The sequence below is a fragment of the Onychostruthus taczanowskii genome, unplaced genomic scaffold (assembly GCF_017590055.1).
Source record: "Onychostruthus taczanowskii isolate IOZ18803 unplaced genomic scaffold, ASM1759005v1 scaffold3, whole genome shotgun sequence".
Lineage (NCBI taxonomy): Eukaryota > Metazoa > Chordata > Aves > Passeriformes > Passeridae > Onychostruthus > Onychostruthus taczanowskii.
Genome location: NW_024500349.1, coordinates 14,200,020 through 14,272,108, shown reverse-complemented (window position 1 = coordinate 14,272,108; position 72,089 = coordinate 14,200,020).

Here is a 72,089-nt window from a genome sequence, read left to right as displayed (position 1 = left end):
AATATTCCTGCATTAAGCCAGAAATGTTTCCACCTACATTTGTTAACTGTGAAAATGGCAGCTAGAAGCTACAAAATAGCTTTTACTCATCTGTATATTGTCTTTGCTGGCATCAGATATACCTCACCTCCCCTTCATCTCAGCTTAACATTACTCACTTATGCATGCACAGCATGTGCAAGTGTGAAAAAAATAACTTCTCTTGTAGGAGCTTAAGGTGGATAAATCTTTGATGTACACTGGTAAGCTTTTCTAATCTTTGCAGGCACTGTATGAGATATCAACTCTTTAAAACTCGTTCCTCTTAGAAAGCTGCACAATTGATCTTGCGAAGATCTTAGTAAATCTCAGATTTATTGTTAGAATAAATTGATACACATCTTTTTAAAGATACTTATAATAATCAGAATGCCTCCATAATGGGTATAACTGCACTATGGAGTGTTAAAAACCAGCATATTTGTCATCAAATATTTAACAATTAGTATGCAGAATATTTCTGCTTTCGGTTTTGAATATACCATCAAGACAATGAACATGGAGCAGGATCTCAGTTGATGAAAATTGATAAGCTTCCAGGACTTGGTTACTAATATTTTTTTTTTCAGTTTGGAACTTTATTAGAATTTCAAATAGCCATTAATGAGATATTCCACTTGCTATTTAAGATCTATACAGATGGAGACTTTGAAATTCTAATGCATCTCATTATCTTTTAAGTTTCTGCTGCATTTTTCTCAATTAGGCAAAAGAAACACCTTTCCTGCTAAGGTGTTTGTACAAGAACGATACTGAAACAGTGTGCAAGCTTCATTTTGATCAGTGCCACCAAAACATTATGAAAATATAATGACCAAGATTGCTACTCTGATACAATTTTTCCTTCCCCAAACTAGACCAGTACATGACTTTAAGGAGTGTAATACATCATCAGAAATCGTTACCAACTGGGTAGTGAAATATGGTTTAATATGCTGTCTTTTTCAATTACTATATACCCATGTAATGGTGTGTAACAACATTTTTATTACAAGTGAAAGAAGCCTTTAGCCCTTGTACATCAAAACCAATGGTGTCTGTTTTGCTCAGTTGCTGTGTTTAGTGCATGTTAGAGGAAATCAAGATGTCTGGGTAGGATCTGCTGCTTTGATCCATGTGGGTATGCTGCCTAGCACAATGAGGCCTTTGATTCAGAAATGGGTACAACTATAATAGATAAGCAGTGAAAGATAATAAACAGTAAGAATTGTAATTGTTGGTGTTTGGATTATTAATGCAGAAACTGCCTCACAGATATTAATCCATTTCACTGGTATCCTCTTGTACCAATTGATCCTCTGCCATTCTTTCTTCATTAATTAGGCAAGGGTATGTAGCAAATTAGGATGAATTCCAGCTCTGCCCACATTATTTGATTGGTTCCTCCCATTCTCATTCAGTGTTTTATACACTCTTGATGAGGGACTTGGAATTCATGCATCTGGCCCAGTAGCCTGCATAAATACAGCAACAGCCCTCAAAGGACTATTCTGAATGAGAGAGACAGACATTTTGGAAAAAAACTAAAAAAAACTCAACAAAAAAACCCTATCATGGCATAATGAGTTCAGTTTATACAGTAGCTGTATAAGCCTAAATGCCAGGGATTGTTTTTTCCCTTCTGACTTTGCTTTGCTTGTACTCACAAACCTTTCTGGCAGGATGGTTCATTTCCTAAATAATCTCAGTGGCCCAGAACCAATGATATCCTCAATGAAATTGCACCCTGCTGGTCCCTTTCACATCAAAACTTTGAGGCATTCTGGTTCTTTGTCATTTACAGTTTCTCCACGACACATACAGCATTATTGCCAGTCAAGCCAGACTGTACGTCTTTTGATTTCGTTTGCATTCCTGGCTTGCTCAAGCTGGTCTTATTGAGATCACTGAAGAACATCATTTCCTTATTTAAATAGGATTTGCATTTCTCAGGCTTCTTTAGCAGGCTCTCTTTTGAACATTGCTTTTGAAGATTTGCCCTGACGTTCCTACCAGGCAAGACTACAAAAGAGCATTGTGGGCTCCAAATGTCCTTCGCACTGTTAGCCTGGTACAGGGCATTATGACATGTGGGGTAAATAAAAGTTAACAGAGATAACAAGGATCTTAATACAGGGAAACATTAAGATCTCTGGAGCAGCTCTGCTGTAAAATCTCAGTGACAGTCCTGGGTTTCTGTCAAGCTAGAGCAGCTGCAGAAAATTGCTGATGATGTTGGTTTAAATTACAGTAGTGATAAGTTCAGGCAAACATACACCCAAGCAGGGATCAACTTATTGTGCTTTTGGATAAGCTCTCAAAGTGCTTAGGCACCGTGCTCTAAAATGCCTCCTGAATTGAGTTTCCTTTCTTTATTGGGATGACTGATATGGCTGGGCTCCAAAACACCTTGAAATCCATACAAGTGAGTGAAACTTGACACAAAGGCTTGCTTATTAAGTTAAACACACTTTTACAATACCGGGTGCTGAGATGAAGATGCATGGTCAGATTCAAAGAGCTGCTTCCTCTAGCAGATCTACCCAGTTAGATGTACATCAGCTGGAGTCCTGGGCCAAAACATTTCGAATTCTGCATGAATTCTGTTCATACAGAATATTGAATTTCAGGAGTTGAATCCATACACAGAAAGTAGGTCACCCCTGTAGCTGAAAGTGACGAGAGTTCTGTGCTTAGCTCAGGTCTTACCTAATTGCCCAAACTGGGAGCTAGAACTGTGTCTGATCTGTCACATATGTCGTTATCTCTTCAAGTCTTATTCTCCTGTAGAGATAATTCAGAGAATGAAGTCCATAGCTATTAGGCAATTCCTTATTTCCAGGACTACATGACCCACTTTGATCTTGTGGGTTAGTAGGTGGTGGAAGAAGAAATGAGATATTAACTTTATAGCTTCTCAGACAACCTCAGAAATTAAACTATTGTCCTGTATTATCATATATCTCTGTAATTCCTTTGTACTTCTGAACCCCAGGTCACAAACTAGCACACTATGAAGTGTTCAGCAATTTCCATACCATAAATCCTGCTAAGGATGAAAGATTCACTTCTGAGTATTACTGTCCAATTTCAGTAACATCAGGATTAGTTTATTTAGGTAAGCTACTAAGTCTGAGGCTCTTTAACCAAAAATTAACCTCAGAGTTTTGGGGAAGTCTCTGAGTAACAGCTATTTCCAGCAAAACTGAATTACTGCATTTTGTGGTTCTGTGCTGAAAACTCTTCCCATTACCACTTCCTTGAATAGCAGTGAAAAAGAATTGGACCAAATCCAAATTGTAGGCAGCATTAAGTATGATTTTTATTAGACATGTTTTTAAATATGGTATTTGATTCCTAATGAAAAAGCAAGTTCTTGGTGTTTATCAGAAAACAGTTTTTACTCTATGAAAAAAAACAAAACAAAACAAAAAAACAACAACAAAAAAAAAACCAAAAAAGCTGATTTAAAAAATTAAACAATGAACCATGGAAATTTTAAACCCATGCAAGTTCATATGCCTAAACATAGGAATATTTCAAGCTGTATACTCTGAGTATTTTGACAACCCAAGAGAAAAATATTGATTCAGACAATAACACCTTCAGGAATTATTTCATTTTATTGAAGCAGGTATTTCTTGGGGATGTTTTTATATGATGAAACAAAAAATGGGGACAAACCTAAAATAAACCAAAGCCTATAATATATTTTAAATGCCATTACACTAACCCTAATCACAAGTTGCATAAATACCACAAAAAACACTGCCCTGTGTAACTTATTCCTATGTTGCTGGAAACCCACCTAGCCCTATAGAGAAACTAGTGCCCAAAAGACATTAAATAAAAATCTACCAATTTACCAATCTCAAGCTGATATTATGCTCATTGTACCTGCATTTCCAAAAGTAAAGGAGTCATGCACTTTCTTCTTTAAAAGGGCACATGGAGATTCTTAATGAAAAGCTGCTGAGAATCTAAAGCAGTTAAAGGCAACTGTGACTAGAGGAAACCAATTTGTATCCATTGGTTTCACAGCAGGCTGTCATCTCTCTGCCTCTATTCATTTGCTTGTTTTCTGGTTCAGTAAAAACTCTGTTCTACTATTATGATTTAATGGCATGGTAATCTTTATAAACCTGCTAGATTTTTCTGGATTATGTTTAGAAAAATTAAATGTATAGGGGCTGGCAGCACACTCCTTAATTAAGATTCCCCACGCATGCGGGTGAGAGTTTGGAATCCAAACCCATTCACGCTTCTTACTCACAAACAAGGCTCTCGTTGGAGGGAAGAAGCTGGTAATGCCCCCTAACACCCCACCTCTAATCATAAAAAAAAAATCGCATCTGGAAGTATTTTAACAAATATTTTCATTCTCAGATATGTTAGTGACTCTCAGAGTGAAGGTGAAGAGTTATGATCCTACAGTTGCATGGTCTGGAGTGAATGGGGGGTTACTCAAATTCAGAATTCAGGTTGCACTAGGAAGGGTTGAGGGCTGTGGCTGGACTGCTTCTCAGAGTAGTTCTCATATCATGTGTAATGAATTGTGCTTCTGGAAGAGTGTTCTCAAGGACACACAGTTCCAAGTCTGGAAATGCCAGCACCAGTGGATTTCCCAGGAAAAATGCACTATTTTCCAGAGGTTAAACAAAGGGGACAGAAGGGTACTCTAAGTAACACAAATGGCACAGTTTCTACTTCTTTCTCTTTCTCAGGCTAAACACCATACTCAGGCTAAACACCATGCCAGGACAAAATGGAGAAAAATTAAAAAGTAGCAGAATTAAAAACATTACAACTGCCTAGTAAAAGTAAGTGTAGTGGGAATATCTATGGCAAATTGTCATGAAGATAATTTACATGAGATGAAAAACAGTAGAATTCTCTATTTCCTTAACCCTTCTCTGACACAGTAAAGCCAAAATTTGCCATAAGAGCCTTTCATTTGAGGGCATTAATCTAGATTATTCACTACTGGATGTTTTTAGTATTTCTTACTGGGTCTAGTATTCTTACAGAAAAAAGAAGAGATGCATTCAGTTGTGAACAAGGCTCTGACTTTCACACTGCTGGCTGTTTCAGGGATTTCAGCTCCCATTCCCCCTCCTTCCCAGGGAACGACATTAGATGCTCAGGCAGAAATATATAAAGAAGCTTTTCTCACACTTGTTCATAGTCTTCCTAAACTGACAGTCTAGAACCAAGGAAGAGAGTTAACAACCCTACAAAAACTTCCCTAATGTTTTTAATCCATACCTGAAAACCTAGAAGCTTGTGAAAATATTTTATTGTGCCTTGCCCATGTCTCTAGAAACAGTTTTTTGTGAAATTAAACAGATCACTTTGGCTGGTTGCAGAGCAAATCAGTGGCACAGCATTACTTACATACCATTCATTGCATGCTTTAAAATGTCAACCTTATTTTCTCTTTGAGACAAACAGCACAATAGTCTCAAAAAATGTCAAGTTTGTCTTGTTTTTCATCCCTCTGAATTCACCCTGAATGGACAAACAACCTGGTCATGCACAAACTCCTCCCTTGGAATGTCCTGAAATTGTCAGCAGCTTTCCCAGAAATAACGTTAAAAGCTGCATGATGTTATTGATCTACTTAGAAAATGCCAAAAGCCACAAACATTAATTAAAAAAAACCCAAGCCGTCAGAGTCCATGATGCCTAAAAGAAGGGAAAATAAAATCTACTTATTATTCCATAACCGTCATACAAACAACCAATAAATGTTTGAAGCTTTGTATCAATCTCTGATTCTTTTAGTGTTTTGGATGACTTGGACCTGTTGTTGGAAAGTCAGCATAAAACCTCTGCAGCTCATGGGTCCATTGAAGTCAGTTTTTACAACAGTGAATATCAACAAAGAAATTTTCAACCCATGAAAACAACCAGGTAAAACCCCACCAAAATTGAAAACCTAAGCATGTTCCTACTGTATTGACAACATTACAAATGTCTTTTTTCTTGCTGTAATTCAATTTACAATTGGCCTTAGGGAGAAAATCAACATGACCAAATTACATCTGGCAAGCCTGAAAAAAAACACTGAAAAACATTCTCTGGATAGATACCAACCCGTTAATAGTAGAAAAAGAGAAAATAGTCAAAGAAACAGATGCTGAAATAACTTCAGGGAGACACCTTAGCTGGTACTCTGGCCTTTGGTCACTCAGGCCAGATCCTTAAGAAAAGTTTTGGAGTCTTCCCCTTCTAGACAAGATTCCAGCTAAAAGACCCTGAACCACATTCCAGAGATGCATCCACCCAGAGCTTTTCAGAAAAGCAATGCCTTTCCCTTCCTGCTGTGATATCATAGCTTCAATGCCAGCAATGATAATTTATCTCTGAACAGCTTGATATTTTATGTTGGTAAAACCACCTGGGCTGAGAGTCACTGTACCCTGAGCCACAAAAGGAAACTAACAGGAGCACAGTTTCATGCCATGGGCAACAGGAGAATCTGCACCAGGAAAAATAGTTCCTCTGTCCTCTCCAAATGTCCTCTCCAAACTGAGACCTCATATCTTCCCCTTTACTCTTTACCTGGATGCCTGCTCTGATGCCACTGCTTTGTTAACACACTTGCTTCTGAAAATGAACACTGTATTAGAAAATAACTAAACATTTCCTCCAGATGCAACTCATTTTCTGTAAAAAGAGGTCAAAAACCAGGAAACCTCAACCCACGTTTTTCTTCCCCATTTCTTCTAAGTTTTGAGAGAACTTCTTTGACTGCACTCTCTAGCAGCTCTTCAATTTTTTGTCTCCCTCATTTACCTTCTAGTCAGTAAATCTATTACTGGTAAAATGCATTGGCCTGGGATAAGCTTGTTCCAGTTATCAACATTTCTCCTATTCTAAAAATTATTTAAATGGCAAGTAATAGCATTTGTCTTAATCATTTTTGCAATTAACTGTGCAAACCTATCTAGTTGAGAGATATGGAAATAATTAAAGTGGACGTTTACATTCTTTTTCATTTTTCTTCTTTTCTTCTTTCCTGTTATCTTTAGCAAGACATTCCATGGCTGCAAATACTCTTTTTTCCCCAAAAAAAAAAGTCACAGGGAAAAAAAAAAAACATTTTCAGGAAGTTCATTGGGACAATTGTACAAAAGGCTAGAAGCCTCCTTTTGGTTAAACGATGTCATCTTGGTGCAGTCCAGGGCACTTTTATTAGGCCTAATCTTTATTGTAAATCGGAATACAATCCAAAGTCTCTCATATAGTCAATTATTAATCCCTAATAATTTTTATTTTTATTTGTTTGCATTGCCTAAGTGTCTGAGTCACAGGCCAAGATCCTACTCCACTGTGATCTGTGCGGACATGAGATTTAGGCCTGTTCTTTTGGATACCTGCCAAACGGTTGCCACTGCCTGTAACTTAGAAACAGTTAATGGTTTTGCAAGAATAATGGAAATACTTTCAGTTCAATCAGCTAGCCTGTGGACCCTCTTGCCACTTGAACTCCGCAACCCACACCAGAGTGAAGGTAAGTGGCTGACTGGGACGCACCTGGGCCCCCAGCTTGGCCTGCACCTGAGGAGGCTCAGGAGCTGCAAGAGGGCCACCATGAGCCTTCCTACCCACGGGGCAGTGAGAGCCCCCTGAGTCTGGGAGGTCTTTGTTTTATCTTTTGCCACCGTGCAGCTGCAATGTCACCAAAGATGATTGCTTCTTTTCACATAAGATATTGGGTGGCAACCTAGCCGATGCCCAAACCTGGATCAGCTGCAGGATAATTTAGCCCTGCCAGGGGAATCCATGGGTGTGTGTTCTCAGCATACTTAGGGCCTCTGGTAATGCCTCAGGTTTTAGCTTTTATGTTTTTCAGATTCTGTACTGCTTTAGTGTGTAGTTTTGAGCTTCATATTAGGGGATAGTAAGCTCTCTTCACAGAATAGGGAGACAAAACAATTCCTTCTCTAGCTAAGGACCAAGGGAAAATGATACAAATTTCAGGCCCAAAAACATAAACAAGGGTGAGCTGAAGAGAGGAAAACAAGAAGGATGAGATTTCATAAACTAAAGCTGTAATTGGCCAATTAACTCCAATGTTCTAATGGACCAAAACTTGTAAAAGTGAGAGACCCCGTGACCAATCATCCATTTTGTGACCATTTTGGTTCATCTTGGGTGTAGCCCTGGCTGGGCTCTTGTGCTGCCCAAGGTGTATCCATGAAGGCCTTTTAATTTATTCTTTATTCTTTAACTCTGTCTAGCCTCTGATCTAGGTCAGCCTTCACAAGGCACCACTGGCACCTCCTCCCACACTGCCTTGGTAAGAAATTGTTCTGCAGCTGGGGGTTCAGGGAGTGAGACTGGCTTGAACTCATTCAGGCAACAGACCAGTCTACCCTTATCCCTACTTATTATGGAAGGAAGCCTAGGGAGATTAACTTCACTGACTAACCTTAGCCTTTGTGCATCTCTTCCTAAAACTTTACAATGTAGGTTAGCTTAAGCTAATGGATATTTTTCCTCTCTATCAACTGTGACACAGAATCGATGGTTCTTCTTCTTCCTTACACTTTTGAAACAGTCCCTTGCAGGAGGAAAAGTTGTGTCTGTGAACACATTGCCAGTCAAAAAGCTGTATGATTTCTCAGCACATTAACACACTTCTTGAAGGAGCTGTCTACACACACTTCAATTTTGGGAATGGTTATATTAAATAAAAATAAGGAATTTTTTTAGAAAATCTTATCCCACCTTTCTTCTGGAGGTGTAAAAATCTTCACATGCTTAGCTAGGACAGCCTTACTGTTTATGTCCTTAATGTCAATTTATACAAATACATTTAAAATCAAACAGAAAAAAAACCTTAGCAAATCTCCCTTTTGTCCTATTAGAAAAGCTCATCCTCTCAATCCAATCAATGTCACCAGCAAATCCATAAAAAGTAACAATATATAAAACATGTCATAGATTTGGCTCCAACAGTTTAATTAATTTAGTCCATTTGGGAGTAGATGACAAGGCTTTTTCTTCAGAAACCTTCATTGATTCCTTTTAAATAGTGCTGACACAAGTGGCAGTAACTCAAATTAATGACAGACAAAGTTCTACTTTGGGTCGAGATTCCTTAAACAGTTCAGACTATAATCAGTATTAATACACCCAGATGTAACACTTGTCTTATATATATAAACAGAATTGAGAAGGGTTTTTTAGTGAGAAATTAAAATAATGAGGGAGACCTTCCATTCTTTCCTTCCACTTCTCTTAATGTTCATATGATCAATTGTCTGACTCATTCTCTGTCTAATATAAGAAAACGTGACAACTTTCACAAAGATGTTGAAGTGGAATCTGTGAAGAGGAGATCAAAACTTGGAGAATGCACAAATAGCCTAAATTATTTATTGGAAACTGCTCTGTGCCTGGAACTCAGAAGTATAAATTATTTCAGAGAAAATAAGAATCTTACTTCCTTTGATTATGATTATAACTAACAGTTATTTACATTATGGTAACAAAGTGGGTTAACTAAAGCTTCTGCTCATAAGTATACCAAATTAATAATTTTGTTGACACAGAATTATTTCATTCACCTTCTAAGGATGCAAATGTAAACAGGTCCTCAGCTGAAGTTGGGCACAAAACATTAGCAGGTGGGAGAAAGCCCAACTTCACTGTAGCTGGTGTGATACTCCCATTCATCACCAGCAAGTAACAAGTGCCTTAGCCTGATGCTTCTGCCCAAACTGACAGAAGTAAACACATTAGCAGCTTTGACACATAACTGACTACCCAATGAAACTTCAGAGGGGCTTGTCCATGGAGATGAACAGTGAGAAATGGTGGTCTCTTTCTTGCAGGTCCCATATGCAGACAGGAGGAGCATGACTGAGGAGATACCACCTCACAGAAGTCAACTGCAACAGCAGTGATTTGGAAGAACATAAAAAACCTACTTCATCATTTTAAGGATAGTTTTATAAATATATTTCTTAGGAAAACTACAGTATCTTCATTTTTTTTGTTGTTCTTTAAAAGCCTGAAGACACTGTCAGGAGCTGAGTTTGAGCTGGTGGAGAAAATGGAGTTACTGACCTCTCAAGGTGTCTGAAACACTATTTCTGATTCACAGAGAAAAATGAATTCTGCCTGTGGAAGGAAGCTTAAATTGTGAAGAAATTTACATGGGAGGGAAAGGATTTAAAGCTTTGCAGAAGGATTAAAGTTTGCTATGAGCTCTAACATAAAAGCAGTACTGTTAAGTGAAAACCTTTATACAGTTAAACAGCACCCTCATCCTTCAGAGAAATACCATTTGTAGATAAGAGACACGGACTTCCAGATGAGAGCAAAGGTCACTTTCATGGTGAGTTTGAATGAAGATTTAGACTTGCTTTCGGATTTTCACTTGTTATTGTACCTTCCTGCTTCTCCATTTCATGGGGGATAATTTTTTACAAGACTATTGCATTAAGAAAACATGCTTGAAAAGGTGAAGGCAGCCCAGTGATAGTGCACAGAGCAGTGGGAAGCACTCAGAATTTGAAGTGAGTCAAAGGAATCTGAGCTGTGCACCAAGGAGAATAACATATCACTGAGATAAATTCCCTTGCTCACTCCAGGTAGCACAATCATCCTTCATTACACACTCCAGACCAAGTTTGTAAAAAGAGTAGCAATTCCAGTTGCCTGCATTTCTGTCACTTTGGGCTGACCTAGATTCCAAGGAGGACGGAGCTGGGAGAAAAGAGTGAATATCCCGACGTTAGAGTAAACCTCCTGGGATCAAACTTTTGAAAGTCTGGTACAGAGCTATTTTGGGTTCAACAAACATAAAGCTGACACAGTAAAGAATGCTGCCACCAAGTAATTAAAGTTACATCTTTTTAGCTGGCCTAGAAGTTGGACTCAGACTGACTTCATCCATTGTGAAAGAAAAGTAAAACCAAAGTCTATATAAGAATAGATGACCGTGCAGGTTACCTCAGGTGAACCACACCAGGACCTGAGGCAACATCTCAAGTGAAAATAAACTATGTAGCAAATATTTGTGTCACCTTTGTCTTTCCAGTTGAAATTACTTGTTTTTTTCCTCATTTATTAACTCATATATAGCCATGTTTATTGGGAAAGCCTTCAACATGACACTGGAGCAAGGCCAAGTCACATGCATAATAAGATACTTTTCTCTGTGAGGCTCTTGTCAGATAAATCATGTTGTTCATCCCTAGTTCAAAACTGTGAAAGATGAATCTGTCTGATTGTTGCCACAATTCAAAATGCAGACTTGTCCTCAAATTATGCTAAAGATTTAAGGCTTTCCACAAAAGAACCATAGCATAATCTGAATATTCAAGTACTGGTAAACCTCTCTCAAATCTTTGCTGCATAGGAAATGTTAGGATCAGGGAACGTAGCCAACAATTCCAGCCATCTCACACTCTCTTAAAGGGCTGCAGCAAGTCATGGGAATTCATGAGGAGAACTGTTTAAAAAAATGTACTCTCCTTCCCTCATGTGAAAATTTTTCAATCTTTAAAATTTTTTTCCCTTTGTCCCAAATATAGATGTTGCTCATAGAGTCAGTGATATTTGCTTCAACAAATTTTTTGCCAGGATAATCCATGATTTTTCTCCTTAAATAAACAACCAAAACAAAACCAAACCAATCCAGTATTGGATTATGAATTTTCTGAATAAAAGAGGTTTGGTTGTAGTAAACAAAGAAGAGAACTGAGGCTGACTCTTCCCTTCCCCTTCTTCATCTACTGCCTGGGTTTGGGAACTTCATATTCTCCTGTAGTTCTTTAAAAGAAAGGATAAAAATAGCCCTAATGAGCAGCTCTGTAACTACAAACAGCAAGTACTTCAGTCAGAAAGAAATGTCACTGTTAAGCTTTCAGTGGCTGTTATATATAACAGCAATTTAAAACATACAGTGTACAAATTATGAAAGCTACCTTGACAGGGGTGCTTTTAAATCTGTAAGATTCATGGAAATAGAAAATAAACATTTAGCATGTTGATTTTACATGTAGGAAGGAGTCAAATGCATGCCACTACTTACATCTACCCTCCCTCCCCCACTACTGTCTTCAAAGCAGTGAAAGGTACTTCACTGTTGTATGTATTCTGTTATTCCTTTGTGCCTAGAAACACAAAGGAATCATATGCATCATTATTTAAAAATAAATAAAAAAAAAAAAACCTGGTGCAATATTGAGTGACAAAGAAGAGTTCAAATGGAATTGAAAACCTGTTTTTGTCACCAGGTACATTGTGTAGATGGAGACGGTTTCAAATATTAAATAAAGCTGGAGACAAGGGAACAAATCTTCCCTGTGAATAGGTGTGGAGTTAATTGAAGGTTGCCCTATTGTTCTATAACTGTAATCCAAAACACACCTGCAAGGGCTTCCTTCCTCTTAATTCACATACACAACCATTGGGGGAGGGAGGAAGAGGAATTAGAGAAAGAAAAAGAAGTAAAATGAAGGGAAGAGAGAGATGAGAATAAGAAGAATCTTGGGTTTTTTCCCTTTAATCTAAAAGGAGTTAATCAAAGTAAAATGTGTGTTGCAATATCGAGGGGTGGGGAGAGGAGGGGAAACAAGCTTAAGAGATTAGGTGCATAAATGGAATGGAATTTAGCCACATGCCATTACAGTCAGTAATAGAGATTTTTTTTTTCCTCCCCCAAACAAATATCACAAATAGAACTAAACTGTAAGGGATAATTTGGGGTGGTAGTTCTGAAGTCCTCTATTCAATGTCAAGAGAATGCATGAACAGTGATGCATGCTATCTGGCTGAGAAAAGGGAATTCTAAAGTAGGCTCCGTTCTTCATGGCCAGACAATTTCTTTTTTGTGTTCTGCCAGAACTCTAATTGTAAAGCCCCTTTCAATTGCACCAATCAGCCATGTCTTTCAAGTTGGCTCCCCCCATTCTATTATTCAGCTGACAAGCTGTTATAAAAAGAGATTTTTCCACATAGGCAGAAGCTATATGAAGATAAGTGATGCCAGCTACATTTAAATTTACAAAACAGATTTTTTCATAAAATTTTAGGTTGCTGTCATTCACTTCTTATTTTATCAGCTGGCAACTAGAAACACTTTGTCCCCTTAAACAATAATAAAAGGAGATAAGCTAGTGAAATACCTCTGAGTAGGAGTACAGACAAAACAGAGTGTTGTTAGAAAAGGACAGATTTTAACCAGCCCAGAATAAAAGGACTGTAGAATATTTCACACCATGGAAAAAAGTGACTATCCAATCCTAGAGAAAAAGATATCACATGTTTTCCTGATTGATAAAAAGCTGATGCTTCTGAGACTGATATTGCAGCCAAATAATGGCCACATAATCCATATCTGAAAAAAAAAAAAAAAAAAAAAAAGGGAAAAACCTCTGGGTGTGACTTGTTTATTTTGGTTGGGTGAAGTCATATCATACACTTGTTACAAAGGTGTCTGAATCTTCTGAAGCCAGATTCTTTTATCTCAAGTTAGTAAATTACTTATTTGTTTTCAATGGTCTTATTTTAGATAGGCTCCAGCAAAGAACAAAAAAGCAAGACGAAGCTGCCAGTGTGATTTACAGTTTTGCATGTGTAATATTCTTGCATAGGGAGTTTCTGGATTATGGACTGTCTAGAGAGGTTTCTGCTGGACAGAACTCCATGAGAATAAAAAAGGAAGGTTAGGGTAGGTATCATCTCCTGTTTTCAAGATTTCATGGTAAGATTTGATGCTTCAGACAGCCTCTGGATATCCAAAAATGTGAGATCGACCGTTCTGCTGACTTGAGAGAAAACACGCTGGGTTTTCTACATTAGTTTAATGGAGAAGAAAGGAAGTTAAACAGGAGTGACTGAAGATATTCTGTAAATAAGAAGTAGCAGCAGGGCACATTGGAAAGTGTTTTCAGGAGCAGGAAATGGAACTGTTGGACCTTTGCATGAGAAAAAAGAAATGCATTGAAAGAAGACAAAAGATTTTCTCTGGTCTGGAAAGAGACCAAAATTCAGGCAAACCATTAGGAGAGACACATTCTAGACAGTTAAGTTTCCACTAAGCTATAGTTGTCATATGCCCAGTCATAGTATGCAGATCAAAGGAGTAGAGACACCTGGGGAGTGATGAGATATCATTGAAACCAAGAGAACAAACGAAAGTAAAATTCATAATATATATCAAGCTATGAAGGAGTTAATGAGGGCCATACCACATAGAAGTATTTAGACAGGACAAATGTCCACGATATTTTCACAAAAAATCAGGGAGACAGGGGAGGCAAAGAAATTAAAAAGGTTCAAGAAACTTCGGCTTTCAGTACGCTGGAAAAATAGTTCAGTCATAATATTCCTCAAACAAAATGCACTTTTTTTCTACCAAGAATATGTAATCCCAGTATGCATCCCATCAAAGAAAAAACTAAGCCAGACAAAACCCTTAAAGAATCCAAATGGAGCAAAAGAACAGGTTTACATTCATGCTTTTACAGAGTTAGTTTGCTGAATGATGGTGAAACCAAAGAAAAATGAATTATAAATCCAAGACTACAAAGTGGGTCAGTGCAGACTCAGGAGTTTAAGGTTCCTAGTGTGTCCTTTAAAACTATTAGACTTACATTCTCTGACAAAGCTGTCACTATGAAATTAACCAGAATAGTCCTGGTTCCTACCTTCTATTAAAAATTTATTTCAAATATCTTCCTGCAATTCTCCCCCCTTCTTTTATCCAAGCAGAATATGTATCTATCACACAAGCTGTTATTGGATCAGACAGAGAAATAGAAAATTGTGTTCTATGGGTAAAGAACTCAAGTTAGATATGTTAGAAATTGAGAAAACAACCAGTCATGATTGATTGGCTGGTTATTCATGTGAACCCACTAGGAAATGCAACATCACTTTATCAGCATGCTTTCATTTCAGAAATGCTATGGCTCTTGGTTTAAGTAAGCTATTTTTCCTCAAGAGTATTTATTCATTTTTTACCTAGAATTTTCTTGTACTGAGTACTAACCCCAGAAGAAATTAGCCTGAAGGGCTCCATAGCTCTATTTTGCTTTTCAGCATTTACCAGAGGGCTGTTTTCTAGTTTCCACACCATTTTAAGATAGTCAGGACATCAGTGAAGAATCCAAGTATCTGATGGACTTGGGGATTTCATTAAGTGGAGAAACTCCTGGAAAGTAGTTGGCCCAGCATACCAGTCTCACCTTGTTTAGAGAATCCACTGACAGAAACTGTGGTGACACAAAATATGAGCCCAGAAAGAGCAAAAAGTCTACAGGTAAAAGGGTATCTTTTTTCAAAGCTTTTCTTTACTTGACCATCCCACTCAACACAGCAGCATCAGTTTAATGCCATTTTTTTAAAGTTTTCCAATGTCATGAAGCACCTTTATGTGCATTCATAGTTCTGTGTACTTGTGACATTTCAACATTCAGCACATGCTGCACCATATCATGAAAGATCCTTAGCAGGACTGCTGAAATAAAAACGTACTGCAATAGATTGAATCTTTTCAGTACACCTCTAAGTGCTCCCAGTCAGTACACAGGACATCTTATGTTAATTAAACATGGTTTGTGTTGGAAGGGACATTAAAGATCATCTTGTTCTAACGACCGTGCCATGGGCAGGGAGCTTTCCACTAAACCATGTTGTTTAAAGCCCCATCTATCCTGGCTTTGAACACCTCCAGGCATGGTGAGTTCATAACCTCTCTGGGCAACTTGTTCCAGTGCTTCGTTACCCTTAGAGTAAAGAATACCTCCCTTGTATCTAATTCAAATGTTCCCTTTTGCAGCTTAAAGCCATTACCCCTTGTCCTATCACTAAATGTCTGTGTGAAAAGTTACCCTCCAGCTCTCCTGTAAGCCCCCTTTAGGTACTGGAAGCTGCTATGAGGTCTCTCTGGAGCCTTCTCCTCCCCAGGCTGAACAGCCCCAATTTCCTCTGTCTTCACAGGAGAGGTGCTCCAGCCCTCGGATCAGCTTCATCACCCACCCTCTGGATCTTTCCAACAGGTTCATGTGTTTCTTGTGTTGGGGGCTCCAGAGCTGGATGCAGCACTGCAGGTGGGGTCCCACAAGAGCAGAACAGAGGGGCAGAATCACCTCCTTCACCCTGCTGCCCACAGTGTGTTTGATGCAGCCCAGGACACATTTGGCTTTCTGGGCTGCAAGTGTGCACTGCCTCATCACATTGATCTTTTCATCCACAAACATCCTCAAGTCTTTCTCTCTAGGTCTAGTCTCAATCCATTCTCTGCCCAGCATGTGTTTGTGCTTGGGATTTTCTTGACCCAGGTGCAGGACCTTTCACCTGGCCTTGTTGAACTTCATGAGTTTTGCACAAGCCCAGTTCTCAAACTTTTCTAGGTCGCATGATGAGCACAAAGAATTTTTCTGTTTGTGAATGAAAAACCACTAGGAAGAGGGAGAAAAATCTGTATGTTAAAGGAAAATAGACCAGAAATCAGAATAAAAATCTCAAGAGATGGAAAACTTCTTAATGAACTTGTTTTAAACATCCTTAAAATCAATTTTTTGTTTCTCTAGCTCTGGTTTCTAGACCTGTCTTGCTAACAAACACAGAGCAAGGAGAGACACAGCACTGTCAAACTTCTTGAGCCTTATATCCTAGCTCATCCTGTACCTAGTTCTGTGGGTGAAGGGTAAGAGAGGCTTTGGAGAATGGGTCTTGCCATTTTTGTAGATGAGCCTGCTCAGTGCAACGTCACTCAGCCTGGAGCCAGAAGTGACCCCATCACATAACCAGGCAGACACACTGCTCTTCCCCATGAATAAACTTATACCTCATCTGAGAGACTTCATTCACAGCTTGGGAACAACAACTACAGCAGCTCCTGAAAGTATTTTCACTTGTTAGTGGAAAAAAGAATTCATAGGAGAGGGTAAATAGTGAATGTGGAAACTTTTAACAGCATTTCACTACTGCTGTCAGACGAAAAGGAGGTATGTTATAGTTGGAAAGGGAGCAGAAAACTTGAGAATAAGATATATCTATCAGTAGCAGATATGAAATGACCCATCCACAACAGAAGCAATCAGTATAATTTGATTTGTTTTCTGAATGATATGAAAATATTTCCCCAGATACGTTTAATCACGTAAGGTTTTTTGTTGCTCATGAACACACTCAGTGCCTTCTACAATCCTGCTTACAATCTGCTGTTGGCTACAGCCATGGCTTCCACAAGGAAATCATGAGCTGTATGAGAAAGTACTTTTGCTAACCGCTTGTGAAAACCATTGGATACCCTTTGCTTACACTCTGAAGAAAACCCAGATGAGTAAAAGGTCAAGATCTGGCTTTTTACATGCACTTTGTATACATTATAGTGTTTCCTCATCCATTTCCTCTGACAGATTTTTAAAGTTCTCTCTTGACAGGCAAATTGGTATTTTCCTACAATGGAACAAAATTAGATTCACATGACAGCCTTCCTAATGCTGACTAACAAGAGCCCTAGCCATGCTAATGCATTTCAGGGGAGCATATGTGACTATTTTGCAGCCCAGAAGCATTAATACAGAGAAACAGATAGCATTATTTGCTGTGTCCTGGACCCATTTTCTTCCTCAGAGCCTATAAATACTATGACTGTCAAATCCTGACAGTGTGGCAGCATGGTATCAGGATTTCTCTGCAATGAGCAATTGAATGTCATTTGAAAGTGGTGTATTTTAATTAGCATGATTCTAGACACCACAGCCATGTTAAAACTGCACAGAGTTGTGAAGAAATTGTATGTGGTCAGTCAAGAAGAAAAAATTTTTGCAAGAGCAGTGTATTGTGCCTAAAAGTTAATATTTTGCTAGATTTTAAATTATTAATTTATCACAAGTAGTCAGAGATATTTCTCTATCATGTCTATTATTTTTTTTTTTTTTTTTTTTACTGTACTAGGTAGTTATGCTTATCCTTAGTGCTAATGTAACCATCTTTTTCTACAGACACTGTTATAAACTGTTTACAAACATGGCAAGGGAACCAATGGGAGCCTTTTCCATTTAAGTCACTGCTTTGGAGTTAAACCAATGCCATGAACTTTTGGAACTCCCAGCCTCAGAGTGGCACTGGGCATGATTTAATGAGCATTCACAGTCATAACAGAATCTGATCTATGCAAACAAATAATGCTTAATAAAACAATTACATCATGCATGAGGAACAGCTGTGGCAGCAAATACTCTGTGGTTACTTGTGCAATAAGAAAGGTTTAAAAAAGAGGAATTAGGCACAAAATGTTCTGTAGTTCTCTACCATCTTTCTTTATCCATAGCACTACATGAATGCTGTAAACCTAAAATTCATTTCACAATAGAACCTGGTACATTTCTCTTTGTAGATGACTTAAAAAAAAAAAAAAAAAAAAAAAAGTGAATATGTACTGTACCAGAGTAATACTGTACTATTATATTTGTGTGTGTATGCACATACATATAAGTATGAACAGCAGATGCTATGGTTATGAATGCTTGCAGCCCATCTATTTTCATTCAGTAAAAGTAAGATAAACTCATGGACATGTATAAACACTATGAAAAGCAAAATTTCATTGCAGTACAAACCTAAGCTAACACTCATTGAAGAGGCTGTTTGGAAGCACTTTATCACTTTAGAGCAGCAAACCCAGACCTTGGATTCACAGAGCAGCCAGGACCAAAGACTGTGAGGCTCCCCAGGAGAAACAGAGCTTGACTTTCAACTTTACAGCTCTACACATGAACACTTTCAGCACAGACTGCAAACAGGTTGCTCATGCCCTGGAATGGCGAGGACATTTAGATCTGAAAGACACAGGACAGGTTTTAAACATCTGCTGTAGCATCAAACCACACCACTGACATCCAGGAAGACGCAGGGTAGTTTCTGAAACCAAGGAGTGTCTTTATTTTGGTATTAATATGGGGTGAAAACTACTTTGGTACCTCAAAGTTTGACTTGGGGAGACCTTGAACTTTTGGAAACATAAAGCAATCCAAATTAAAAGGAAAAAAGACATTTCACCAGATTAAATATTGTATTCCTCCACCCCTAAGTGCAGTGTATCAACTGCAAACCTTTTCATATGAAGGAGAGAAATAGGGTAAGAGTATCCAACCCATTTTAGCCGTCTACTCTACAGTACTGATGACACTGATTATATTGACTAGACTTTCAAGGTGACTATCTCAGATAAATGTTAGACTATGTCTTTACCTCTGTACAAGCAGAGTTGTCATTTGTTGACTGGCTTGCAATCTAAGTCATATAATAAAGTTACATGGTGCCAAGGACATATAATGATGGACTAGTAAAAAAAGAAAAGTTTAAAAAATATATTTTAAAGAAAGGAATTTTCTGCTCAAATGCATGTAGCATTTGAATTGCAAGGAGTTTCCTTTCAAAATTATTTGAAAAGAAATAATTTTCTACGAAAATATATTGCTACTCCAAGGGTTGGGAAATAGTCTAGCGCAGATTAAAACATTTTGGTGTATTGAACTGTACAAACCTGCAATTATATGCTCAATTTTGGACACTGCCAGTTTTTGTTGACAAAATGCTCTATGGAAGCTGCTGTTTTGGTGCTCTGTGCCCATGGTCTCTCCTGCTGCCTGACCTTGTCCGGACCCATATTTCCTATGGCATTCCACACGGGTGGTTTCCTGGGGCCCATCAGGAAACAGTAAGATTTCCCTTAATTCTGTTTTCACTTAGACTTGCCCACTCCCTCACTCCTCTCCTTTTCCTGTTCCTCAGATTAGGAAAGCTCTTGTCTTGACTTCATCTGGGCCACTATGAGGAAAGCCTCCTTTTCCCTTTCTCACTTTCTGTAAGGAAGAACTAATGTTCCTTCCTCTCAGTGTGCATTAGTGTTCAGCTTTTCTTTTGCTGTCCTAGTGTTTCTGTCTGTAACCCTGATGTGAGCCCTTTGCCTTTCCAAGCAACCAACAACAGCAGCAAGGAAAAAGCAGAGGCCCTGCTGGCCTCAGACACTGATGAGCCTCTTGCAAATGCAAGTTCTGCAATCACACAGCAAGGGACTCAAATAACTCATACTGGTTCCTAAAGATCAGTATGACCATAGATGAGTCTAGAAAAAGATTTTTGTATCAAAAAATTTGTTATGGTGTCTTTTGAAGACCCTGCATGGCCTTCCATTTGTTCCTTTTTTTTTTTTGGCTTGTTTTTGTTTATTTTTTTAGGTGAAGAAAGATAACATTCCTTTTGACGTCATTGCCCCTACAGTGGACAAACAAACTTTTCATTGTCTTCTCCCCACATGGCAGCAATATGGGGCAATATGCAGGGCTTATTCCTTCTTATTCTGAACAACCTGCACTTTTGCTTGGCAACACAATGGTAAAGGGAAATCTGTTCTTGAATTAAGAAATTAGACATGTGGCAATTTAATCAAATATTTCATTCAGGAAGAATGGTTCAACAATGAAAGCAATCATGGAAATTAAAGTTTTGAAGATATTTCATAGACCAACTACCAGTGACTGGTAGGGTCTCCAAAAACTGCTGCTGTTTTCAGTTAATGGCTGTCGTTTTTTTCTTCCTCCTGCATAGAGTCAGCAGAAGTACCCTACAGCTGCACCAGCATAGCAGAGGCATATGTAAAGCTAGGAAAAATTACGTTATGGGGAAGAGGAAACTTGCCTTGATATCATGTGGTGAAGGAAGAACAAAAAATCAGATTTCTTTGGCCTGTGCTTTCAATAGTATACATACACTTAATTAAAAAATTCACGCTCAGTTGTAATCCAAATTTCCTTAGTACAGCAGATAATTTCTATGTCTCAATTCCTCAACACATAATGAGAGGAAACAACAAAAAATTTAATTACATGGTATGTTATTAGTTTATCAGTGCTTAGGTGAAAGTGTAGAAGCTTTATTAAATTTATTAGTATGTATTGGCCTATGCAGTCCTCTATGGAATAAAGTCTGTCCATGAACTTGTAAAGGCAAAAAAGGATTAACTCAAACTTTGGTTAAATACCGGGCAAAGCTTAAGGTTTCTGGTCTAAATGACTTAATTGAAAACAATGCCTAGGAACAAACAAAGAACAAAGAGAGACAGAGCAGACTGAGAGTTATGGGCAAAAAGGGAATAGATTTTTATGCTTTCCATGGCCGAGGAATATTTTCATGCCACACAAAGCAAGAGAGGATATATTATAGTTCCTTGAGGCATAACCTTTCTAAGACTTGTTGTGGAGAAAACAGAGGGAAAATGTCACTCTTCCTGGGAACAGAAGAATTAACTGTTGTTCTCCAAATTTACTTATAGGAGGCTCTTGAGTCCCATACATTTCTTTAGTCCAGTATTGGGGAACACTAGTCTAACCAAAGCAAGGTCTGACTGGAAGGAGCTTATTACCCACTGCTGTAAAACATTATAATAATAAAGCCAATTTGAAAGTAATTTTGTTTCAGATTAATGTAAGTGGCTTTGGCCTTTTGTTTTTTTTTTAATTTTATTATAAAGCTGTATTTTAAAAATATATAAAGTCTTCCCTTTTAATTTTTTTTCTTTTTTTGAAAGAGTTTATTTTTTTCCTGATTTGTTTTCTGAAGATAAAACATAAATTTGGTATTGACCAAAGGTTAGATTCAAAACACCATACTTCCCACAAGTTTCTGTGAAGCTAAAAAAAATACCTTTCCTTAAAGAAACTTCAAGTAATTTAATTTTATGATTCAGACTGTGGATGAGTAAAAAACAAACAACATTCCAAAACATTCAATATTTTCCTTATTTCCTTCCATGTGAAGCCTTTCATTGGAATATAAATAAATTAAATATATGTTTGTTAAGCAATAAGAACAATTTAAAATTCTTTAATGCTTACTGTCTGGAAAGCTGACATAAAGGCACTTTCCAAAGATTCCCATTATCAGAGGTCTTCCAACTTGGCATATCCTGCTTAAAACAAGGAAGTGTTAAGATGAAATCAGTGCTCAATTTTGAAAAAAAGACCTTACACATATGGGAGGAGCACAGAGTGGGAGAAAAAAAAAGAATAGAGGTATGATTTTACCTTTTGTCATATAGATGAGAGAATCTTCTCTGTGATCACTTCATGTGGAAAAAGAAAGACAGCTTATCCCAAACCTTTGAATTTTAAATTTGCCTTTTTTTATTAGTTTTTTTTTTTTAACTGCAAGAAAGAAGAAAACACCTTTTGTTCCCCAAAATGTTAACTCAGTATAAATTCACTAAGATTTCAAAATAAGATTCTCTCAAGATTTTTCTAGAGAAAGAATCTCTCAGGCTTTATCAGGCAAAAGAAAAGAATCTCCACTTCCCTGCAAAATTGAGGGCTTTGGACTTTCTTAACTTTCCTCTTGCTAAAATAAGTTTCCAGTTTTCACTCATGAAATTAAAGCAAACTCCAGCTAAAGGGCATAAAAAAACTTGCTAGACTCTTTCATCTATTTTATTTCTTGCCAAGAATATTTATCTTTTTTTTTTTTTCTCAAAAACTAACAAACTTTAAGTGAGATCCACACAAACAGATCCTAGTAGAAGTGGACAATTTATCTCCAAATACACCAAACTCTGTTAGATTTTATGTATTCTGCATTTTGAGATAAAGTTTAAATGCTGACTTACAGCTTCAGGGTATTCTTGTTAATCTAAATTTCCATTTTGTCTTAGCCACGAGGCACATGCAAAGAATTCAAGATTTTGAAAATAAAATATTTTCTAAATACCTCTGGCATTTACTTCAATTTCATCTTAGTTGGTGGAGCATTTCCAGCAGTTCTGCACGACCTTTTGGAAACTGGCGGAAGATTCAGAGTACCTCTCAGATGAAGGGTTAAAGCCACTGCATTGATGACTTTTCCCATTACCAGAGAATTCCTTCAGGGATCTGGCTGTGTGAACCCGTGCCATGGCTATGCAAACATGCAAAACCTGTCAAGGCTGTTGGAAAAGCAAGCATTTCAGTGAAGTTGCATTTACTCCCTTGGTTATTATTACTACATTCTTCACTCACTTTTTCTAGAAAATTCTGTTCTTGTTCAGATTAAAAAGTGTCATTCAGAAAGCAATTCTGCCTTGTACATTATGCTGCAATACAGTTTCATTTTTCAATGTCTCTTGACAGTTCTCATGGTTTTCATGTTTGTGACTAGAACAACACTTTGAAGAATATAAACAAGAGTAGGTTATCCGGCTAAAGTCAGAACTATAATTTTTAAGGTGAAAGCAAAATTCAGAGGATAATGTACTCCAGTTGAAGGGAGGATAATTTCTATCTTGGATTCTAAAAAAGAAATATTAAATGCTACTGGTAAAGTCTATATTAGTTGAAACACACCTAGTGCACCAAATAGTAAATATGTACCTGGAGAACAGTAAATGGGGTACAGGTATTTAAAAAACTCAGGGAGAAATTAATTAGACGGGTCTGAAACAAGGTGAACAAAAAGACTGCAGAGTACAAAAACATTTTCAAAAGCAGATTGGACACTGGGGAAAACTGGAGGCAGAGTAAACCACAACAGTTCTTCAGTTTACCAAAAACTAACCTGGCTGCTTTCTAGTAGACAGCAATATAAGGAATAATTTTCACCCCTGTGAGCAGTGCCTCACTCTGCCTAGCACTGGCACTCTTCTGATCAATTAACAAAGCATCTCAACTCACTTACCTGGCACTTAACTCCTTCTCTAGAATATGGCAGAAAAAAAATTAAACTGTGAATTTAGCAAACTGAGTCAGCTGGTTCTTCAGCCAGATGCATCAGAGATGGAGCAAGCAGCAAGAGTTTGCCACTGCAAAAGGAAAGCAAAGCAGGATGCCAAGTATTCCATAGCCACAAACCTGAGATAAAACACCTGATTTCATACAGGGGGGGAAAAAGCAGAATAAATCTAATCTCACTGGGTTTCAATAAAACATTTGATATGCAAAATTAGTTCAAAGGAAAAATAGCACATGAGTTAACAGCAGATAATGAATATGAAAGCAAGGAGACAGCAAAGATTGCAATTTTCCTGGCTGGGCTGGTTTCAAAAGCGCACATGGGTGGGTGAAGGACTATCTTTTCATCACTGCATGCACAGCTCTTTGGGCTCTTCTTCCAATGCTGGTTACTTTGACCAAGGCAAAGCTCCAGGTGACAATGGAACTGCTCATAAAGGCAATTGGCAAACAAGGAAGATGTGAAGCATTTTTTTATCCAGGACAAGATTTCTGTAGCTGCTACAGGAGTTGGGAAAAAAGAGTATGTGTTCAGGGAGTCCCTGAGAGAGCCTATTTGTCTTTAAATGAATAGGCTAAAAGGGTTTGGACTAGCTTACACTTCTTTTTTCATCATGCCATATCTATGCATTACATAAGATCTTGATAATCTGATTTGAGCCATTTTCATCAAGAGAATTCAACCTTAATAAACTTGGAGTACATTACTTTATCTGTTCCATTGATTTTTTTCTTTTCCTCCTGTACCCCTCCTTACATGTCCATTGAGCACCCTGTGATCTTTAACTCATATATTGCTAAAAATTTTTGGGCAGAGGGTAGAAAGAAAGTCACAAAAAAAAAAAAAAAAAAAAAAAAAAAAAGAGAGAATGATAAGTGAGCTGAGAATTCTCTCTCCAGTATAGCTGTACAGTGTGACCTTGTTACTTAACAGCAAGTCCAGTATGACTATGAGCACAGTTCTTCAACAACATTGTAGTTAGCTCATAACAAAGTAACATCTTCTTCTCAGCTGTTCATCCAGATTTACAAAGACATATTACTAGGTTTGTTTTTTTTTTTTGTGTTACCTCTGTTTGATGCTGTAATTTGACACCAGTAGCCTCATTGCAAAGTACGCACTTATTCCTGAGAGCACAAACACAGTCCCCACTGGAAGTTTATCTCTGTCAGTGCTCCTCTGGACACAGAGGCCAAGGCTTTGGGGAAATCCTTTGGTTTTTTTGCACCAGCACTGATTATGAGCATATGCATCCAAAGACTTTCTCTTGAAGAAATTACCTATATTAATCCTCCTGTAGAGCTCAGGTGATGAGCAACAACACTGGAGGTGTTCAGTGATTTTAAACTGCTGGTTCCCAAAAGAAGAGTTTGCTATATGGAGCCACAGTGTTTCCAGGGGCCTTAAAAATTCTGTTGTGGCACTTAATTTGCCGAACTGTGATGAGCCACACTTGATAAACCCAACAGTGCCACTGGCAAAAAGTGCAGTGGTATGGAAAGAAGGGTCAGCAGGAGAAATATTTGAAAATCCTGTCTATCTGTGAGACCAAGAATTAATTTTCTTACCAAAACCTGAACTTCTCAAGCAATAGAACCTGTGTGGAAACAAGCTTCATATGTAGCCTGATTCAAAAATCTCAAACTAGACAGACACTGACAATTGGCCTGAGGGATTCCATGGCTCTATTTTGCTTCTCAGCACTTCCTGAGGGCTGTATGTGTGGTTCTATGATCAATCCTGACATTCAGTCAGGAGAAAGTTGTCATGCAAGATATACTGTCATTCAGAGCTTAAGTTCCTTGCTCAGTTTTTTTTTTTTTTTTAAGGAGATCTAGATTTTCACATCCAAAGGACTATCTTTAAATGCAATAAAGTCCTTTTTAGCTAGCCAAGCATCATAAATATTCAAAAGCCACAGTTGGAACATTACACATAATTGACGTTACAGAAATCTGTTTCCTCTGGCATGACATCAGAGATTGTCAGATTGGGAAATCAAGAGGATGAGCTTCACACTTGCCAACTTTTCCTGCTAATCTGTGTTGAAATTTTTTCTTAACAAATCCCAGCAATAGCAACCCTTCCCCCAGTCACACCACAAGGTAGGATTTTCCAGGAAGTGAAAGAAAAGCTGTTGGCCCACATCTGTCTACTATCTAAGGAACAGGCAGCTATTGTTAAAGAATTTTTTTCATTGCTTATAATCCTGTTTCTTACATTCTGCTTTAGGGTCACAAGTTAGGCCACAAGACTGTGGAAACAGGCATACTGCCAGTTCCATATAGCAATATACAACTGGGTTATTTCTACCCTCTCCCACCAAGAAGAAAATTAGGGGAAGTTAGATGTTCTCTTTTGAGTCAGCTTATTGACATTCCTCATCATTATTTTGTCTGTGTTTATGATTAATGAGTCAACAGAGGATTTCCACTAAAATCTCACAGAAGCTGAACCATCAGCCTCTGTAATTTCCATGAGAAGCAACTGCAACACCAAGGCTGCAGCTGAAGAGGTGCACACCAAGTACATGTACTGTGCCTCATAGTCAGCAATCTGCCTGCACAACACACAGCCACAACCAGTTCTCCAAAAATGGAGGCTTCCTTCCTGCTCTTAAACAATTCTTGCAGAAATGACAGAACTGTGCAAGGTCTGCTACTCTGGTGCCCAGGGCTGCAGCTCACTCCCCCAAGAAATCCAAACATTTTCTTCATCCCTTCCTGAGAGTTTCACATTAACCTCTGGGCACTGCAATATCTCTACCCACAGCAATGCCATGGTGTTAACCCTGCTGCCCCTTTTCCCAGCGTGACTCCACTCTGACTCTCACAGGACTGTGAGGAACAGACAGGTTTTTTCTGACCTGCCTGCAGCCCAGAGAGGCAGAGGTGAGCCCATTGCAGCAAAAGCCAGAGCATTCTATGGGAAATGCATCACTATCCTCTGGGCTCTTCCCCTCCTGAGAGCTGGGAGAGGGAGTCAGATAAAATGTTTTCACTGATGGAAGAAGTTATGAATACATATATTTAAAAACCCAAAAATAAACAACAACTTGTCCAGCAAACACCTGTTTACTCCCTAACAGAAGGTGAACACTATAAACTTCTGCATCCATATCACCACTTTTTGAATCCCCAAAACCTTGTCTCTCTTTAGATATTACAAGCACAGCTTGGGTACAAGAAATTTTGCAAACCTCTGATAGAGAGCAAGTTTCCTCTATAAAAGTGAGCTAATACAGCCCAACCAGACATCTCTGGAGCACACAAAGTTGAAAATCAGAAGAAATGTGACAGTCCTGTGAGCTTGACCTTACTGCAATTGCATTACAGTCACATGTACTTATAGTTGCTTGAACCCTCCAAAACAAGCAAATAATGACATAATTGCTTTTCCTCAAGCCTGATCAAGTAGCCACACTTGGACCACCATACTGCTAAGTGGGATGAACAAGGGTAAATAAATTAACACAGAACATTTCTACTGCTGAGCTGAGAGACAACAAATAATTGTGCTCCAAAAATAGTACTTATTTTTCTATACACTAAGTACAATTGATGAAAAAAACCCTAGCTAAATATAAGTTTATTTTAAAGAATGTACTCCATTCATGATTATAAAACATTTCCTTGCAGCTGTAATATTTATTTGACATATTTATTTTAAGCATCTCCAAAATTCTCAGAATAAGTAGAAAACCCTCCTGAAACCTTAAAAAAGTCAGATATTCTTTCAACATGATAATATGGTTCAGCCCCACAATTTGCATTAAAGCAGTAAAAGCCCACAGGATTCAAAGAAACAAAGAGTAATTCCTGCACCTACTATACTGCACCTAGCCCTACATGGAATACAGCAGCTGCATAAGGAAACTCAGCAGTGTTACCCAGCAGGAGCACCAGGCATTAAAAACCTTGCCAAATGTTGCTGAAAGAGGGAAAAAAACCCCACAAAACACCAACAAAAAACCCATCAAAAATCCCCATAAGCACAAATCTGTTACCTCCTGGAACGTGATTTTGGCCTGATCTCCAGCTGCAGATTACCAATATTGCTTTGACTAAAAAGCCTTAAAATTAGCTAAATTTTGGCAAAGCAAACAAAAAGTGTCAAGTAATTAAAATAAAATAATACAAAAATATTCCCCCATTGACTTAAACACTGAGCAAGAACAAATTCAAAAGACAAAAGACACCTCTTCATCCACCTTTGCTTAGTCAAGACCACCTGCAACATCTACATTCCCTTCACGGTCTCCAAACCCCCCAAATTTGCCAACAGTGGTTATTTAAATCTTTCATCTGGGGGCTACATGTTGAAACAGGTTTTTCACACCTAGGTGCTGCCTCCCACATTATTAAGAGCTCACACAAATTTTCATTCACTATTTAAAAATATCAGAATATGATCTAAAGCAAATGTACATTGACAGAGTACTTAATCTTCATCTTATTTACTAATGCTTATTGTGATGACTTCTGATACATATTCATGAAATATGAGGCAGTTATAGTACACACATTGCACTAACCAGTAAATAAAGATGCAAAATGAAAATATCTTTACTGGGAAAAAAAAAAAAAAAACAAAAAACAAAACCAAAACCACAAAACCTAACGAAAACCAAAGCCTAACAATAAAGACAGCTGAAAAATCTTTGTCCTTGTTGGCACATTATCAGTGACAAATTTCAAAGCATCAAGAATTACTTAAATTCCCAGCTGTTGCAGCAGAAAAGCACATGAGACTAGCAGAAGATTAATAAAAGTTAGAATAGGACTACACAAAAGAAAAAATGCAAAGTCAGAATGGGATATGTGCCAATAAGAACAAAATTAGAGTAATTATTTGGATGGGTTACAGGCCAGAGATAAAAACACGATAAATTCTCAGAAAACCAGATTACTAAGAAAGCTTTTTGAAATTAAAAAGCAACATAAATCAAAACAGGATGAATGACACTTGGATAATATTATTTGACTGATGAAATTAACTTTTAGTTAGAATAGTGTGGCAAGAAAAAGAGATATAATAGCTATGAAGAATTTTTACAGCCACAACAGAACAGAAAAACTGATAAGCTTGATGTGAATCTCTCCCTTTATTTGAGCTGTTTATTTCTATAATGCATTTCTTTATGTTATTATTTGGGAAACTGTTCTGAAAGTATACCAGTTTTGATGGTAAATATGCTTATACTGATCATTGTTGAAACTATTTGTCTAAGACAATTCAGCAGAATATTGAATTAATGTACACTAAAATTAATTTTTATGAGATACCAGTAGATTCCCATTCATATTTCATAGACGTCAGATTTGAGAGAATTTTGTCTTTTAAATTAATTATAGAGAATATGAACAATCAGAAAATTTGTCTCTAATAGATATAAACACTTGCATTCCAAACCTTCTTCATTTATTCATGTTAAAACAGTATCACATAAATTATCAATTCAACCAATGCCGACCACACACTTCAGATTCAGAATAAGAAATAACCATAACTGGTTTTGAGCCTTCTGTAACCAGTGAATTATTGACAAAGTATTTTCAAAGAATAAATAGTTTAAAACTAATTGTAACATGTACAGAGATAATTCACAAACATAAAAAAGAAACCTAATTTGTCATTATCAATTTTTTCCTCCAACTTTTTCTTTCAGCTTTATGTAATGTGAAGCACTAATGAGCAAGAATAAGATCTGAGATGAGATTGTCTTTCTCCTCTGGAAATTAGACAGATGCCAAAATGTTATATCTTTCTGTTCACCTCTGATCTAACTCTTTGATGTGGTAGCAAAAGGTCAGAATAATTCTGACTGCTAATGACCTCTGGGATATAAAACAGGCATAACTTGAGCAATCTCTTGGTCTAACCTAGAGAGGACAGGTATGTAAGTGACAGCAGGAGACCAGCAACTGACCCCACTGGTGGGCTGCCTAATGAGAGGGCTCATGCTTCTGTTAAGAAAAAGGATCAGACTGGGAGATTTTCCTAAAATCATCAGCAGAGACACAAAATTCTGTATGAGATAGTTCATCTGTTCATCTGATAAGCACTCCTGTGCTTATCATTGGTGCATAATGGGTTCTTTGTTGTGACTAGGTTTTTCATATGTGCTTGGATTAGTAGTAGCTTTTTTTTACTTTTATTATTAATTTTTGAGGTGTTTAAATAATTTTTCTTCTGTTGCAGATTATAAAAGGGCATGTTTCTGCTCCAAGAGAATTCAAATCCTTGGATTAAACTGGAGAGGTGCAGTACAGACTGGAGACCACAGGAGAAATCCTTGCGGGCAAAGGGCGAGGTCACAGCCTGCTGCTTGCACACAGAGATGCAGAGGAACTGTGGTGCTGTCAAACATCTCCAGGCTGAGAAGGGTAGGAGAGGAGGCCACATCTGGCTTCCCCTGTGCTCCCATTCTAGGCTGCTGCCCTGGTTTGGTCTAGGTGTTCATCTGCCTATCTGCAAATATATCAATAATAAATAGGAGATAAGTGGATGATGGTTATGACCATTAAAACAGGATGGGTGTTTTTGTCTGAGTCTTCCTTGGCAGCAGTTCTCAACACAACAGTATTTGTGGGGCTAAAAAACAAACCCCTGTAGATATTCATCCTTTTAGGGGAAGGGTGATGGGTCCAAAGTCAAAGACAATTGCTCATTGAGCTGATGCACAGTCTGCAGCTGTCTCAAACTGAGTCACTATTGCTGCCAAGTGTGAAGCCTCCAAGGACTATATACTAGAGGGAATAGAGCAGCTCTGAATATAAGAACATTTTTGCTTTTACAGGAAAAATATTTATCAACCAGATATTAATGTTTAAATACAGTAATAGTTAAAAAATTCCCTCTCCATTCACATTGTCTTTTTCTTCATGAAATAGTTCTTTTGGAATCTTTTTAAATCATGTGAACTGCTGCACCAAGTTGTTATGGCAACTGGAATTTTGAAAGTAAATTAATTTTGCCATAAGATGTTATTAATACCAGGTAAGGATGGCCTTGAATAATAATATCTCCTCTTTGTTTGGAGAGGATATGCTATCTCAGACTTTAACACTGGTTTTTACTTAACCCAACACATGTTATTACTATATCAATGATCTTTAGAACAAATGCAAATAATTTTTTTTCATTTTTTGCTATGAATTCTTGAATTATACCTTCTCACCAGCAGCATCATCTTATAATAGCAGGGATTCTATGATGTTTAAGTAATTTGTGATATGTCTAGTAAAAGCAAACAAGATCAGTTTTCCAGACTGGAATCGATCTAAAGTAAAGTTGCTGATTTCACTCTTAGTGCAAGTAAAAAAAAAAAAAAAAAACCAAAACAACAAAACAAAACAATAGGTTTCAGTTTTAAAAGTTGGGTTTTATCCTGTAGCATTACAAATCTGTCCAGTTCTTGTTCTATTCCAGAGTTCTATCTGCTGTATCTACCTACTGACATTGGCTTTGGACCTCCCTTACTTGGGTGTATAATACTTTCTCAAAGCAATACTCTCTTTGGAACTGCTGGAATAAAAGGAGGACAAAAGTGTGATCTCATTTAATAATGCAAGTAATATAACAGGGCTGCTGTAATTTTAATTTTGTAGGATTTTGGAGATTGCCTAGAGACAGTAACTCTCTCCAGAAGTAAGCAATGGCTCTGACTACAGCATGTAGGATGTGGATGTGCCACCATAAAGGACACACCTTGACTCTGAGATCCAGGCTGGTGTCTCAGTTCTGCAGTGTGGTTTCACAAACCTCCCTGTCTAAAAGAATCCTGGTTTGATGCATTCATGCTCCCCGCCTCTTATTCCTGCCATTTGGTAGTGATAGAACACACCTGCAATGGGGTCATGAAACAGATTATGTGAAATTTAGAATATATACATATATTTTTGGTTTTTTTTTGTTTTTTTTTTTTTTTTATGGGACTGATGTTTTGATTAGCCTGCTTTGGGGGGAAGTACAGAAAGAACTGACCTGCCCCCAAAGGCCAGACAAATGTCTTGAGAGGCTTGTCACTGTAAATGAATAACTGAGAGAAGCAAGCTCCTCCAAACAGCAATCATGAATGCCACATTATAAAACTGCTGCTTTAGTCAAGTGCTCTGAATCATCAAAAGCACCAATTTACTTTCAGTAAACAACCAAAGACATGCCCCAAAACTTCTAGAGAGTAATTCTCTCTTCATCCTCTCTGCTTATCAGTTCCTTTTTGAGGTATAAAGCACACCGAGGAGCATTTCAGGAACAAATACTTTAGACATTTTAACTTACTGAGATAGTGAAGAGAAAGTATTACAGGGCATGGTGTTTTGTTTTGTGAATGGCTAAGGGAGACAATGGAGAGAATGCTCTAAATCACCGAACGTAGATGTTGTTCCATAATAAGGAGAAAGGATGGCATTGTGCCTTATCCACCCTGGAATGTTCTCATATGAGTTCCCACTAGCTTCCTCAGATGTACCATGTCTAATTTTGTCCTCTAAAGTTTTAATTATTTGAAATTCTGTTCCACAGACTAAATCATTTGGCTTCTGATTTTTTACTTTGTTTTGTCCTCTGAAATATTGGAGTTTATCCATGGCTGGATAAGGATAAGCTGGCTGTAGGTTGACATCTGGTGATATTATTGACATTAAATCCCCTCAGATTTTGGAATGAAAGCAATCACCACTTTGGGTGGAAGGAAAGAATATCTCCTTTGTGTCATAAAGGTGGAGACTGTTCTTTTCTCTTTTGGTCTCAGTAGCAGGGATAGGACTTCCTTCTTAGCATCACCTGAAAGATTTCTTTAGTAAAATAGATATTTCTAAATATTTAATTCTGCCTCATCACCTTCTGTAGTTGGAAATTTAGTCTTTTAACTCAAGGATAATGTCTCCTATAGGCTGATGGTGAATATTTGATCTATGATGTTTGTGTTGTGTTGTGCAGAAGAGGCAGCTTCTAAAGTTGATGCTGACTGAAGTTACTTCCCATTTCAGGGAATTGGACTCAGAGACCTACAAGGCACTACCCAGACCAATGCTCATATGTCCTGTTTGGTGACAGGATAATGTTTAATATCACTTTGAGTTAGGATTTTATCATTGGAAATGCTTATGAGTTGTGATCTTTCAGCTAAAATGTTATCATAGATGTCCTGAATACTTTTAATGGGAACTTTGACATTGAGGTGCTCAGCTTGGCTTCAAGGTTTAGATGCTTATTATAAATTGCTAGAAATTTATCCTGGAAATAACCTAAAATTAATACTTAGCATAAGAAAACTTCTAACTTCCTGCTATGGTAGTCTACATAAGTGATTAACTTCATGTTTAATTTCATTTCAATGAATGTTGAGTAATAAAGTTTATACACTTGAAAAGGAAGTGTGACATAAAGTAAGCAGATTGTTGCAAAAGAAATTACTCCAGGTCTGGTCCAACTCTCACTAAATCAGTGGAAACTTTCCAAATAGGAGTAGGATGAACCCACAATAGCATAAACCCAGACTGGAGTGAGTGGGCCCACTTTGAATTTACACAAGTAAAAGTGAGACTGCAACTTTATTCCCCATGTTTAGCAGCTGCAGTACAAAGCAGGCTCTGATGTTGCACCTTAGGTGGAGTTTTGCCCCGTCACAGTGATTCACAGATATCCCACTTAGTCACTGAGGGTTCTCATCATCAGTGCAAATGCACTTTCCCCACTGTTTGCTCAGGCAGTCAACGTGGCACTGACTAATTTCCTTTTGAGTCTGGGTCTCACTGCTGTCAGGGGCAAGGGTGGAAAAGCAGCAAAATTATAGAAGTTAACTTTTGCACACATAATGTGTAATAAATGCAAAGGATTGAGCTCCACAGAAAGTGGACACTTGGAGAAATTCTGTTGAATCCCAATTTGCCATCAGAAAAACAATCTACTAAAAAAGAACCCAGCAAAACTATATGGGAGAAAATTTATTATACGTTTTAAGCAGGAAGTAATAAAGCACACAATATAAATAGAGTAGATAATCAAAGAACAGTCTCAGTCTAACCACAGTACTTTAGTAAATCCCATAAGGCAACTATTTTCATCTTGAAACAATTGAGCGTTTTAAAAGCACTCAAGTTTTATTCAAGGTGAGGAGGACTTGGGCTTTTAGATTAGTCAGGATTTCTCAGAAATTCCACCCATCAGGCTTACCTTGGAAAGGATTTAAAGTTTTGCATAGAGTCCTATAAATCAAGGGAAACTCAGAGTAATGTAGAACTTCAGGACACACCAAGAGAAATTGTATCAGGTGTCCCCAAACAAAGAGACTTGGAGGAAAGGCTAAGCATATAAATGCTCTCAAAAAACATTTTTCAACATATATTTAACTGTGGTGTTGCAACTAAACTCATGAAACTTAGTTTTATGGCTGTAAACAGCATGTTCAGCACTCAAACATGACAGCAGAAAGTCAAGTCAGTGCACTGTTTTGATTTTCTCTGGTATTCTTGGAAGTAAGCTGTTTCAGACCCAGCATCATTTTTCCTAACTCCAGAAATGTAATGGACTGCCTACACATGCAACTTTGTTTCTATGGTTTCTCCTTAACAGTAACAGAGAGAGGGTTAATTGCACATCTCCACAATTTCCATGTGCTACAGAAGGAAATGTGTAGATGACAACGTGGTGCCCTGTGCTCCTGGGAGGGGCTCCACAAATAGGTACCCACATGTATGTTGGACAAGTTCATGCTGAAGTTAAATATATAAGGAAATATATTATTATATCATAAGAACTACCACCTAGAACTTATCATTCTAGGAATTTCACTCTGGTCCATGTATTTCACATAGCAGGTATGAGATGGGGCTTTGCTGATATATTTAATAGTTTAGTGGAAAATCTAAAAAATCTCTCAGTGGAGTGGAAACCTCAGAAATGTAAAAAGTCCCACTGTAAGAATTAGCAGAAGGGGTTTCTGTGAAAAACAGGTATGTTCATACACACATTTAAAATAAAAATTATGGTCACAATTAAATTAAAATGCTGAATTTAACAGGCATTAATATAATCTAATCTACTAATAGTGAATATTTACTACTAACTTACTCTTATCTTGTTTAGCTACTGAAATATTTTTCCTCTGGGTTAGGTGTAATTGCTTTTTTGAGACCTAGTATTATCCAACACCTTTTATACATTATCATCTGTTCAACACTGAGTTAAAATTTCTGTAAGTTTTCATTGAAACACCTGGATACAGCCTTGCGATGGTTTTATACTGGGATAATGCTTTCAGTCATGTTTGCCTTTCCATGGGTGGGTGGTTTATATTTATTCAGTGTCTACTGAACATGTCCATGAGATTCATGCCTTGCCAATTTTTTTAAGTTCCTGTCTTATGTTCATAAATGTGGTATGCATGAATCACCAAAGATTGCAAGCTACAATGAGGGTTTCTTTATTCAGGACATGCATTTATTCCCAAAGACATGAATTCTTCAAAGAAAAAAACTATGAACATGAGACATCCACTGAGTTATATTGTATTGGTTATAGGAGGTCTCAGCCTCTGCATGCCACTCATCTTGGTTGTTTATGCCACATCTATAATCCTTTCAAATAAAGAATTTATTAGAATTAGACTATAGGTAATTTAGATGCAAGGAAAGTGATTGTGTGCTGTAAAGCTTCAGTTGTATGAGCAAAAAAATCACTGCCTTAGATGCCAGGCATTTATTATACACCACATAGAGGGATGTCAAGCTCTTCCATGGGCTCACAGCTGCTAACACAGTGAGCCAGCCTGCCTGAAGTCCTGAAGAAAGAATATATTTCAGAATACATTTTCTACTTGGACCAAGTGCTTATCTGATAGTAGCAGCTGTCTGTCTTTAAGATAGGGGAAATCAGTGTCATGTCAGGGCTTAGATAGCATTTCTTTCAATAGTGCACTGGCAGAAGTATTGCCTAAGTTGCAAAAATGGCAAGAATACTTTCCCAAAAAATGTAGCGCCCTTAGGTGAGTCACTAATTTAAGGGATTAAATGAACACCACCTCTTTTTAGAGGCTGGGTCATTTGAAATACCCAAGAGATCAAGAAGAACGGAGTCTGACTTCACCCTGGCTTCAGGATACTTCTGGAAGCTCACACTCCCCGGATGCACATTGCTGTTTTTCAACAACCATTGACACCCGGAGATTTCTTCCTTTTCTGTGCACAGAGTTCTGGATTTCCCCCTGGAGGGAATTTCAGGATGTACTGGGCTATAGCCTCCATAATGGCTGAGCTAATTTAGATCTCTCCAAATGGCTTCAGATTTGCTGGCTTATAGATAATAGTGAGAGTGGAGCCACAGCAGCTCCACTCTGTGGTAATTCTCTGGGGGTTGCAAAAAAAAAAAAAATCCAGGAAGAAAAGCAGATACTAAGGAAGCTAGTCTATTCTAAACCAAGATTAATTAGTATCTGACCCACTGTTGTAAATTATAGCTTTTGTCAGTGCTGTCCACAGCTGAGGTCAATCCTAGACACCTTCATGTGATCCTGATCTTCCAGGTAATATCCCTACAGCTATGCCTAACCTGACACTGTAGTCAGAAGGACAGTAACATCCCCTTACAAGATTTGTGCAGTATGGTTGTGTAGTTGGGTAGATAAAAAGCAAAACTGGAAGACAATAATTAAAAACAGGAAGCAGAACACCAGGGGACCAGAAGGATCACCATTATAAATACGTGCTGATGTGGGCAGGGAGACAGCACTTCAGAGAGAGACAGAGACCAAAATCACTTGGTAAAACCGAAGAACAAAGAATGCAGGACCTGCCACATTAACTGAAATAGCAGATGCTTCATTTTGCTCATCTGGAAGAAGATAAAAAGTTCTTGACAATGGGATAAAAATAGACAATCTAATTAGAAATACCTTTTTTTTTTCTCTCTCTCTCTTCAATTTTTTGTCTATTTGGCATAAATTAGAGAATTATATTCATGCTTTATATTAAAAAATATTTTATAAATCTTATCTTTTTACCACGAGGTACAAACATAACAAAAATAGGGACAGTAAACTACCAAAGACACTTCAATTCACTTCCTCAACCTGGAAAAGATATACTAAATCACAACTGAGTCATGTCAGCTGAAGAGTCAGGCCTTTGGAAGGGAAGAGACAAACAGGGTAATTAATGGCCCCAGCTGTGGGTTCTATATATTAATTGATTAAACCTTTCACACCACAAGAATTTTTCATTTTGGATGTACACATACTTGTGCTTTTTAATTAATTAGAAAATTGAGAGATTAAACCTTCTGGTTTGTTATCAGCTGAATTAATTCAGAAAGCCATTTGTTTTGGGTTTTTTTGGGTCTGTTTGTTTGTTTGTCTGTTTGGGGTTTGGTTTGTTTTGTTTAGTTTTTCTGAGGTTCCCACTCTGAAAAAAAGTATGTTTCTATTTCTGGTGGAACTATAGGTAGAGTTTTTGATGTTATTGAGTGCTTCTAATATACGCCAGAAAACAAACCTTTTACTTTTAATAGATATCCCATACTGCCTATGGGAGTAAAAAATAATACGTGGCCCTATTATTAAGAACTGTATCACAATGTTTTGGTACTGAGGACTGTACTTAAACCTTGCCTGTACAACTTTAGCTTGTCATTTCATGAGTTTGGAGTATCTTAGTTCTACATATGCAGAGGATTGATGGGAATGTGGAAGGTTAAAGTTATTATCATCTCCACTTCTGTCCAATGAAATACATAAAAAACAATACAATGCAATTACATCTTTCCCCCATGTGCCAGGCTTTTGAGAAGCCTGTCAGGCAACTGTGAAATAACATATCCATGGAAAACCTCAGCCTCTGGGGACATACCCTTAAGTGATCAGCAGGGATAGTGAGGAAGGATAAACAAAGATCTTCCACTTCCTGCTTTATAACTCAACCATTCCTAAGCTTATAGGCACTTGTGTTCAAAACACATAAGGAGGTTTTTTAGGTAAAGGAAATTCTTCTCCTCTATTTACCAGAACAGGTGTACCAGGAACCAGGGACAATGAAGAAAGATGAAGAAACCATTAGTGCAAGAAGAAATAGAAAGCAAACCCTAATACAGCCCTCAATTTACAGTGTCTTCTCTGTTTATCTAAATATTTATTTACACAATTGATAAACTAGAATATATTTTTGGGGTTTTTCTTTAGTGTGAACTGTATTCTTTTTATGTTACTTTGTTTTAATAAAATGATAGAGCCCTCTATATCTCAAGAAAAATATAAAATTGTTGGTTGGGGTCTGTTTGACATTGAAATGTACCTAATATCATGCTGATTGTTCTTCACATCTATAATACTCTATAATACATCAATAATAATCATGCTAAAAGTTCTGCTTTGTCTTTTCATATTACAAGCTTTATAAAGAGTTTGTGCTTTCTGCTAAGCATAACATGTCACAGTACTTTAAGTCAGTATAATAAAGATAAGGGTGTATACGTATGTAACAAATAACTGGTGTTTTACCTTTACCATTCAAAGCCTTGGACCTTGACGGGATGGTTCCCCTCCTGCAAAAAAAAAAAAAAAAAAAGGTAGCCTTGAAAGCATATTTTGATAAAATAGCATAAGAGATTTGTTGAAAGAATGAAGTTATAATATTCAGAATACAGCTCTATTACATGCAAGTGATAAAAGGCCTGGAAACATCTATTATTTTATCAAAGTTGGGGAAGAATTCAGTTGTATTTCATGACCATTTTTTAATCAACCATAATCAAAAGTGTTTCATTTTTAACTTACTTTTTGTTAGCTGTTTTAGCCTGAGAAATGGGAATGTCAGCTAAAAAGTAAATGAAGTCATGAAAATAAAATTAAAGTTAACTTGATAGTTTAAAATGAATGTTGCACCATGATAAAAATGCAGAAAGACCTGAAGGAATATTTTGAACTTTTGTGAAAGAATAAACTGGATCTTACAAACCAGCTGAGTTGAGAGGTTTTATGGCCAGCATGTCATTAATTCATTGCAGTGTGTGAATAAGAATTAAACAACTATAAAAATGATCCAAAACCTCAATGACCAACAGTGTTTATTTGATCATTAGTATAGTAAGTATTGTCCACAGGAGCAAGAAAGGTGGCTCAATAGGAGGAGAATTTATAGTTATTTAATGTACAAAAGGATTACAGACTGTTCAAAGCACTGAAATGGAGAAAGACATATTAAGAAACATAAAAGTGATGAAAGTATCCTTGTGTTGCAAACAGCACTTTTGTGCTGAGATCAGTAGACTGAGTTTGCAGTTCCATTGTATTTTCTAATCTATTATTTATTTGGGATTCATTTTGCACTGTTCAGTTCTTCTACCCTTTGGGCTTCCCCCATCTAAATTAGATCTGTGTGGCATGTCATCTGTTTAAAAACTCCACCACAATATGGAAAGAACTTTTTGTTTTCCCATAACAGAAATTAAAATAATACCATTTAAGGAAAGTGAAATTATCATTCCTTCCAGGCCTCTTCATAACTATATAAGAAAATTGACCTTTTCAAGTCTTGGAGTTGAATTGATATTTCAGAACTGTACAAGATTTGGACTTGAATTCACCATTCAGAAGGCCCCATATTCAGATAGCTCAGATATATACTCACTGTTCTGTTTAAATTTAAGTCTGGGAGACAGCTGAAATAAATTCTTAGTTCAGCTTCCTGACTGGCTGCTAACTGGAATGTCACCCCAGAATTCCATTGATGAGTAAGGTTTTGTAGACCATAAAAGTAAGACAAGGACCCATTTTGTTTGCTCTAGGATATGTGCAGCCTTTCAAAGGTCTGAAGTGTTCATTTATTACATTTTTACTTAGGCCTTAAAGAAATTTGATTCCTGTTTTCATAGATCCCATCTTGATATTTTACATAGTGGGAAGAAAGGCACACCCAAGACTGTCCTATGGAAAACACTAAGGAAAAATGGACCAGGAAAAAAGAAGTTAATTCCTAATACCCCTACAGGAAGCAGTACTTTTTTACAGGTTACAGACCTGGTAGGGGTGATGTTCCCTTTTAACAGGATCACCATCATGATTTGAATATTTCCAGTTTCCTCCTTCTGTAATATGGAAAGTGGGAAAAAATTGCAACTATTGAGGATGAGCTAATGTTCATACTGATGAGCATGTCATTAAATTTTCAAAAGATATGGCTAGGACTCCATTTTAGAAGGCTGAAACAGTTATGAGAGAGGAGCCATGCTGACATTTGTAAGAAATCTCCTTTTACTTATTATGTTGAATGCTCAACACAGGTACTGACCTTATAGAAAAACCAGATGATGAGTCCCTCCAATCTGAGCACTTAGAGCTGCCTATGCATGCTCTTGTTTGCTCTCTGCCTCTCTCACATTTTCTTTCTCCCTGAGCAGGACAGGGGATACATGTGGTTGATTGAAAAGTAGAAAAACCTCCTATAAAGCCAGGTGATGCTGCTGGAATTTGTAACACCCTATTAGGTTTCCCTTGTTCTTTTGCATTTATCTCAGTCTGTAGGACTGTGTTTGCTTGCACTGTGCATCCCAAACAGCTGTGCCAAGGGGTGACCCCAGAGCTGCAGCGTGCTTCAGGCTGACATCTCCTCCCCAGGAACATGCCACCTGATTATGCTGCCACACCACCTTGAGGCTCTGAAATCTTCAAATCTTCTAAACAAAGCAGCCCTGCCAGCAGGGAGATGAGAAATTGTTTTCAGGCTACTTTTCTTCCTATTTTCTGTAAATGTTTTCAGACTTGATAAACTAAGGTCTTGGTCCTGAAAGGGGATGAAGACACCATTACATGCCAGCAGAGCTGGTCGAGAAGAGAGCTACTAAGTTAGTCAAGGTCTGGAGAATATCTTATGAGGAAAGGCTTGAGTTGAGCTGGTTCAGCCTGAAGAAGAGGCAACTAGCATGGCAACTAGCAACCTCATTAATTTGTACAAATATCTGAAGGGTGGGTGCCAGGAAGATGGATCCAGGCTCTTCTCAGTGGTGCCAAGCACTAGGACATGAGGCAAGGGGTAGCAGGGGATGCAAAGGAAGTTCCACTAGAACATGAAGGAGAACTTCATTGTGCAAATGACTGTGCACTGGAACAGATTGCCCAGAGAAGGTATGGAGTGTCCCTCACTGGAGGAATTCAAGAAGCCTCTGAATTCAATCCTGTGCCATGTGCTCTGGATGGCCTTGCTTAAGCAGGGAGGTTGAACCAGGTGTCCACTATGGTCCCTTCCAGTCTGACCCATTCTCGTCCTTGAAATGAGACAAATCTCCCACCTCTTCCTGTAAAGTAGCTAACCTCAGTGGAAATTAAACTTGCACAGGGCATAACATGATCAGGCTTGAAACACTGAAATGTTGTCTAAAAAGTTAAAGAAACAGTGATTTGCTTGCAGTGGTTGTGTAAGTAGGGTATAGACAGCTGAAACTCTAAACATGTTCATGTATGTCACTCACATACTGATGCACATATATTTCTCTGTCTTGCAAAAACTAAAACAAGTCACTATCAATAACAACCAAAAGGAGATAATTTCTCAGAGGACAATATTCCCTTAACAAAGATTAAATATTGCTATTTATATAACATGCATGAATAAAAATTAAAACATACTCTCATGTGATAGCTGTCAATACTGTTGTAGTTTAACCCAAGGTGGCAATCATTTTGTGAATTTATTTTCTATCCCATTTTGGTACCTGCAAACATTATTGTCCCAACACGTGCCTGCAGAGATATTTTTATTTTCCCATTATTCTGGTTATGAGTTGGAGACAAAAGTATTTGCTGTTCTAAAGAGAAATTCCACGCACTTGAATAAGATATGCATTGCCATTGCAGAAAATTACAGTAATGTTAACAGCACGTATCTCAGCCTATTTTCCCTGGACAATACTGCTCCTCACCATCCTGTCTGCCTTCCATCTCTGTCTCAGGATGTCTCTCAGGAGTGCGCCATGCCATGGGGCCAGTGAGCAAAGAAAGGTTTCAGCTGCATGTCTACAGACACAGTTTAACTCACCCTTCTTGGGTGAATCCCATGCAGGGGGATTTTATGAGCCTTATGTGGGGATCAGCCATGTCCCTGCCTCATTCTTGAGGGACAAGGCAGCTGCAGGATCTGGCTCTGAGGGGTTCTCCAGCTACACTGGCCTGGGCTACATTTGTCCACCCAGGAGGGATGGTGTGAGAGGGTTGATGGCAGCTCCAGGCTTTCAAAAGCAGGAAAGTGAAATTGCTTTAATACTCTTGCTCTTCCACATTTGCCTTCCACTTTCTCACAGGTTTCTTTCCAGTCCTGTACCAGCTCTGCAGGTTTTCTGATCATCTGCCAAGATAATTCAGCTGGCTAACCCTGCAAACAACAATTTCCATTTTTTTGTACCTCCAGCTGTCTGTCAGTGTGGCAGTGGGAGCCCATTGCCTACTGGGTCAGACAGACACCAGTGCCAGGGTGCCTGCAGGGAGAGATCCTGCAGCAGAGAGGGAGGTGGCTGGGGGGAGGCAGTCCATCACCCTGTGCAGCAGCAGTGAACTGCTGAGTTTGTCCCTCTGTCCCCCCTGGCCTAGGTATGGACACCACGCACCACCCTGTGGAATTTGCATCTCGTTCAGTGAGTCCTGATCTTATGGAAATGTTACAAATGGGATTGCACTTTGGATTTAAACATAAAGATGGGAGAGTCTGTCCCCTAAGTGGCAGAGGCTTCCTTTCTGTTTTATATTGCTCCTCTTATACTAATTGGAGGAAACTCTGGGTGCTTTCCAGAAGAGCACTAAGCAACGGAACCAGTATTTGTCATGTGCTCATCCTCTCCACGGGGAGAAATCTATGTGCAAGGGAATGGTCTATCTGAATTTTTAAAAACCATTTGTACGCACACTCATATCCAAGCAGACAAACATATTTATTTTCCTCTTAAGGGAAGCAAGGTCAAAAAGAATTTTGGGATAATTACAACGAAAAGAGATAAAGCTGCCAATGATGCTGTGTGCCCTGAAAGTTTTTCTATTGCTTTAGTATAGTTCTCTTGGAGCATCCTTCACTGAAGCTGTGGGAAATAACACGTGCTGAAGAAAAAACACATTCAGAAAGCACCATAAAATTTAGTCTGCATGTACCACATGGCTGCTGTGCCAGCTGCAATTACTTCACCTCTTTAAATAGTTCTCTTACTGAGGTGTTGACTTTTACAAGCACAGCATTTCCATGGTATTATTAGTACTACCAGCCATTCCCCACAATAGGGGGATTTCCTATATTCCTTTTGGAAGACCCACATCCCTTGCTGATATAATTTAGGATATCACTGTGTTAATATTTTTGGCAGATCCAGGCAGTGAGCAGAATGGATTGCATAGGAGCAATGCAGGTCACAGTGTTGTTGGGCTGGCCATGGGCATGACAGCTTGGCCTCTTCCCCAGTGGCAGGATGATGTTTTTAGAGAGTGGCAGCATCTTGTTGGTGTACATCCTTCCTCCCAGCACCACCGATCTTCAGGTCACATTACCCCAGCCCCAGTTCTGTCCACCTGGGCAAGCTTTCATTCTCCTCTAATTTCTTATCCAAAGGGTTCAATGGCATCTCAGCAAGTTTCTGACTCAAGGAGTCAGTAAGCAATAGGTGGGGATAAAAAAAGGGGGGTCTTGTTATTGCCAGACCAAGTTAGGTGGTGACCTTGAGGTGAAGAGCTGGAACAGTCCTCATGGATCATGATCTGGTTTCATTGCATTCTCCAAATCTTGATTTTTTTTTTTTCAGGTTGCCTTTTGTTTTTTATTTAATAGATGTATCAAACTGTGGGACATGTCACCAAGGCATGAGAGTATCTTCAAAGTAATGACTATACAGCACAGTCCAGACCTGCCACTGCCAAAGGAGTTAGCTGCTAACAGATCCATTCTTGGTGCTGTCTGGTACCTGGCACTCTGTGAATCCTCCCCTTCAAATTTTTGGATGCACTTGTCCATCCTGGCAGAGATCATTATTCAGAAGCTGAAGGTGTTTCATGGATAAACAGTGAGAGACACTTGGAAACTTTTGCAGTCTCAGCTGCCAATGTCTACTGATGGTGGGAGTCCATGAAAAATTTATCTCAGTTTATTCATGTCCAAGAATACCACTTTTTAATAAAATTGTAACACCTGAAAAAAATCTCAAGACCATTTTTTGTCTTTATAATACAGCAACAAATGGCTAAAAAGTGGTGTCTTTCTTTAAGACAGAAAGCCATCTTTGGCCAAAGACTAAAAATGGGAAATTTTATGCCAAAGGCTAAATGACGGGAGACTAATTATACAGGTCAGCTCTTACGTTCTTTATTGCAGACTGTCCAACATTAACATTTTGTTTTAAATTTTAGAGCAATAAATGAAAAATTTTGCTTTCATTTTTGAAAGAAGCTTTTATTCCTTGGATAAACAGAAAATATCAACAGAGTAGATAAAGACCAAAGGTTATTACTTCATTAGTAACTCATACTTTTTCAGTTTAATTTTGATCCCAAGCTTTAGGCTGGAATTATTTTTTTTTTCCACTGGAATAGAATGAAAAATTGGGGACTGTAAACTAAAGTCTCAAAAGTCAGAGAAATGCAAGTTTATTCTTATTCCTTTCTTCTAGAGTCGCTTTATTTCCAAAGTCAAAATCTGAAGACAATGCAACTGCTGTTCCTGTACCCTAGCTGTAGCACTCAAAAGCTGCAGAGGAGACAAACAAGTCTTTTTCTTTTTAGAATCCAGTCCAGTTAAGCCATAACAGGAAAACAATAACACCTTCCCTGCTAAAGACCTTACATCTCGCTTCTGGAGGCATTACAAAATAAGTTCTGTCTGGAAACCATTCCACTTTACATGGGTATGTTCATGCTTTCAAAATAAATATTCCTAAACATGAAAAATAGTGTACTTTAATTGAAATAGTTTTCAGGTAATCTTTTTTCCTTATTCACAGGGGTATTTAACTTATAAAATCAGACAGGATATAAAAGCCTTTTCTCCCACAAATGTAATTGAAGCATACCAGTAAACACCTTGGCTTTGGCCTTTTTTGTAGAGCTACTGAGTGTTCAATAAACTGAACAACAAATGTTACTAGTATTAAGTGGCTAATAAAGTCTTATTTATGTACCCATGTTAACAATAATCTGCTTGTAGAGTATGCATACTTCCCTGTTAGCAACTTAGAACATGATTTCCAAGAACCTTGCATTGCTTCAAAGAAATAATAGCCTGACTGTGGTCTAGGCTTTACTGGAAAGTGGATAGAGTGATCATTGCCTTAATTAGCACAAACATCACCTATTTTGCTACTTAAAAGCTGCAGAGGAAAGGGGAGCTCTACAGATTTTTCCACAGTGAAGTAAATCAAAAGCAAACATGAAGGGATTTTTTTAATACATATGCTTTACCTGCATTTCCTTTTCTTTAAAGAAGCACTCAACAAGAAGATTTTATACAAATTATTCTAAAAATGCTTTGAGAAATGTACTCATAAGTTGAGAGTCCTTATAAACACATTGAGATATGCTGTCAAAATGGATAAATTAACTGTCCAGACTCCTGTGGCAGTGTGTAATTCATGACAGTTTATGTTAGAAATCTCATTGGAAAATTTAACAGCTCTGTCTAAAAAACTTTAAACCTGTTGGGAATCCAATAGTAATATCCTATCACAGGCCCAGGCTAGTGGTGCCAGTCTGAGAAGCAAACAGGCAGATTCCTGTAAGGACAATGACTGGCTTTGGAAGAAAGCAGTGATAATTGCGCAATTCCACAGTCAGCAGAAATCCCCGCCAACTCCTGCTACACGGGACACAACTGGGCTGCTGCCGTGGGCAGGAGAAGGACAAATGGTGCTTTACAGTGAGCCCACAGCACAGATGAGGCTTCACAAGGAGGAACTGGTGTTCTTCAGCAGTGTAAACTTAGGTCGTCTGACATAACTCCAGCCCTGTAGTTGTTTTGGCCTTTGACTGGTATTATTGTTTATAGTTGTCTGTCATGTGTCATATCCTAGTTACTCATGTCCATCTTTTGTCTTTTTCTTCACAATTAGACTTGCCTATACTTGCAAATCAGCCTGGAAGAAGGTGTGCTAGTTTAGACAATGTTTTATTCAGTTAGACATCCTGAACTACGTAATACTCTGCCAAGTTCCTGTGTGTACATCTTGCAAAAGAATTACTCAGTTACATTCAACTTTAACAATAATTCAGACCTTCTTTCCAGCCCTTGACAAAACAAAACAATTTCTAGTCCATGAGCAATGGAATGAATGAAATCTGGATTCCCAGTCTTCCTAAATACAGGGCTTACCATGTTTATCTCTCTTGTTATCGATTAAAAATTCTGGTTGAATTTTTTTTTCCATCAAGATGCAAATTTCTCTTTTGTCTGAGCCCTGTTGCATCTACTAGAACAAGAGTTCTACTCTAGCTTTTCCCTCCAACCTGAAACTCGGTAATGAAGTCATATTACTTCATGGGTAATATATGCTGCCACATGACTTTAAATTTGCCTCCACGTTAAGAAATGAAGAACAATAAACAGACAGAAAATACACTTAAAACCTGTTTTTCTTCAGAAAATGAGGAAAAAAATCTATCTTGTAAAAAATTGTAATATATCCAAATGAAAAAATTGAAGTCCTAAATGTCACAGAGAAATGAAAATCATAGAATCTTTTGATTGAAAAGATTTTTGCTCCATTTTTAGTTAAGATTAGCTTTAAAACTAACAGAAATCAAAGGGTGATACTCTGAATTGGCCAGATATTAGAGGCAGACCTCTACAATTTCTTTTTCTGTATGCTGAGTTGACATAATCCTGTGTGATATTTTGCTGGGAAAAAAAACTAAATAAAAAAAAAAAACCAAGCCCCATGTAAAACCCAACAAAAACACTACAAAGTTATATTGTATTGTAATAGAAATGAGAACACTGAGTATTCAGAGACAGATTAAAATCACTACATCAGGAAGGAGGACTTCATATTTAAATGTCCCTTGCAGTCTGCAGCTTCCCTTGCAGTCTGGACTTCAGTGACTCGTGGGATTTACAGTGCAGGAATGTTCTGATCAGTCACCTCTCAGAAGCGTTCCTTCCATCCCTCCCGAGGTTTGCTGCTGTCTCCCCTCCCACCACAGGAGTCCCTCCCTCCCTGCTGCCCTGGGCTGCAGGTCCTGGCTGTGACTCCCCTCCTCCCCTCGAGCTCTCTTTGACTGTTTTTCTCCTTGGTTTATCCCAAGTTGGTCACCAGGGACAACCCAAATCAGAGCTCCTACCTGAGGCTGGCATTTTTGTCCAAAAGAAATGTAACATGTTGAAAAGTAACAAACATATGAAAGAGAGGATTTCCTTCTGGGAGCCGAGGGCTTGGCAGTGCTGGGATGTGTGCAGGAGTACCTGTGGCTCTGTCTTGACGTGGTTTGGCATCTCCAAACTGGGAGAAGAGTTACATACAGCAGCCCCAGCTCTGTGAAGTCCCCAAGAGCGTGTGAAAATTGAGGAAGGCACCAATGCAGACAGGAGACACCCATTTCCTTGCTAGCAGGCAGCCAGGGCAGAAGATACAGAAGGATCTGTAGCCCCACAGAACGTGCTGGGGTTTGGTTTCCAAACCAAATGCTACGCTCCAGGGAGCCCCAACCACAACATTTTCAAATTACGTCTTTGCAAACTGCTTGCACTGCAAGTTCTTTCTGTTTTAACAGAACTGTCTTCTGATTGGAAAGTGTTTCATATGCAATTTTTAAATTATCCCTAGTAAGCACATTATGTGCTTACCTACTGTGTTTGCTTTAAATGATACATGTTTTGCACATCCTGGGACAGAGGACGTATTTCTATCACTTTATCTTGTTATGCTTTGAAAACAATATCTTATTTTCTATTTCTACTTAAAGGAAGATAAACTTAAATACTTCTGAAACAAAACTGCTTGACCTTAATATTGATCCACTAGTAAAACCAGGAAAAATTAAACTAATCATTTACACTGATATTAATCTAACTAGATGTCTACTTCATGAACTGGCTTTGATTAACAATTATTTGAAAAATTTCTGTTCATTTCTATATTGCCTCAGTTCCCAGGTTCTTGGGAAATGTGCAGTTTTATTGGCTTGTACATTTTATGGTATATAATAGAATTATCTTTCCTTTTTCACAGTTTCCAATTTTATTACTGCAAAGTCAATTTATTTCCTGTTAGCATGTGCCTAAATTGAAAAAAAAGAAAAAGTATCTCTGTAGAAGATATCAAAGGTCTCTTTTACAGCAGCTGATGCTATTTTCTCTGAATGCCCAACTTTCATTCAATGATGTACAGAGGAAAACACCTCAAAAAGATCAATGTCTGCTTAGTAAAGACATCACAAAATTGACAAATGGTGCAATATCATTTGAAAACTTCTTATGAAACTAATTTTTCATTAAGGCCTTCAAATAAAGATAATGATATTTTCTTAAAACGGAGATAGTCTGAATATTAGAAAGTGATTTGGAAAAAAAATCTTTAAGAGACACAGACTTTTGACTTTGTGGCATTTACCTGTGATAAAATATTTGGTTAATATATGGTGCAGAGAAACACTTAATAATGAAAGAACCCCTTGGTTTTGGACATGCACCCTCCTTATGCTGGACTTGAAAGCAAGGTGGAAATTTATCCCCACTCTACATCCCTCTCACCTGTGTGGTTTTTTTATTATATTCAAAGTCATGCAGTGCACAGTTCTTGGAAAGCTCTCAATGATCTTGAGCATCTCTGACAGGATGTAATTTTCTGAATAGGCATGGGGAATGTTGCAGGGGTTTTTGCTTTGTTACAAGATACAGGCTATTAAAATAGATATGAACATATATTTTTCAAGAGAAAACTGGTAGTAAAGGATCAGGTATTTAGCTGATTTCTGTTATATTAGGGAAAGGCAAGCCAGTTTCCATCAGCTGAGGATCTGACCTGGTAGCTCTTTGTTTGGGATTACACACATTTTTCTGACAGGCAGACATGTAGCTTGATTTAACAACTTCTCATGCCGCTTCTCTCCTTTCTATATTTGTACCAAACATCAGTTGAATCCTTTGAATATTCATATTGAGTTTACATGTCCTTATTTTTCACATTCAGGTTTTGAATAATTATATTCTGAGAACTTCATCAGAGGCAGCAAAATAATTTGCAAATCTGAGGAGTCCTGTGTTGTCTCTGTTACCTTGAGGCCACAGTACTTCAGTTCACATTTTCTGAAGCTTTTCTGCTGGCAAAAGGTAAGATTTTCAACAGCTTCATGTTCCTTCATGTTGTGACTTGTTTTCTTCTTGTGGCGCTTAATCGAGCTTCCTATAACTCACAGGATAGTTAAGATTTTTCTTTTTTTGTAGTTTTCTTGGGTTGTTTTTTTCTTAAACACATATTCTGAGTAATGTTCATCACTGCATATAAAAAGGCGCCTGTCTATGCAATGATAGATCTCAGATAACCAATTAATACATGACTAAACGTTATGTTTTTGCAAACAATGTTATTGTCACCGTATAAGCCATGCCCAAAATTTAGGCTGTTTTCAGGAAATGAAATTTTCAGCTGCTGGTTCCCTTGAGGAAGTCTAGGTTTTGAGTTTCTGCCAGTCTAGTTGTATTTGAGAATTTCAGTGGGATATCACCCAAAACCTTTGGTGTCTGAGGTGTTCCTTTGGATGTGAACCTTTTAATCATATCTAACCCAGCCTCAGTTAAAAATTTTGCAGATATGGGGGAGAATCATAATAAAGAGAACAGCTAACAAAAAACTGAAAGGAGATAAATATGTCCCAACACAATTAGATGTTGTCCAGACAAAGGGGCTGCATATCAAAATGTGAGTGAAGATTGCTGGGTCTTGAAAGACAGGACTGGAGGTGTAGAAATACCTGTGGACTGAGAGTCCACAGTGCAACAGAGTAATTTCCTATGGCAGAGCAGAAAGAGAGTAATTTCATCTGGCCTTGTACAACAGGACCAATTACAATTACAATTACAAAAATGTGTGGTGGGCATCTGGATGAGATCTCCTGCAAGAGCTCCTAGAGATGGGTTAGATGATCTGCGAGAGTGCAATGGGTTTATGAGGAGGCTGTCATCCCTGGCCACTCCTTCTTGATCCCACCAAGGGCACTAAGACCATTGTGGGGCTGACGTGAAAAGAGACAGCAAATCTCAGTTAAAACTCCTTGTTTCGAGCAGTCAGTAACAGGAAGCTAAGGGGAAAGTGGCAAAATTCTAAAGGTTACTTTATTCCTGGAAGCAACATCTTGTTCAGCTACATTTTACTTCTACACAAAGAGAAATTTAAGTTCCAGGGCCCATCTTAGCAAAGAGAAATAAATTCATAAGTTTTATTTTACTTGAAAAAAAAAATGTGATGCCTTCTGAAAACCATTAAAATGGCATTTCATGGAAGAGTTCCCTGAGCTTGCTTATTGAAAATAAGTTCAATCTTGTTCCAAATTTTGAATCTAAATTTTACACTTCTCCCTGCCATCACCCCCATAGTATTTTAAGTAGTCCCAGTCTAGTAGTCAAACATTTCAGTTTGTCTCTGTGACTGACATTCTGCAAATGCAAATGATGAGTTCTTGGGAAATGTGTCAACTGACTGAGGGACTGAAAGAAAATTGTGTGCTACCCCAGGAGACCATGGTTCTGGTACCAAGCTGTGTATGACCTCTCCCTGTCTGGCAGAGGTGCTTCTGGCTCTTTGGCAGAGCTTTTCTCACCAGGATGAGTCGGGTTCCAATCTCAGGTGGCAATTCAGCATAACTCATTTCCTGTGCCACTGCTTTGCTGCTATGCACTAAATTTATGATCTGACACTGGAACTTCAAATGCTGGTAGTTTAAGTAACTTTTAGAAAAAGGTGGGAGGTTTTTGGGCCAGTTGTGCAGTATGTTGAATATGAAACTGAAGAGTAATTGTAGTGAATTCCAACCCTCTAAGGGTAGGAGCAGTGTTAGGAGTCACGACAGGCAGTGGACAGTAAAAATCTTGCATCTGACAGTCACAAATTAATTGAGATGGAGTAGAAATACTTGTGAGCAGATAAAGCACTTGAAATAGTCAGTGGATGTAACAGTCACTTTTATGTTTACATTTCTGAAGCTTATCTCCATGTAGTTATAGATCACAATGCTTTGATTTTGCTGTCTGGCAACCCAAACCAAAAATACCCAGGAGGGAGAGATAGGACTGAAGATTACAAACCTTCCAAAGAAATTGTCTTTGCATGTAATATGTCTAAATGATTGCTGCACAATGAAGCAAGTATAATCTTCTGTAGAAGAAAAATATGTAAGTCATTCTGTTGTAAAAACCACAAACTGATTTAGGGACTGCTCCAGAGCCCATGAAATCAGAGGGAGTTTTTCTATGCATTCCAATGGGATCAACCTCTAAAGGTGATGTATCTTGCAACAGAGGCTGGGAAATCCATCGAAGCAGTGTGATCAGTAAGAGTCCCAAATATGTACAGAAGCCACCCATGTGGTAACTACTGTAAGATAAAAGACAGTATAAATGGGTGTTTTAATGGATATTAACTAGGAATTCACCTGATTTCAAGAGGATGTCAGATTTCTAAAACAAGTGAAAGAAAAGTAGGTACATACCAGGTTCAAGGCAGGAAGTTTTCTGATCATCTCTTAAAGTAATCATTCAAATGGCTCAGAGATTATCAAAGAGACAGCCAGAGAAGACAGGAAAAAATAAAGGAGTCTGGAAGTGCATTTTTGATTGGGCACATTTTAAAAAGTGTACTCATCTGGTTCCATCTGTGCATGACTCAGTTCTACTGCTGATTCCTGCCAGGCTTCACGGCTACATATAAACCAAAATGAAGGAGTGCAAGTGCCTAATTGGACCTCCCTTACTCACAAATGAATCTCTGCAATGCTTTGGGAAGGACTTTGTAGGAGTGTATTCAATTTCATTCCAAATCTGTCCAGCTGATCCCAGAGGACTGACAATTATAACAGTGCTAGCTTTGACTTCTCAGATTAAGAAAGACCTTTTCTTACAAATGAACTCTTTTGACAAGAACTATTCCGTCAGTATTTGTACAGTCCCAAGGTGCTTTGAGAGTACAAACAAAAAATACCATTTGTCTCCTTTCTCATTATCACACCCATGTATGAATGGTTTGTCTTTGTCCTTTAATATCTTTTACTGAATCATGATGAGTAACTGTGATATTATTTGGTGTGCTTGCTAGCACTGCAAGACCTGAGAGATAACTTTGTAGAGAATAATCTTCTACAAAACGTGCTTGAGGGGCAGGCTGTTATGAATCCTTTGTTGAAGTTGTCCCTTTACATAATGAAGGCAATTAAACAGGTTTTTAAGACCGGTATCTTATACAATACAGTATTTTCTTATAAATATCATAAAGAATTCTCCAGCCAACAAAAGATCTTCCATCACTGAATTAACAGTTCAAAACAATCTACTCTTTCAGCATTCCTGAATGACATTTCCTAATCTGATAGTTTACAAATGGTGTGAACCTTGGCTGAAGAACAGCTCTGCAGCTTTTTCCCAGAAATGCTTTGGGGACAATTGTGTGAGCTACTGTATCCTGGCGGTGGCCTGGGACACACACTGAGCCTGGAGTGGCCAAGGGCTCTATCACTGCCAAAAGGTTGGGAACTGTTCTTGCACTGCAAGCTGGGGACAGCTCTGGGAGCCTTTTGGGGTCACCTGTTCTCAAACCTTGACAGTGAAGGAGGTTCCCTGGCATCCCCAGTTAATTATTCCTGACAATGTGTGTATGAGTTTGTGTGTCTAATGCTTCTGGGACAGGATTCCATGAGCATGAGGTTCATGGGCAACAATCACACTCATGGATGATACACACACAGGCAGCAACTCAGCTGTGCCCCACCTGCACTCTTCAGACATGAGCCCAAGGTGCACGTCTGCAGGTGTCCCACAGTTCTGGCCAGTGATTTCTCATTTTGCCACAGCGCTCAGGGAAAGCAGCAAAATAAGCAATATGGATGGTATTGCATTTGTGGGTTTTGCAATAAAGAAGGCACCAGAGACTCTGAAGATCCCCGTCTAGTTACATATTTTAAAGAATATTATAATGTGATTTTTGAAGTCAAACAGGGTAGTAATTTAGCTGCATCAGATATTTGTTCAAAAGGTCCAGACAGACTAAAGATGTACTAAGTAAACTGCAAGGGCAGGAGTGGGGGAGCAGAAGTGTATGATACAATATAGCCATAATCATAAAGCACAAGACCCACTGAGCTACTTTATGACCTTTTTCTTCTCCAGTGAAAAAAGCCTTAATAAGTCACTTCTGGCTGTGCCAGTCATGAATTACTGCTGTCTGCACAAAGGAAGATAAATATTGTAACACATCATAGAACATCTCTCCCTTTAAATACTGTAAATGGATAAAGACATAAAACCCAAGAGGAACCTGAAGTAATATGTGAGAAACTAAGCCAAAGAACAAGAATGTAATTAATCCAGAGTGTATCACTTTGAAAGCAAACCTTTGATAAAAAAAAAATTTCTCTTTTTTTAATGATAAATAGGGACACGACTAGAAGCACCTCTATAGCTGTCCAGAGCTGACAGTGAGTTCTCTCACTGAACCTGCAAAGGACATCTTCTGGTACTCCCAAATGTATGTAGCTACCAGTCTATTCTCCTTGCCCAAATATTTCTTTCACCGTCTTGGCTGAATCCTTCACCATCCTCTTGCTGCTCAGCTCCACTCCTCAGCAGAAACTGTCTCCAGCAGAACAGGCAGAGGAGCTGCTCATGTGAGTAATTCTCTGACCGGTTTAACTGGCCCAGGTCTTTTGAAAAGAGCTATTTAAGCTGCTTAAGTAAATATGGCTTGTGTTTGCTAAAAAGGATTAGGAGGAGCAGCAGGAACAAACGGCAGGTTTGAGGAGTTTATTGTAGGAACAATGAGAAGCATCTAAGGAAACAGTCCCCTTCTCAGCCAGCAGAGCTGCAGCTGCAGAAAACATCTGGGCAAATACTTCCTCTCATTTGCTAAGCAGAAGACATGTTAATGCCAGTGTATATCACAAAACTGAAACAGAAACAGCAGGAGCCCTAAAAAAAATAAATCTAGAAAGTAGAAATAATAGTTATGTCTGGTTTCTGTGGAAACTCCACCTAACTGCTCTCCCAAAACAATAGTTAGGAAAGTGTGCTGGTTTTGGCTGGGATAAAGTTAATTTTCTTCACAGTGGCTGAAGTGGAGCTGTGTTTTGGATTTGTGCGGAACACAGGGTTGATAACACAGAGATGTTTTTTGTTATTGCTGAGCAGAGCTCACACTGAGCCAAGGACTTCTCTGCTTTCCCTGCAGCCACAGTGGCCAGGAGGCTGGGGGGGCCTGGGAGGGTGGGAGGGACAGAACCAGGACAGGTGACCCCAAGTGACCAGAGGGACATTCCAGACCGTGTGACACAGTGCAGGGAAGAAGGAGGCAAGGGGGAGGTTTGGAGTGATGGGGTTTGTCTCCCCAGTCACTGCTGTGTGTGATGGAGCCCTGCTCTCCTGGAAATGGCTGAACACCTGCCTGAACATGGGAAGCACTGAATTAATTCCTTGCTTTGCTTTACTTGTGTGTCAGAATTCTTCTTTCTCTACTAAACACTGTTTATCTCAACGCATGGGTTCTCCAGCTTTCATCCTTCCAATTCTCTCCCTTATCCCACTGGTGGGGGAGTGAGCCAGTGGTTGTGTGGGGCTTGGCTGCTGCTGGGGTTGAACCACAACAGAAAGAATCTCATCCATGGATACAACCTTGGAGAAATATCTGTGTACCAAAATACCTCAAAACCACCAGTAATAGACTTGCTTACAAATTGACAATTTTCATTACTGTGTCAGATAGAATATTGTCAAATACAGAGAGAAAAACTGGTATGTTTAAGATATTAAAATTAAAATAAGATTGAAAGATAGTAGGAGTGAGATTTCAAATGACACATTACTAGTTTAGAAATAAAAGTTATTATTTGTTAAAATTATTTATAAATAAAGGTTATTAATTATCCAATGTTTTCTAAATGTGTTTAATTTCTAGTGTTTAATACTATTCAGATGGTTATTAAATAGGAGTCAGGTATCTAACCTATAAAAAAAAATAAAGGTTTTTTTTAGTTTCAAAGGAAGAGGGACGTTTCAAGGAACTCTTATAGAGATATATGCTCATACACATTCTTAATGGAACTTCTGGTTTCTTAGTACTACTTATGACAGATAAATAGTCCTCATTTTAAAGCATGTTTGGGATTTTTGACATTTTAGAGAAACAATAAAACTGCTTTCCTGAAACTCAAACTATAAAGTGAAACTCAAGGTATTTTCTGCTGTTTACTTTGAGCAGGGCGTTGGACCAGATAACTTCTAGAGATCTTTCTCTCTCCTGTTCTGTGATTTTACAACATAAAATATCAACAAACTGCTTATGGGAATAACCAGGTTTTTTTTTTAGTTTGTTTTTTTTTTTTTTTCCAAGAACTGTGTGAGGAAAACAGAACAACCAGAGAATTACAACTTCCCAAGAGACACTGTACAAAGACTCTGATTTCTCCTTTTCACAGTGGTGGAGTAAAATATTGTGTGTTGCACTCTGACATCTCCTGCTCTGCCCTGCTCTGCAGACCTCTCTCCAGCTGAGGCCCAAAGAAATGGCAAAGGGGAAAGATATTCCCCAAAAGGGCATGCAGAAGTATACCCTTGGTGGGTGCCACAAGGTACACCCTAGGAAGTTTTCAGAGCAGTTGAGGTTGTTTGCTAATTTACTCATAATATTTAGCCTTAAAAAAGGCAATGATATGCAAGAAATTCCAGCGTTTCAGATTTTCCTTACAAATTATTTTTTCCCCTTTTATCATTAACTGTTTCTTTTTTGTAAATAACCATTCCCTTTCAGCTCAGTTTTTCTGTGATTGCTATTAATCATATATCCAAAACACTCCATTTTTGAAAGCGTTATCTCCATCGAGCCATTTCATTAATTTCAAAACAATAGGAGAACTACTTGCTCTGTATAACCTTGAGAAAATGGTAACCTATCATGCTCCCAGCTATTCTTTATCCTGGTCAGCTAGAAATCTCAGCAAACACATGCAGATACAGGATGGTCAATTTCCTTGTACATCCATGAATAATGCTACTGCAGGCTGATAATCTTTGATTCCTTTGATAAGACTTCTGTAAAAACAAGGACAGTATGCATCATAATAGCCTTCAAATTTCAGATAACATATTTCTGTTTCATAATGCAACAAGGAAAATTTGGAGACAACTATAAATTTTTTAACCTTTAAACTACAAAACTTTCTGATCTTTAAAACATCAATAAAATACTTTTAAAAAATAATGCATTACAATGAAGCATATGGCTGGTGTTATAAAAGATACAGAAATGTTATTTCCCTTAGGTAAATTCCCAGAGGTGAGTTTCATTTTGGTTTGTCTTGGGATCACCACAGGTATGTTCTTAATTTGAATGGTGAGTTTATTCGGATTATAATGGAAACAGGCACCATGTGGCTAAACCTATTCAAGCAAATGATTTCATCATTATGGTTTAGAAAAAGATCTTCCTGATCTATTAAGAATATTTCACTTATTGTAAGGACAATCTCAGTGACACAACTCAGGAATTATGTAGCCTCTTTAGAAAGTGATTAATTAGAATAAAAGCAACCTGCTGAGACAGTGGTCTCCTGCAGTTTATGAATAATTGTCTACATTTCTCTTTAGATCTATTGTTTTATGTTAAAGCCTAGCTCAGCTAAAGACAAAATTTAATATCTGTAGCTTTATTAATTTATAATACTATATATTGAGATGTTTGTGGGAGTTTTAAAATGTGGTTAATTTTTTTCCCTTTTCAAAGTGTACACATTATTCCAATTCCACCTTTTTTCTCTTACATTCTTAGATAGCCTATCTGTGGGGTTTTTTTTTGTTCTTCTTTTTTTTTTTCCTTTGAATCAGGTGGTGAAGCTGTGAATATACTGGGAATATTTGGGCTTGAAAAGACAAGACCATATTCACCAACCCCCTATGGTACTTTGTCCACCTCTATTGTGCAAAAAAATAACAAATTCACTTTAAATAAAATTTTAAGAAAGTATCTGTCTCTCTAGTGAATCTGGAATTCCAGAAAATTATTTAGTTTGTCAGTCTGGAAGTGCCTTACTCTTTAAGAGGTCTAATTTCATTAGGTACCAGAAGCATTCGCTGAGACCTTATTTTTTTTTCAACTGTAGATATTCTAGGGAAATCTATATTTATCCCTCAACAAGAGAACACCTATGAGAGAGCTAAGGTGAGACACTCGATTCCTCAAAAATAATTCCAAGAAATGCAAAAAGTTAGTTGTCATTACAACTGTGTTTAACTTCATTTAATATCATCATAGTAATAATGGTGATATTCACCTTTTGTTTAATAATCCCATAGCCAGAACACTCACCTAATTATCACCTAGGTAATGAAACATTTCATTATCTAGCTTTAATGGAATTGAACCCATGTTGTTTGGAAAATATCCTAACCACAATCCATGAGATACCCTGATTAAGGCTGCTCTTTATACCTGAAGGTATTGTATTGTGTGAACAGATGGGCTCAAGTCTTTGCTCCAACAGAGAGGGGAAAAGGAAATAAGATTTTAATTTAAGTATTGAGACACTCAACTGGAACAACAGTTTTGCTGGAATTTTACTAATTTTACATTATATTGTGTCTGAGAAGAAATAAAAGCAGTCCTGGAGACAGGGACCAAAGCTGCACAAGCCTTTGCAACCAAAACCATAGGTAGAATCAGGCTTGTCTTTGCCTGTGTTCATTCTGGACGTGTTCATCCTCATCTACCAGTGGAAAGGCCCAGCTTTGTTCAGATGGATGGAGACATTCTCCCTAAGGACACCCCACAGCTCAGCTGTGGCAGCCTTTTGAAGGTTGTGTAGATTAACTCCCCCCAGTGCCCACTCTCTGTGTCTCCTCAGGTCTCAGGTGAGTGTGCAAAACCACTCAGACACTGTGGAAAATCAAGTACCAGAAAGAAAAATAATTAGCATATCTTGTATTTTCTCTTCAGAGTAGAGTAGAGAAATATTGCTGCTATTTCGGTCAATGGTGTGAGAAGGAATTTAAAGCAAGAAAGCTGGACTGGGTCCTTCACACCTGAAGAAGCACTTCTGTCCCCATGGATTTAGGACTGTATGTAGGATGCTCTGTTATATTGTTATTGCAACTGGGAGTTGGATATTTAAGAGTTTTGTGAGACTTTGTCCAAGTCAGGCGTCAAACTTTGGTGAGCAGCTGCCTACCCTTAACCAAAATGTAGAAGAAATTTGCCAGCTGTATTGTAAACTATTCTCACAGGCCTAAGCACTGAGACAAAACGATCATCTGGCTATTTGTTTAAGTTCCAGAACAATGCATCTGTCACCAAAGGATGGTATTTGTAGAGTTCAAAGATTTGACTTGTACTGAAGATTAAGTTGACCACAACCACAACACTGGAGTAAGATTTTAACGACAGTCATTACACAAATGCAATATTTTGCACACAAATACGATACTACTGACTTCAAAAATAGCCAATCAAAAGAATGTATAGAAAAAGTGTGATCAAGTATCCTGGTTAGCTTTTTTTTTCTGATTCTCACTAAATTTAAGGGTCCATGAATGCCACTGAATGTTGTTCATGCATGTCTGTGTGAATACATATACATATACATTTATTTCCTCCTTAGCTCCTGTAGAAAAAGAAGTGCAATGCTCACATCACTCTACACATAGTAAGGTCAGAGTCCAGAGGTGGCCCAGAGCCTTCTAATGTGGTTAAAACATGTCCAGGAGATGAAGCTCACTCATGCATTGCAAGACTTGATGAAAACTGAAGTGTTTACAGGAGTGGTTGTCCAGTCAGCCTAAAGAGTTTTATGACTCCATAGGATGCTGAAGGTTAAAACCATTTCAGTATTGTATTTTGGTAGCAATATTCTATTGATTCTATAATTTTTCATAATATCAGAACAATTTCTATTAGATGATCAATGTATTATTTTCACTTTAAATTGTCTCGTGAAGTGACCCAGGGGCTAAAGAAACCAAGATTAATTTGGCAGTTTCCTGTCAGGCAAGGAAAAACCATAACGTTTGAAAGGTTTGCCAAGGATAGTTTAATTGTAGACAGTAAGCGTCAGAGCTCTAAGTAATCCTTATAATTCTGATACATTTTGTGGCTAAAAAAAATACCAGAAAATATGAGAAAAGAAGGGAGAGAGGAAAGAAAGAAAAAGAAAATGAAAGACCACATACTTGGGTTGAAGTCCTGCTATGAGATTTTCTAATGACTTGAACTTTGTGTTTTGCTGTTGAAGATAAAGTAATCTGCAATCTGTAGTCTAGAATCTGAAAGTGGATAATTTAATGGCAAAAAAAAAAAAGAGGCCTTTATTCTTGATCATTTACAGCGTTCTAAAGATCTTTTCTTATTTCCACATGCAAGTTATGGCATAATTCTTCAGAAATCAGCTGTTTGGGATCAAGTGTATATGGTACAAGACCAGAAATGTTGTTTGGTATGTTTCCAGATTATAATCCATCCCATTTTGGATTTCACAAGGGCTTTTTTCCCCAGCATAACTTTAACAGTATAACTTTACCAAAAAAATCTTGTGTGTCTTTTTTATCATCATATTTCTGCCTGTGGTTTTTGTAAAGCAAATGAAACAATCTTGTCCATGAAGAGTAAATTCCAAACTCAAGGCGTAAGATTCACAGATGCATGAAATCCACCAGAAATGATAAATTTTTAGTGAGTGACCATGTTCCTGTGTGGTGGAATAAATCATATAACAGATTCTGTACAATAAGATAAACTGGATAAATGGGAAGAAATCACATCATATTTTCCCCTGCTTGCTTGTAATGGAGCATTGAACACATCTGGATTTGGACTGTAGTCTGTTGACTGATCAAGATATAGGACCATTCCTGGAAAAATGTTCTGTAAATAGACTCCTAGTTCAGATCTGTGTGATTGTCCTGGAACACATCATGGCTGTTGATTTCAGTAAACACTTTTCTATATTTTCTGGGGATAAGGATTTTAAAATGGGAGGGTAAGGCTACACCAGTGTCTCATAGTTTACACCAACTTCTCTTCTGTCCTCTATTCATTGACTGATTCCTTGAGAAGTTTAATTTTTCCTTCAGTCTTCTTTAACATTTTAGAGAATGAAATTTCACCTTACAAAACAGTGCACAGAAGAAACATTCTGCTCTCTATGGTAAACTGCACATAGATTCCCCCACAGACAGAAGAAAACACTAGCAAATTCAACTAAGGAATAAGGAATACCTAGTATCTTACTGTGAATTTACCCCTTTTTCTTTAAAAAAAAATCACACAGAATGTTTAAGCTGAGGTAATATTTTGGGATAGCAAAACTTCCCTTAAAGTAAGTATCAGCTGTCTCTCTTCACTAACATTCAGACTAAATTGATATTGTTTGCTTGTACTTGTTCCTGGATAAATGCACAAAAACTATTTGTTGTTTCAGATCAGTAGCAATACAATCCTGAACTTGATCAGCTTTGTCATTACCCTGCATCAACATGAAAACGTTGGCTGCTGGCCATATTTTAATATAGCAATAATAATACTTAACACTGTTCATCTCAAAATCAATTTACACATATTAACTAATTAGGCCTCAGAACATTTGCATGATAGGTGAATAGCATTCATCCCTCTTTAAAGTGGGGTAAGTGGAGGAACAGAAGATAAAGTCACACTTTCGGCAAGAGTCAGTAACTGAATGTCCAGCTTGTGACATATTGATTTCATTTTCTGAAATGTTGAACACCTTCAGCTCCAGTTGAAGTCAACAGAAGTGGACAGTGATCTTGACCTCTGCATACCAATATAAAGGTGCATTTTGGCTGCCATTTGCAAAAGGAAGCCTTCAGTAATTGCTTTGGAGAGCATTCATTTTCATGCAGATTCTCTCGGACCCCTTGCAGTTTTCTATTACTGATCTTTCAGGAACTCAAAATCTGCTTCTTGCCCTGTATTTTCGTACATCTGCAGAGCTGGGTCATTTAAGATATAGATGCCCAAGGACAAAGTCTAGCATGAACCAGGAATGGAAAACTGACATTATTGATACAATACAATTTTATAGCTGTAAATTGACAGCTATAAAATTCTTCTTTAGGGAAAATGCTAAAAGTCACCTCCAGCTGCACAAAGAGGAATTACCCTCATATGTGCATTTATTTATTTACTTATTAAGGAAAGAATTTCCATATCTTCTGGGGTTTTTTCTGCAATGAGACCAAAATGGGTTCCAGAGATAAAACTTGAAGTCCTAGACTTATAATAGTAAACAATAAATGAAAATGCAATGAAATCACTATTTTATACTTTAAGAGTTTCCAATTCAAAGTCAAGAGAGAGAGAGAGATGTTATAGCAAAAAGCGAGTTAAGGGGAAAAAAAAAAAACCAAGCACTGGAAAAGAGAATTGCTAATTCCTTCAGACTGACACAGAGACATTTATTCTTGTCTTTGGAGTTCAGACACCAAGGAGACTCGTACTTAGGTGGACTCTTAGAAGCTGGCCCTGCTCTGCACTTTGTTCCTCTTGTCACACTTCCCTGCCTGACGTAAATTGATTTTGAGACAATAATACTGGCTGCTTGCTCTTTTCAAAGTGCTAACATTCTCCTTCTTTGCTCTGCATTCAGCAAAAACATCCTTCTTCGTCATAGGCGATGCTTCAGCATTTTTGATAGATGGACATTCATGATGCCAGTGTGCTGCTTACACACCACATATAAATCTGCCATAAGCAGAGTTCCACATGGAGAGCTGCCAACCTCCATGGGCAATAAATAAAAATGAGGAGATGAGAGCTCACCTGGTGCTGCTTCACCATGATCAATGCCGTGCTGAGAACTGGCTTCCAGTACATCCCACCACATAGGAAACAGCTTTTATTTTTTAGTTTGGTTTGGTTTTAGTTGTTTGGGTTTTTCCTTAACGAATCTTCTGGAAGTATTAATCTGTGCTTAATTACATATTCTCTGCCCTTTCATTTCCTGACAGATAGATAACACAAATGTTTTGACCCTTCAGCTTTTGTCAAGGTAAACACAATAATGTTCTGAGGTTCAGGGTAGGAAACTAGAGGGTTGGTGTCAGTCTGCTATTGTAAATAATGTAAAAAAGGAGAAGATTATTTAATTAACCAAGATCTAAATCTTCTTCATTCACTTTTAAAGGAAGCATTACTCATTGTAATGGGGTGTGCTGGCAGAAATCCTTTGGAGTGCTATACAGGCAACATAAATACACCTTGAGAACACTTGTTCTATTGAAGCTCACTGGCAGTTCACAGACTTTAAAGAGTATCTTTTGAGTTCTCAGCAAAAGAAGCCATTTGTTGCAGACCCTGTGCTGGTTTAAGGAGCTGCTGACATCTCATGGAAAACATTAAGATTCATCTTATTAAAATATCCCTCCAAATATATTTTTTGGTCCTGCTGGGCCTGTGTCTTGCATCAAATCAAATTACTAAAGGCTGACAAAACACAAACAATTCCAAAGTGCTGGAAAAAAGCCTGCTGGGGTATTTCTGTTTACTTAGATACTGGTTTTAGAAGAGATTTGTGTCCTGTCTCCAGGGCACATTGTGTGATTTGTACAAAACCCAGAGCTGCGGGTGCCCTTCAGGGAATGCACAGGAGGAGACACTGTTTGCAGAGATTCTTGGTGGCATGAGTGGAGTCTTATTGAATTCCCAAGGTCAAACAAGAAGTTCATGCCATGACCCCAGAGGTCCTTCTCAGTTTGTAGAATTTGCTGTGCCTCTGATGAAATGGAAAGAAAAATGTGAAGAAACCTGTCCTGTTTTAGGACTATAGACATCCTTACAGGTACACACTGTTTTCTTCAAAAGTTGAGAACCCCCATCGGTGGATTTGTTTCCAGTCCCTTTAGTTCCTGTCTGTGGTGGTGATACCCACACTGGTAGCCTGGCTGCTTTTCAGTGTGCCAGTCAAGTATGAACCAGAATTTTGGACAAATGTAAAACCAGTGCCAGGAATGGGGTGACTACCCTAACATAACACTAAAAAACAAAGAAGAACTGAAAGACTAGACTGTATTCACCATCTTTGGCTTAGAAAACATTAATTCCCTCTAGTAAAAGCTGAAAAAAAAAATCCAGGATCCAAGTGAAAAAAAAAAAAAAAAAAAACAAACAAAAAAAAAAAAAAGAAACAAAAAAAAAAAAAAAAAAAAAAAAAAAAAAAAAAAAAAAAAAAAAAAAAAACCCAAAAAACCAAAAAACACCAAAAAAAACCACACAAAAAAACAAACAAACAAACAACCAAAACAAAACAAAAAAAAATCCAGAGGTTTAGACCTTATTTCTGCTGTGCTCTTACTTCAGGGTGGATCCTTGCCCCTGCATCCATCCCTCCAGTGTGCAGCTGGCACCCACCCCACTCTCTTGTTCCAACCATGCAGAACATGCAGGAGCTCTGAGACCTGATGCTGGGCATTGAAGGTTGTGATCCTGCAGTGGGGCAGTGTCAAGCAGAAGTGAGGAGAAAACTCCTTAAAAAGATGTGCACCTGTCATTGAAAGAAAGTCTCTTTCCCTCCCATGCTTTCAAGAAAATCAGAAGGAATCCAGTAAAATGTAGGACAGCAGTGGCCTATGGAGGTTATTCAGTGTCTTTATATTCAATTGAATGTATGTTCAGTTTCCTGAATTAGGAAAATCTCCACTCAACACCACTACACCATGAAGTACTCCTTAAAAACCCATTAAAAAATTAAGTCATAATGTGAAAAGATCAAAATTTACCAAACCCCAAAAATGTAAAAATACAAAAAAATAAAAAACAAACAAAAACAAACCCCAAACTAATCCCACCACTTCCTATGTGCATGGGAAGAGACAAGGAAAGCTCACAAGTCCAGTCAGTTGCCCAACTCCCCCCAGCCACAGAGAACAGCTTTGGTGAAAATCCTCAGAATAGGACCTAGGTCATTTTCCTAAAATAATGCTTGCTAATAGGATTTGGGGAAATGTGTTTTGAATGACAAATGGATGACACATGGCATGTAGACCATTCCAAGACTTCCTGACATTTTTGGGAGTGTGAGTACTGCTCATTCAAGTGTCACCTCACACACCTCTTCACTGTCCAGGACTCACTGGTGGAGAGCCCTCAATGAAATACAAAGATAGTACTACAATTCCACCAACAAATCACAACCAAGATTTTAGCCAAGCCACAAAAGGTCCACCAGCAAAACAGCTACTCAGAAGTTCTGTCACAGCTTTAATTTCTGTCTCTCTGCAGTTTAAAACCTTGTAGTTCCTTAACCTGGCTAGGCCACTCAGAAACACAAGGCTTCAAACTGTGACACCCCACAGCAGGGGTTACAAAGAGGAAAAGGGAGAAAATTTCCTTTTTCATCTGAAGAGAAAAGCTGTTGTGAGTAGGGGAGAGCAGGACAAGTAGAGACTGAAGCAGGGCAAACAGAGAAATACCAGGGGCATGCTAGGGGTGTTATCAATGACAGAGGGCAGTGTGACAACAACAAGGTCACAGAATTAGGTCAGAAAGTATGGATCTACCTCCGATACTGTTGCTGCCCCCCACACAGGACAGTTTTTGCAAGACTGAGACCCCAAAACTTCACCTAATGAGCCCCTTGTCCTCGACCCTCTCTGTAAACTGAGTTTTCTAGCTGTGTGGCTGAGTCTGAGTCTGAGCCTGAGCCAACATAGGGTCCCACAGTCTGAATTGTGCCATGAGTTTTGTTGTTGCTGTTGTTTTTTTAAGAAGTGCCTCTGCTATCCAAGCATCATGTACAAGTTTGACCTATATAACAGACCAAGTAGGTCACTGAGTGCACATTGGACCATGACAAATTGATTTTGAACCATCACTTATCTGGCTCTGTTGCTGTCAAGGAGGATACATCAGTGTGATTAATAAATTATTTACCAAATAGATAAAAGCATGCTTCCCTCACCAGAGATTCTGGAGGGTTTATTGTTTTGAGCTGCTGCACTAATTGGGCTGTACATTCACTTGCAGTTCCAAGAGAGAGGAACATTAGAGGAACAATGCTCTTTACTGCACATGGTGGTAGCACAGCAGAGCATCCCATGAGCTCCTACAACAAATGATGCTCAGTTTAGTGTTTTCCTGGCACAATTCTCAGCACCCCCTCCTTGCACCAGTCTCCATTCAATGCTGCCCCCAGCACAGGGGAGAGGAGTGGCCTCACAGGGGAGCTGAAATATTTTACCTCAAGTTCCACTAAGATGTGAGGGACAGCGTTGAGATTTCACTCTGTAGCTTTCCTCTCTTTATCACAGAGATGATACTAGATTGCTTCCCCTGGGATTTAAACTATCATAGTTGGAAATGTATCCTAACAGGCAAGAGGAAAAAAGGGGTAACAACACCTTTTCCTCAACTAGGAAGTTTTTCTCCATCAACCTCTGAACTAAAAACAAAACAGAAACCAAATAAACAAGATTAAATAAAATATATTCTGCTAACAGGAGGAAAAAAATACCAGAATGCCTTCCACTCTCAAGGTATATGTCATCTGGCTGCAGGAAACCAGTTAGTAATACAGATTCCTGAGGGATTATTCAGACACTTGGGTAGAATAACAGATCTCCAAACAGGCTTAAAGTAAATGAAGCTCTTAGCAACTTAATGGGCGTTTTTGGAGGAGGAAGAAGAAGGAAAGTCAGGAGATGTGAAAGAGGGGTAAGCAAAAATTATGGAAACTACACTTCTAACTGTAGCAGAGAGACAATAGAATGTCTGGCCCTTACCAGAAATTTTTTGCAGCATCCAAGCATTCCACCTTTTTTTGTCTTTATTTTTTTATGTTTGTCTTATTTTTTTAAATAATTTTTTCTGCATTGTCTTGAAAACCTCTACAAAGGAATCCTGGCTTTGTCCCTCACAGGAAACAGAGACTACTTCGATTTGGGGTTATTGAAGAAAGGGCTTGAGAATCACAGTCCAGATAAGGCTGCATAATGTCCTGGCACTTGAATTTAACTGTATTTATTCGCTCTTTTTAAAACTCTATTTATTAGCTCTTTCCTGTGGGGTATCCACTAATCCTGATCACTAGAGAAAAAGACTGTATTATAATGATTCTTAATTAGATACAGATGCAACAGATTGATTCATTATTTCCATGGGCTGCTGTCAGTGCTTTGTGCAGTGTTTTCAGTTTCATTAAGCTACTCTGCTCAATTCCTTCATGAGCTGTCTCTGTCAGCTAAAACAGCCCCTCCACCCCCAGCAACACTTCTTGCCCAAGCATTTCTGCTTCTCATTTCTTTTGTAAGCCTTATCTACGGAATTACTCTTTGCTGCTGTTGTTTAATACTGGAGAACAAATTTTCACCTTCAGAACTTGAGTTTGTCCTCAGTAATAAAAAGAAAAAAAAACTTTTAAGTGAGAGAAACTGCAGTGTAATCTAAAATGCATTTTAATCACTGCAACTAATTATGAAGAGTGGTAAATCAGTAAGGGTCAGAGCTCCAGCACTTCACTCCAAATGACAAACAGTAGTACAGCTGATTGTAATGGGATTATTCCTGTGAGTAGCTGCCCATTACTTTTACTAAGAGATTTACAGTCTCTTTGAAAAACTGTGTGAAAGATCATTAATAAAATAATAATTAACAAGGAAACCAAAGCCATTCTATCACGAATTTCTGCAAACAATGGGAAAACTTCATTAATTGTGGAGACAGTGAATCAGAGCAACGAAAATCTGGGTAGCTCTGTATTGCTGTCTGATACCCATAGGCATAATTTTATTTTGGGGGTGGGCAAGGTAGGAGAAAAAAACCAATTTGTTTACATGTCCATGCATGAAATTTTTTAATTGGAGAAGAAATCAAATATGAAGACAACAAATGACCTTTAATAGGTGTTAATTACTTTGGTCGTAATGAATTTTGAAAGGGACCAGATTTTTTCAATCCTCATTACTTTTGAGAGAAATAACATCTGTGATTTTTCCATTGAAACAAATGAAATGCTTGTGAGAAGCTTGTATCAAATAATTTGTCATTGTCCCAAGGCAGGGAACCATCAAAACCCAGCAAAACTCTTCTGGGGGCATCTCAGAAGACAGCAGAGTGGGTTCCAGGGCAAACTACTAAAGTGAAGCACCCTGGGCAAGCAATCCAGGGCTTCCCAGGCTACTGGGCTCCATGAAGAGGAGTTGCACGTTTGTGGCTGGGGTTTATCAGCTCCTGGGCAGTCTGTGAATGCAATTGCTCTATACCTGCCCGACGTTCTGCCCTGCACTGGGAGCTGCTGCCTTACCCTGAGCAGAACCAGCCCATCACTACCTGTAGTCACTCCTGGAGATCTGCCAGCAATTCCGATCTCACAGCCTGTCTCCATTATCTCTTTACAACATGAATGTACCAAAACCCAGGCAGAGAGGCTTGAGAAGGCCTTTACACAGGTGACATCTTATGCTTTCCCAAAGGTTCGCAGCTAGAGATGGGACGTGGTGCTGGCTGGGGCACCGGGTATCTGGGCCACCCCTGGTGCCAGAGCAGCCTCCCTGCTGAAGTTTAAAAAGGCACAGGTTGATCTGTTCAGCAGGCTCCATGCAGGGTGACGTGAGTACAAGCTGGGCAGGGTTGTGAGGATGTCTGGTCAAGGCGCACTTAAAATGTATCACCTCTTGCAAAACAAATATCAGAGGTTCCCTTTGACTTCGCATCCTCAGGGCTTTGCACATGAGCACCCAGTAACTGTTTTGGTTTATCCCACTCCTACTTAATTTTTGTTACTCTGCCACCAACATTTCACCAGAACATTTCCCGCTGGTAAAGTGGGAAAGGAAAGTATCCTTTGTCAGCAGAGAAAATTCCAAAGTGTATGTTTCCCTGAGCCCTGAGGCTTTGCTACAAACACGTGTGGAGATCTGAAACACGTATTGCTGTTACCAAAGACTGCCACTTCTGTGTGGCATGACCCAGACTGGTGTTCACACATTTAAAATAATGAGATTGCATAATGCATGTGATCTTGCAACCTTACTGCTTAACAAAACACCTGAGACACCTGATCTGGAGCCCTGATTCAGTGTGATATCCCAGAGTGTATTTGTACCCCTGGGGCTGTGTGAAATATCTGCCATACTTCCCCAAAATACCTGCACAGGTTATCTTCAGACAAACAGGACAGAAAGAAATCACAAGGTTATGCAGAAGTAATTTCATGTTTTATTCTTTAAAAAAAATTAGCTAAAACATATATATGTTTAGCCTGGACAGGCTTTACATCTAAACAGCTCAAGATATTTCCCTGCCTATTAAAACTCATTATATGGATTTCATGTACAATTCTCTTAAAGATTTGTTCTATAATTAAGAGTTTTTGTGTTAGATGGTGTTACTTGTTCCCAGTAATCCCAGTGCTGTTTTCCCTAAAGCTCCTGCATCAAGACAAAGGCATGAAAAAGTGAGCAGCAAGAGGGAAAAAAGTGCCATTAGATCTCTTCTTTTGTTTATTATGTTTGACTAGGGAGTTTACCTTTCTTCTTTTTTTAATCTTGATTTTTTTTTTTCTTTTTGTCTTTCATTAAAATGCAATGTCCTCTAGTTGATAGCATTTGGGCATCTTTCCCAAGTCTGCCTGACAACATCAATGGCGAGCTGTTGAGCTGCAGTGACCCCCTAAGCAAGCTGTCCTCTGCTGTTTTGGCTGCACCTACTATTACTCAAGCAGTGGGAGCCAAACAAATGCGACACTTGGATCTTTCTTACTTGTTCTGCAAAGCAACCCCGCCAAGCCCCGAGTACGGACATGCCGCGTAAGGAATCGACAATTCCCCACGATTGCACAGCGGGACACGAGCACTGGCAGCAGAGCTGAGAAGTTAACTCTGGGGTATACAGGGCTGACAAATGCAGAGACATATTGATCCTCAGCAGTCTGCCTCATCAGTAAGGTAGTAATGGGCTGCATATTAACACAACCGCCTGTAAGGTGACAAAAGACAGGGAAGGACGCTGGAGCTCAGTGCCCGGGGGATGAACGTGCTGCGCCAGCACCACACCTAAGGTGGAAGGTCAACCAGCCACCACTGCTTGGCTCACAGCCTCACCAAGGCTTGGTTAAACAGAAAAATTAAAAATAACCACTTCTGGTGAAGTGTTTGTATCAGGGTGAGCAAGCCTAGAAAGAGCAAGCAAATTAAGGGAAAGGAAAATGAGTTCTGCAGGTGGCAGACAGAAGAATGGGATAAAAAGGACTGCTTACAAATCTGCTATTGCTGAATGAACATACTTGTCTTCAGCTGGCACCAAGGGCAGAAACAGCTCTCTCTTGGTTCCTAGACATGTAGTAACAGATATATCTCTGCCTTCTAAGTACAAGCTGGAGGTGTCACTGTAAAACCCAGCCCAGTGCCAGGAAGTGCTTCAGTGGCACTGAGGTATGGTGCTGCAGCCTTTGCTGGTTCAGAGTGATTGATGCTGCAAAACATCTCTGCACTCATCCTCCCCTTGCAGAGCCCGTGTGGCTCTGGCAGCCCCGCAGGAATCAGCCTGCACAATCCAAGCTCCAGAGAAAAGAGGTTTAATTGCTTCAGAAGTGTACACATCTGTCCTTTACCTGCAAAAAGAGGAGAGTCAATGGAAACACATGATATCCTGTGAAATTTTAGGTTTCTATCAAAAATCCTGAGTGGTTTTGAAATAAGGCATTGTGGAAGACAGTGGGTTTTGACAGATTATTCTTACAAAATGAGAGCATTAAAGTACTTTTTTTAGCACTATGATTGGAAACAGTATTATTTTAAAATAGGAATACTGGAAAATGCTGTTTTGTCGCATGTTATAGCTCATATATTATTATTACTATTAAGATAAATAACTTGATTAATAATCATGTAGCACTGAAGAATTATTTTAATTCTTGATTATCAGTATCTATTTTAATATCCCTGGTTGTATACTGTTAACACTTTCCATTACAATTTCAGGATGCATATTCTTTATGCCAAAATTTCTCATGAAACAGAAATTCTGTTTCCCGGGAAACCCCAGTCTTTTTCTGTATTTTTTTTTTCCTTCTTCCTTTTGCTTCTCGTTATGATTTTTCTAGAGGATATTAGGCATATTCTTGTGTAGGTTGTCTGAACTCCTGGCTTAAGAGTTCTTCAGGTTATTTGTGGGGTGTCTAAAAATGTGGTTTATATTTATTGGAGGTATATTTGTTCTGTCATAAACAAACAAACAAACAAACAAGCAAACAAACCCAAAAAATCCCCCCCAAAAAAACCCACCAAAAAAAAAAAAAAAAAAAAAAAAACCCAAAAAAACCCCCCCCAAAAAAACCCCCAAAAAAAAAAAAAAAAAAAAAAAAACCCAAAAAAACCCCCCCCAAAAAAACCCCCAAAAAAAAAAAAAAAAAAAAAAAAACCCAAAAAAACCCCCCCCAAAAAAACCCCCAAAAAAAAAAAAAAAAAAAAAAAAACCCAAAAAAACCCCCCCCAAAAAAACCCCCAAAAAAAAAAAAAAAAAAAAAAAAACCCAAAAAAACCCCCCCCAAAAAAACCCCCAAAAAAAAAAAAAAAAAAAAAAAAACCCAAAAAAACCCCCCCCAAAAAAACCCCCAAAAAAAAAAAAAAAAAAAAAAAAACCCAAAAAAACCCCCCCCAAAAAAACCCCCAAAAAAAAAAAAAAAAAAAAAAAAACCCAAAAAAACCCCCCCCAAAAAAACCCCCAAAAAAAAAAAAAAAAAAAAGACTACCTCAAAATAAAAAAAAATTAAAAACAAACAAAAAAATATTTTGAAAATTAGGTAAAATTGAAATTCTTTGGTAGATCACAGTAATTCTGGCTGATGGTTAGGGCCCTTTATCACCACACTCATAAATAAAACCCACCTGCATCAGCAGCCAAGTACACCTGGGATCTAAATTAACTTCTGAGTACATTGTGAGGACATTCTGCACTGGATGATGAAGACAAAAGAAGATGAATTCACAATTTCATTATTATTTTAGTATCACACTGCATCACTGATATTCTTCTACTTTGGAATGCCAGGGATAATGGAAAGAAACCAAAAATATTTTAAAAGGACTATATTTAGGCCTACTGAACAACCTTACTATGCATAACCTACATTTTTAACATCACCATATTCCTCCCAGTCACTGCTGGCCTCTGCACTGGTGAAACTCAAGGGCCTCACTGTAGCCAGCATCAGGAAGGGAAAAGCTCCTGAAACAAGTGTGGAGGGAGGGTTGGGGGCAGCTTGATGCTGAGCCCTGCTCCTGCCTCCAGACCCCCACAGAAGGAGGGGAGGGAGCTGGATTTGGCTGGCAGGGATTAGGGCAGGGCTCATGCCAGGGTAGGGAAGGTAAGCCTGTGTCAGTGCAGTGTGCTCTGTCTCTCTGTCCATGGCAGCTATGGATGTCTTTCCCATCAAAGCCCTTGGGAGCTGAGTTCAGCCCATTTCGGATAGAGCTTGTTTACACAGCCATCAGATATATCCTCCAGCCCCCTCCTATGGATCTAGCACCTTGAATTTAATGGCAACATCTCATCTGAGATAAAAATCTGCCCTTCTAGGATAACAGAGATTTTTAAATTGTATTTCTATTATGGTTTTTAATTGTAGTCTTAACATTTTCCTCTATTTCTTTTATTTTATATCTTTTAATAGAAGCCAGAAAAAGTGCAGTCAGTTGGATCAATTTCTACAGCATAGCCAATAATATTGATTATACTATATTTACTTAGATAATATCCAACATTGAAAATGTGAACATTCAACACTTATTAGATTTTTACTCATATTGACAACAACCAAAATATTTAATAATTTAAAGTTCAGTTGCATTGCCAATGAAGTTATTTACACACTTTTAGATGAAATCAAGGCTTACACAACATTCTATTTCACAGGTATAGTGAAGGAAATAGTGGAACAATCATAAAACAGATTCCTGTTGATTGCTTGCTAGAAACCTGAAGAGTAGTTAAAATCCAGTTGTAATAAAAAATTCTCTTTTTTTTTCATTTTTTAGAATTTTGTTTAATTTTTGAAAACCGAATAGTTCTCCATCAGTAGGAAAGAAGCCCATCATAGTTATAAGCGGCATTTATGGTGCAGAGCAACTTCTTGAGCTTCAGGGGATCCTTTCACACCTTGTGCTTGAGTGATTTTCCCCTGGGGGTGGTGGGGT